Genomic DNA, 72,089 nt, shown 5'->3' with positions numbered 1-72,089 from the left:
TTACTCATGTCTATCTACTTTTTAGTACATGATATTTGGGCCATTGATACATTTCTAAAAGTGTATTTTGTGAGTGCATCATTCTTATTTTGTTGTACGTGTTAAATACTTGTTTTTATCTTGTGTTAATCCGTTGTAATTATGTTTATCGACTTTATTGCTTAACACGCAAGATTTTACATGCTGATACATTACTACAGTAGTATATGTGATCTTTCCTATATGCATATGAATATAATGCAACAAAGACACCAACAAAATCAGTAGTCAATTTGTAAATATGCTAGATAATTTCTCGTATGCTCTATAGTGTAGGTTAGCAAGTCTATGCCCACTTGCCACATTAAGCATGGCTATAAAAATATTTTGGTTCCATTCCTCTTTGACATCCTCATATGTTTTTAGCGTGATCCACGAAAGGTTTTTTTATTTCACATACAATCGGATGCATCTTTTTATAAATAGAAAAACCAACAAATAAATGTGGTCGATCGTTATGCCTTAAAGAGACGAGCAACTTGGTAATCTAGCTCTAACCACTCGAGTACATATTACAGTCGCATGCAAATTAGAACCATGTTCAGGAATCAATTACGAACATGGTAGCCAAAAAGGTTGTTTACTAGGAATCAATTACGACTACATGTTTCTCTATAGTACATATTTCCCTCGACTGAAAATATACATCAAGTAACTGCAAAAGATTTGAGGTCGTGTGTCAATCTACTACTAGCCTCTACTTTAAATTATAAGAAATTTTGGAGCTGTACATGAAGTCCTTGCAAAATATCTAACATCACGTTTCAATGCATTAGTATCCCCAATTATCCATCGCGTGATGATTTGGCATCGCATAAGTGGATATTTCAGTATTTGATGAATAATTAGTTTGTGGTGTTTTATCATGGTTGCATGGATTATTTATCAATGTATATTGGCCTCTAATTTGGTACTCTAACCACATTGTACAATAGAGATGAAAGAAAAATTGTGAGAGTGGTGTGTATTAGATGTAGTAGATTCAATTTGTTAAATATTGCAAGTGGTAGAAAGGGGTGGGGGAGAAAATTGATGCGTTCCATATGATATAAAGAGGGGGGGGGGGAGAACTTTGATGAGTTTCCCTCACCAAGGGTAACAACATAATTAACACAGAAGTTTCGAGCGATACATCACCTACATTTTAGGCTAGGTCTTCACCATGCATGGACTGTATAACTGTTTTTCTAATACATTTCAGTAATGTGCCTTTTCAATTAAATTTCTAGTTTCAGTAATTTTTTATTTTAATTTTTTATGTCTGAACTCATAATAAGTTCTTCTTATATAAATTTTCAATGCAACATTTTGCAATTTTTCTATTTTTGCTATCTTCACCAATCTTTCTAAATAATTGTAGTAACGTTTGGTATTTAAAATAATCTTGTTTGCGTAGATGACAAATATATGGCGGTGATTTTACTAGCATTTAGATGCCACATCACTGAAAGTCAATTTGAAATGACCCAAACTTCATCAATTGATGATAGACATATCAACATTGTGTTGTTAACGATGACAGTACGCCAAGTCAATGGTTTACATCATGGTTCAAGTAAACTACCCAACCATTCAAGTGGATTAAGTAAATTTCCTCTCATGGTTTACATCATTAAATTCCATTTTGAATATTTCCATCATTTCTGGCTTGTTTTGCCAATAAAAATGGACAAGGTGTTGGCCTAATTTGTAGTTCGGATGGAAAATATATAAAGCAAACGAGAAAGAGTAAATTTGTTGACTTGATTCTCTAAAAGAAATGCTGACTTGATGACATTTTTTATGACATCATCCCATGCAAGCTTTCATGTATGATTTAGGCTGATTTTGGATTTGGACATGCCTCCTTTAATACAAATATAAATATTGACATTAGCTGCTAAGTTCAACCATTATGACTTGGAATCAATTGTGGGGATATGTTATCATATATGGACGAGAGTAGCGGTTTGTTTGGTTATTTTTTAGCAATATAATAGACAACCCACACTCTAGTAACATTGCAGCCGAGACACTCAACATCGCAGTCCAGACAAAGCACATAGGAATTATATGACTTATACTTGATCAAACTAATATTGACCCATGAAAATAAAATATTGCATTTAGTAGGGTGATCCTTGTGTTCCGTGAAAGTACTTACCATACCATCTTCCATTGTTATTACTAGCTTGCTGTCAACTTTCTTGGCTTCGTTTTCCTTCTCAGTGATAATGTTCTCAAATTCTGCAAGTATTGTTTGTTACTATTTATTTATATAGAACTCACATGCTATTGTATTATACAAAAAAAAATAATTTGCGACAATTTGTGTATTAAAGGATATGAAATATGGAAATAGATTGGTGATTGTCATAGACAATTTTCAAACATTATTGTGCTAAAGAGATGTTGAGCATATGTAAAGTAGAAAGTGTCAGTATTTCGACATAAGGCGCCAACTATTTTCTTATGGTTCTACCAATTAGTGTGCATCATATCATAGCAAATGAGAATAAGCGATGTAACCAAAATATTATATTTGTGTAAGACCTTCTCCGTCCTAGGCTGTTTTTCTCATTCATTTTATTTGTATAATGTTTTACTAGTTTACACGTGCTGGTTGTATCCACCTTGTTATGTGTTGGCCGGATATTACCTCAGTACAATTTTATCAGCTCGATATAACAGTTCAGAGAAAAGGTCCTTTATCAGAAAAATATGTTCTGATCAAGCATAAAAGGTTTCAAAGATATCCTTGATATAGGATCTTAAAATCATAGACATATTATCTTAAATTGTTTCGCAAAATTTATAGTCCGCCATGAAAGAGAAGGCCAAGAAGAGGACAATTAAATCCTAGACAGTATGCCATAAATAGTTCTGTGGAAATTATTGTCAAATCTCAAACTGTGAGCTTGATTCACCATAAATTACCAAAGTTATCTCCACTCCTATATAGCATGTGTTCCCCTCGCCCCACCTAGTCTATCAGTGTAATTTTTCACGGGCCAGAACGGATTTCTACCCCTTCGTCTCACATCCTCTTTTATGAGAACTCGATTGCTTGTTCCCTACCTAGGCCGCTAACAAGTTGTGCCATAGTGTCTTATCGTAAATTTCCACGGGAGTATCAGGATAAAGATTGAGTAGTCGTGAGGGGATTCACAAATGGGGAAGTGAACGAAACACTCGTGGTGTGGGCATAAAATCTATTTATCCAATTATATAATGTCTCTAAATCTCACTGGTGGGATCTTACAGTAATTGCACTATAAAATAATAGCAAAATTAATAATTACAAAATGTCATTCTCACAAGGCCAATGAAACGAAATCCTCCATTCCTCATCCCCGAGCCCCACTCTTGTAATTGAGGGAAGACATCCTAGCAGTATCATGAAGTGAGGGATGGTGTGCAAATCATGCATATCCTCCCAACCATGGTTGGGGATCTGTGCCCTTATTATTTATAGCCCCTAGCTATCCTTTACGCCGGGAATTCATGCTCGGCTTATCAAGGGTCGGAGGTAGAGCTGGGCATGGGCAACCTGGTCCAATGACACGGTTTGAGCTCGTCCCATAAGGATCAAGTGAGGTGGGGCGTCATTGTTTTGCACTCCAAAAGATAGTCTGAATGGGGCTTCTGTCGTTCAGATCAGTCTTGCACATTTCAACACTCGAAAACAACATTCACGCTGGAATTTGAGTCTTCGGGCTTGGTTTAGTCAGACTTTACAAGGTCGTCCAAAAACCCGACCCAGCCGGTCGCATGCAAAGGATTAGTCAGAGGGCACTTCCCATTTTGTTCTTACGAGCAATGATTAGCATGAGCACCATTATGAGTTCAGATACATACATCATATATTCATCGGGGCGTGTCTCACCTGAAGAAAAAAAATCTGAGTCTTTCTTGTTTTGTCTCGAGGCATCATCAAGGTGTCCTTGAATGGTGATTTGCATAAGGGCATCTCAAATTGATCCCCCCATACTTGTTTATTGGAGGATAAAAGCAGGCTAACTGGATGTAACTGAACTGGCTAACGGTAGAGGAGGATAAATTATCTTCCTCGGGACAAAAAGTTCGGCAAAGTCTCTCAAAATACTCGACCGAAGCCATGGAGAGCAAAACTTTCAAGACCCCCCTTCTCCCGCTCGAGGGGCCACCCCTTCCCGCCGCCGTCGCCCATATAGTCACCGCAGCCACCACCAATGCCCCCGATTCAGTCCAGGATGGAGAGGCAAGACCTTTCCGCCACTACTAGCCACCGCCACCGGCCTGTCGCTGCCCGAAACAACCCTCCCACGGCCGCATGCACGAGAAATTAGATTGGTCACTAAAAACCTCCGCTGGGCCACCCCACGAGTGTTGGGACACGTTGCATGGAAAACAAAAATTTTCTACGCACATGCAATGATCTATCCATGGAGATGCATAGAAACGACGGGAGAGTGTGTCTACGTACCCTCATAGACTGTAAGCGTAAGCGTTTCACAATGTGATTGATGTATCCGAACTTTCTTCGTGCTCCAACCGATTTAGTACCGAATGCACAGCACCTCCGCGTTCTACACATGTTCAGCTCGGCGGCGTCCTTCGCCTTCTTAATCCAACAAGACGGCGCGGTAGTAGATGAGTTCCGGCAGCACGACAGTGTGGTGACGGTGATGGTGATGTGATCTCCACAGGGCTTCGCTTAAGCACTACGAAAATATGACCGAGGGAGTAAACGGTGGACGGGGGCACCGCACACTGCTAAGACAATGTTTTTCCTTGTGTTGCGCCTCCTCCCCACATATATATAGGTGGGAGGGAGGTTGGAGCAGCCAAAAGAGGCGTCCAAGTAGGATTCCTCCTACTTGGAGTCCCTCCCAAGCCGAGCCCCTCCCCTGCCTTATATAGGCGCGAGGGAAAGGCAGGGGTGGGTGGTGCCCCGCCCCCTCCTTTCCTTTCTCCCATGAGACAGAAAGGAAGGAGGGGCTAGCCCTCCCCCCTTTCCTTCCCTTAGGGCCTGTTGTCCAAAGAAGGGGCGCACCAAGGGCTGGTCTGTTCCCCCTTTGGCCCATTAGGCCCATATCTTTGCCGGGGGTGCCCGAAACTCCTTTCCGGTGACCCAATAAGTACCCCATACCATCTGAATCACTTCCGATGTATGAATACCATCATCCTATATATATCATTCTTTACCTCTCGACCATTTCGAGACTCGTTATCATGTCCATGATCTCATCCGGGACTCCAAACAACATTCGGTCACCAAATCACATAATTCATATAATACTCTATCGTCATCGAACGTTAAGCGTGCGGACCCTATGGGTTCAAGAACTATGTAGACATAACCGAGACACCTCTATGGTCAATAACCAATAGCGCAACCTGGATGCCCATATTGGCTCCTACATATTGTACAAAGATCTTTATTGGCCGAACCATCATGACAACATACGTAATTCCCTTTATCCATCGATATGTTACTTGCCCGAGATTTGATCGTTGGTATCTTCATACCTAGTTCAATCGCGTTACCGGCAAGTCTCTTTACTCGTTCCGTAATACGTCACCTCGTGACTAACTCCTCAGTCGTTTGCTTGCAAGCTTATGATGTGTATTACCGAGAGGGCCCAAAGATACCTCTCCGATACTCGGAGTGACAAATCCTAATCTCGATCTATGCCAACTCAACAAACACCTTTGGAGATACCTGTAGAGCCTCTTTATAATCACCCAGTTACATTGTGATGTTTGATAGCACACAAGGTATTCCTCTGGTATCCGGGAGTTACATAATCTCATAGTCGAAGTAATATGTATTTGACATGTAGAAAGCAATAGCAATAAAACTGAACGATCATTATGCTAAGCTAACGGATGGGTCTTGTCCATCACATCATTCTCCTAATGATGTGATCTGGTTATCAAATGACAACACATGTCTATGGTTAGGTAACCTTAACCATCTTTGATCAACGAGCTAGTCTAGTAGACGCATACTAGGGACATAGTATTTGTTTTTGTATTCACACATGTATTTAAGTTTTCGACCAATAAAATTCTTGCATGAATAATAAACCTTTATCATGATTAAGGAAATATAAAATAACAACTTTATCATTGCCTCTGAGGCATATTTCCTTCAACCAGAATCACCGCCGGCAGCAAGGTCGGTGGCAATCCCACCGCATTTCTGGTGATGGAAGGTTGTCGTCCCCCTACTTTAGCTGCTGACAAGTGAGCTAGGAAGAAGACATCGACTGCACCAGCCCTCATCGAGAAGGTATGGTAGCAAATAAGAAAAATAAGAAGGTGGCTCTGGTACCTCGTCCTTGCTTGCGGATCGTACCCTATCTTTGGCCACCACTACAACCACTCCTCTAGCGCATCCGCCATTTGGGAATTAAAGCTCTCATTTAATTCAATTAGAAAAGATATGTCATAACACATACTCCCTCCGTTCCTTGATATAAGGTGTATAGATTTTTGAGAAAAAGTCCGAAATATAAGGTGTATTGCATTGCACCACTTGTTTGGATAATTTTTTTAGGGATTTGATTACATTTCCGTATATCGGGAAAGCTCCTCTATTTCCTCATGTCAATTAGTCAGGTGTAATCTCGCCCAAAACTTGTGAAATTTTTCCTCCACATGTGTTCTTTAATTTCCATGCCAAAAACTATACACCCTATATCTAGGAACGGAGGGAGTATTTAATAAGACCTTACTCAATCACACATCATTGGAAAAAGTTGAGCAATTTTCTCGCAAAAATAGCACGAGCGAGATATTCTTCCTTAACGTGGATCTCAATTGCTGGAAGAAGTACAAAGGGCAATGGAAGAAGTGGAAGAGTCAAACTCCTCTATCGGGTCCACCACTGCTATCACCAAGAGTCATGGTGATGAAGTGCTCGATGAAATGCCATCAACGTAAAGAGAATTGTATTTTAATTTTGGTTGGTGCATTGTTTGGTTATTGCTTCTTCTTGTAGGGTAACAAAAACATGATCGGATCCTTGTTGTCTTTGGAGGTTGACAACGATGCTAATGAAGATGCCAACAAGAGACCAAATGGTAACAAGATTGCAAAAGAGAGAAAGCGAAGAAGAGCATTTGGTCGCACATACAAAGAAGATCTTGCGGACATGATTAAGACCAAGAAAGCCTTGTCGGCTGATAGCAAAGTACATAAGGCAGATGGAATGATATCAAGTTGTTAGAGGACAGGAAATTGTGTTCAAAGTTGCCGGCTGAAGAGAGGAATTCGAAGGTGGGGGAGCATATGCTTGCACTGAACGAGGAGAGGCTTGTGAACAAGAAGAAGGCCAAAGAACATGCTATAATGTTCATGTATCGAACACAATGGATGCCATGGCAAAAAAATTAGGAGCTCACTCGTTGATCTAGATCTAGATCTAAACTGAGGTGTCTCTTTGGAATGGTGGTGGTGGACTTGTGGATGGAGGTGGGGATGATGGTAGTGGTGGCCATGTGGATGGTGGTGATCTTGATTTCTTTCATTAGGATTGTGTTTTAATTTGCATGCCTTTGGTTGGGCTCAATGTGCGATAACATGCTATGTTGTGGTGATTTCAGATCGAACTTAATCAATGGTGGTGCCTTTTGGATGAACTATCTGAAGTTTTTAATTTGAATTGCTTGTATCAAGACAATTGATGATATACTATGCAATTGTTTGAAATATATGCGGCCAGGCTAAAGAATTGAGAAAAAAATACAGAGGATCAGTTAGGTCCAGCCACCTTAAGTGCAGCAAAATTATCCTCCACTAAAGATACTGGGCTTAATCCTCCTCTAAATTATAGAGGATCGATTAGAGATTCCCAACACCATACGAAAAGTTCATCTGCCTAGATGCATTTTTCCCGTTGAAGTTTCCAGTAACACACCGGTTGCCAAAAAATTTGGTGACCACCGCAAAAATTCCGCACTATAAGAACACCCAGAACATTATCAAAATAGTGCTCGTATGCATGTTTTATCATAACCCAACTCCCGACCTATTGGTATGTGGTGCAACCTATCTACTAAAAGTTGAAGGGAAATAATCTCCCTTCTAATTTATTGGTCTTGGTGCAAAAGCGATAAATCGAACTCATGAGTTTCCTTTGAAGTAAACAAGTTTTGCTAACGACTACTCCCTCCATCTTAGTTTATTGGTCCCATGTATATGGTGTCAAACTTTGACCATAAAATTAACTAATAAACTATAAACTATATTTTATGAAAAGTAGATGGTGGAAATCCTTTTTTGAATACAAATCCAAAGTTTATTTTGTCTAGCATATAAATCATATTCCCTCAATTCCTATATGTAAGTCTTTTTAGAGAATTCAATATGGATTACATATGGGTGTATATAGACGTAGGTTAGAGTGTAGATTCACTAATTTTTCTCCCTATGAAGTCCATATTGTAATATCTAAAAATTCTTATATTTAGGAATGAAGCAAGTACATTGTTAGTTGTATAGATGGTCAAACTTTGACCCAAAATATGAGGATGGCTAATAAACCTGGATGGAGGTGGTGGAACACAAAGAATTTTGTCTACATAATGGGTTAAACTAATTATGATTTGACAATAAATATATTTAAATTCCAAATCCATTTGAGCTTTTCAGGCAAAAAATTCAAAACATCTCAGATTTTCCCAAAAATGGCTTTTTGCGCTCTACAAGAAACACGGTATTGCGAAAAAACCTTGATGGGAACACATGACCTTTAGTATGCTTTGGATAATCTACAATATGGAGCTAACAAGGGACTCAAATGTTGGATGTTCTTAGATAATGAGGGAGCTGAGAAATTTTCCTTCCCTTACAAGTAGAATAGGAGGGTTAGGAGCATAGTCTGACGATTCCAGAAGTTGAAGGTATTGCTGATAAGTGGTGAATTACGACATCACAATGGTTCATGTTATGAATATGGCAAACTAGTCGATATCAATTTGTGAAATGCGTATCAATTGTTGTCAAATTTTTTACTGCTAGCCCTAGAGTTGCACTGCTACAATGTATTTTGTATGTGTATTGTGCAAACTAGTTAGGCTATTGAGAGACAATGTAACTAGAGTTGCACTGCTAGCAGCCTATTATCTAAGCATTATTATTTACGAAAATCCCCACTACAAAAATATTTTATACTAGGCACGATGGGTGGTATGACAAAACCACGAGTACTCTGGACACTATTAATATGTGAATTTCACCACCTTCATTATTTCCATACCATTGTAGTAATTGCTCCATTTACGCCTATCATGGTTGTTTCAGCCCCATCATGTGCTTTCTTTTTCTCTCATGCAATATTAATGAGCGTGGCATGATGCCCATGTTGGGTGAAAACGCTGAGATGGGGATACAGAGATGGTGGCGTCTATCAGTTTCCTTCAATTTGTTAGAGGTCTTGTCTTGAGATTCTAGCTTGGCACATCCACTTTACGTTCCTTCTATGGGATGAAACCTTCCAGCTGACTTTAATGCTTCAGCCAGAGGGTGTTGATGCATAGTTTAAGATTTTTGGGACCTCTCCTCTTTGTCCATGGAGAATGATAATTTCTTAGACATCCATATGCCTTTGTCTTATGGTGGAAAACTTGGATACAAGACTCAGTGGCACTCTTCTTGATAGAAGTGATGGTTGACAGTTTGTCTTCCAGTTTGTTGTGGAATATGTTGTTTCACCATGAAGCCAATTATAAGCTGCTAGGTGGTGCTTTCTTTCAAGATGATGATGGTTGGGGTCACACTACTGGTCTTTTATGCTTTTAGCATCTTATGTTCATGTTGTCCACATCGTTGATGCTAGGTATATTAATTTGTATTCACTTGATGATTATAGAATACTCCTTCCATTTATTTTTTTCTCCGTGCATAAGATTTGTCTTAGATGAAACTTCGTAATGTTATACCAAGTTTATAGGGGAAAAATTCGATGCATCATGTGCAAGGTTTACGAAGCTCAACTAAAGACAAATCTTATATGCGGAGTAAAAATAAACAAAGGGAATACTTTAAAAAAAGCAGTTATGCTTAGATCCCCCAGTTATGCTTAGTGCTTGGTTTACGTTATTTAAGCTGGCTTTATAATGCCTATATCCTAGGAAGTAAGAATTGGAGAATCAACCACTACACTCAATACCACCCCACCTCTCCCATTGCCCTAAGACAACCTACTTCTTGCCGGAATGGCCAAGCTTAGGTGTATTTATTCCCACCAATATATTATCCACCCTAACCATCCCACAATTATCCACCACATGGAAGCCCATTTTTTTGTAAACTAGGATATTCCCTAGAGTAATATAGATAGAAAAGTTTGTCTATGAAACTTTTGTCAAACGAAACATGTGCATCGATATGAAAGTGATACATAAATTAACAAAAAGATCACCTGCCCATGAATCTTGTGGATATGAAATGGAAACTTGTGGCACAGAAGTCCTGATCAAAAGAAACATTTATTTTTCTCATTGAAAAGAAAGCTCAAGCATGCAGGGTAATAGGGCACATAGGAAAGTCGGTTTGTGGGCTCGACTCAAGGGAATAAATATTAAAGGAAAGGACATGACGTAGAAGTAGAATACATTTTTGTATATAATCAGTACCTGGTAGCTTCCATGTTATCATCTTCCCATGTGTTCCTTCCTTGAATTCCAAATTGGTCGTCAAAGCCTTCCTCTGAGATCTCAAATTTTATATGGCGTTCTTCTGGAAACTTGCTAAGTGTAACCTCTACTATAGACTCAGTATGTGTCCCTTTATCTCCAACGCCCCCTAGATCAGTTTCAGTTACTAAGAAGTTAGATGGGAAACATAACACTCATCATATGGATAATAAAATAAAATGAAAGGGATTGTTTGCTTTGAAAGATTGAGGAAATGTAGAGATGAGAAAAACGTAAGAAAATAATATGATTGCACGTGCAAAACATAGGATTGAAGAACACATAAATTCAATAAAATTTCACATTTCATTGAGATGATTAGGAAAAACATAGGAATCCAACTAAACGAAGTTAAATCAAAATATAATTTAGATATTATTATCCCACTAAATACTCCGGTCACATACTTCCCCATAGAAACTATGAGAACATGCTAAAGTGGATATCAAACTCTATGTTTGAGTGATGATGAACGCAACATGCATTCTTGCTGGTATCAATATGTTACGAACAAACTAGCTACCTTGTCTTTTCTTACGCGGAATGAATATTGAGACAATAATATCTGAATATTTTTCCCCATTAATTTCGAAAACATTTCACTAAGGATTACCACCAAAATAACTTGCTAATGAGTGTACGGAATATTTTACAGAAAACATGGTGTTGATTTTGAAGCCTTTGACAATTCAATTGGGAACAATAGATTGATGATCATCACAAGGGGTTGGACTCAAGTTCTGTGGCCCATTGACATCAAGGAGGACACAATTTAGGCCTTCCACTTCTACTACTTCTTCACCAAGCTGAATGTCCTTCGACTATCTTTTTACCATATATGATGGTATTGATGGAGAAGGTTTTATATGCCAATCATGAAGTACTATTGTGTTTCTAGTTTCGATGCTTGTTCATATGGTTCTTGAACATATGTTGGATATGTTTGGAATATTTGAGTATGCAATATGTGCATTATTTTTAAATTTAATATATGAGAAAATATCGTGGGCTTAAAATATGAGGAAATAAATCTGATGTGTTACTCATTACATTGCAGAACACACCATGTGCAATGAAACCTGTTTTCCACCGGGTGTGATGGACACCCGCACTCCCCACAGCACATGACCATGTGATACCCCCCCCCCCACCATCACACACACAATTTCCTGTCATGATTTGTGAAATCTGCAATGGATATCTTAAAACTTGTGTCATGAACATATTTGCACTAGTGGAGAGAGCCTTTTGCAACTGATTATGCCTCTGACTCAGGATGGTCATCCTAGATTTGGCACTTTATGATCGAGATTCGTTGTCTCACTTCTCGAGACATTTTTGGATGTCATTCCTTATTCATGTTGGTTGTCAAATGTGCAGTTTTTCGTGAAGCAAATTAAGGGGTGTTTGGTTATTACTTCTTTGTAAATTAGTGTGGTGAGTGTTGCCATTCTTGGATTGTATGTTTCTACCCTTTTTATATTGGCGGGTATGCTTTTGTTAGTTGTGTGCATCATATACAAATTTTCATAGTGGAGTTGGTGAGGTTGGGTCAATTTATTTGTATTAACTTAATGCATAACAAAAATGTCCTTTTCCATAAAAAAAGTAGAATATTAACCCTAGATCTCCTACTCAAATCATTGACCGATGGAGAATCAATGTCTCTGTCAATACTTGTTCCTGGCTATTGCCCAGAAAACATGTTGGTTACTCAAGCTCTATGGATCTTTTTTGTTGGAAAGTTCACACACAAATTTCAAACATACAGTATACATCCATACGGCAATTTGGAGTTTTCTTCAGAATTTGTTGAAACTTAGAAATGCCCTTTTTGATATATAGTTTTTCCGGAAAACAAGCTCCATTGAGCTCGAGCAACAAAAGGCTGCATTTTGTGATAGCTTCCTTGGGTAAAACCATCAATCATTCGGTGTATTTCCTCCCGCATATATCTTTACACCTTAAGCTTCTCAAAAATTACCCAACACATTGTAGCATGACTGGAAAATCTAAAGCAAGACAAAAATATCCATAGGAAGAAATACGTGCATTGGTATATAAACAATTATATATGTTAATAAACAAGATCACCTGGATCCTGAAGATGCGAAATGGAACTCGGTGGTAGATAATTCCTGATGGCAAAAATCATTATTAGAAAAGCCGGTGAAGCTCATACAAGCAGCGTAATGGGGTACACACGAAAGTTAGTTCATAGGCTAGCTAGGCCCAAGTGAAGAAATACTAAAAGATATGAAAAGGAGATAGTAGAAGTTGAATGCCATTTTTCAGCCATATATAAGAACCTGCTATCATATTCTGTGTTATCATCTTCCTAGGAATCCTTTACTTGAATTCCATGATGTTCATCAGAGACTTCCTCTGAGATCTCTAAAGTAATAATGTGTTCTCCTTCTAGCTTGCTAAATGTAGCCTCTAGTGTAGACTCTGTTTTTGTCTCATTTTCTGTGACTTCCCCTGGTTCCATCCAGAGTACTAACAAGTTAGATGAGACACATAGCATTGGTCATATGGAAAATAACTTCAGAAAAATAAAATTTTAAATAATAAAGATCTTTTCCCTCCAAGTGATATTTTCTAGCATACCATTTACCTTGCCTATAGAAACATACTCCATTCAAACAATAGAAATATTTTTAGAACTATAGAACATATTTAACACATTTAAAATGATGCCCTATCATTTACGAGGGCCACTATGCTAGTTTTGACTAACAGTGGAATGAAACAAAGTATACCTAAAATTTGCATAGGAGAAGAGATGTCTGGTGCCACAATAGACCTGATAAGAAAAGGAAGAATGAATGTAAAGTAAAGAAAGAGCAATGGCCTGGAGATTATTAGTTGGCTAGAATCAAAGTATGTATGTACCGGGTATCAAATAACATGGTGCTTAGACGCACATTGCTCTTTCCACCAAATGTCCTATCCACCGATTGCACATTGATGATTGGTCTACTTGGATGTGTTCCGAAGATGGCCATCAATAAGGCAACTTTGGTTCCCGATTCAATAGTACCGAGGATTCCAATTTTTGCAGAAACCTCTTTAAGGCCTAACAAGTTGTCGATGCTGGCTTGTCGAATGTCACTTTGCTCAAATTTATTAGCATCGAACCTTAGCTTAAGCCTTTTGATCTTTGGCATTGCTCCTAAATCAAAGGTCAGACATAGTGCAGCAGACGTGAACTTGAAATACTTGAGAACTGTGAACCCCTCCTTGTCAAAGACGATCCTTGCTTTTGGTGTGATGGATACATAGATTGAGAGAGAAGTGAGGGCATTCAACCCTTTAAGGATATTAATATCTTCCGTCGATGTCTCCCTAACAGTTACCTTCAAAATGCAGAGTTTCTCCAAATCTCCGAACCACTTGGGAAGGCTTGGAAAGATGAAATTCCGTGGGAACTCAACTCTTTCAAGAAGGACCGGACCACAGGAAACACTGCTTAGGCAGTCACAAGAAATACCCACATTCGGAGTTTCAGAGTCAATAATTAGAGACTTGAGTTGCTCGAAATCCCCTAGAATTGAGCCAAAATGCTTCATGTTCCCAATCAGACCCCCAGGTTTTACTGTGGAACATGTCAGCCGAAGATCCCATAGATTAATAAGCTTGCCTAGTCCCAGCACATTGTCGGTTGAGTTAGTGTTGAGGCTAAAATCCCCTAGGCGGCGAAGTGATGTCATGTGTACAATCCCATCAGGCAGAGTAACCTGGCTTGGAAGGCATAGGTGCAACAGACTCTTCAAAGCAAAAATATCCGATGGAACAACAGATAGCGGAGCATCCACTTCCAGTGTTCCTAAGTTTTGAAGCATCTGAACCTTGGCTGGAAGGTTGACGGTGGTATTACATTCGACCTTAAAATGTTTTAACCAGCATAGTTTTGATATTGTAGTAAGGTCAAAAGTCTTTTCTTGATCTGCCCAGATATGAAGATTCAGAACTTGAAGAAACACATAATCCCCAGTGGAAGGTGCACATTCAAAAGATCCAAAGTATAAAAGTGATAGAACTTGGGACAAAAACATGTTTTCTGGTATCTTTGCAGCTTTTGCATCTCCAAACTGGATGGACAGTCGACGAACCATGTCAGGAAGGACTAGAGCTGATGGAAATTTGTCCACAGTAGTGACGAAGTTATCCTCCATGGATTTGCGCCTAATAAGATCCAATACCATGTGGTGGACTGTACATGATAATACTTCACCTTCATCATTGGTGTCTACAGCTTGGATCATTCCTCTACGAGCAAGCTCAATGAAATAACCCTGAGCAACACTAACTTGTTCTTCTACTTCATCTTCCTCTTTGTCTTGCTGTTTTACTGCACCCACAAAACCTTTTTTTCTTCGAGTGACCCCAATGAAACCTTCTGCAATCCACTGGCCTACAAGAACATACTTCCAGATCGTGTATCCCTCTGGATACATATTAAGATAGAGCAAGCATGTCTTCAAGTGACGTGGAAGACTATTGTAAATAAGGTTTAGGACTTCTTCGATCACTTCACAAGTAGGGTTTGCACTCAAAGTAGAGGACAGAGAATCTTGTATCTGCTCCCATTGCTCCTTTACGAGGTTTGGTTCAGTTATACTGCCGGTGTTAACACTTGCTAACGGTAAGCCACCGGATGTCATGATAACCCCATAAGAAAGTTCTTCAAAATCTTGACGAGAAGCACACCCCGAGTCAGAGACTCCAGTGGATGATAATTCTGCTGATTGATAACCACTAACTGATGTCATTTCAAATATGTACTTTGACTGATAGCTACAGCAGGCCAAAGCCGCATCCTCATTTTGTGTGGTGGTTATGACTCTGCTGCAACAGTTGCCATCAGGAAAAGCACGCCTAATAGTGTTCCATACAGATGGAGTCCATAACTCATCAATTATTAGGAAGTACCTAGAAGAATATATAGGTTAGATTTAGACAAAAGAAATCAATACTGAAATAAATACACTTTTGTTCAAGTGGCATTTTTGAGGCCATGACTTAATTTCAAACACCACACATTTAACTAAATATAACTTATCTGTTATTATTGTACATTACTTAAAGGGCTTTCACATTCATACCATCACTTTGGTCTGTCTACTCCATTTTACAGTAATAAAATCTGGATGCTCAGTTTTGCCACTCTACATCGTTTCGCTTTGGCCTAGGCTAAAGCCTTAGGCCAGATAAAGCAATTACTGATATATATGTCGTTGAGGGCTATTAAAACCGTTATGCAATTAGTGGCATATGTATTGTATAGGGGTGGTAAAAGGTCATGGAATTAATGGCATATGCCATTTCAGAGGTTTAATTTTATGGACCATAACTAAACACAGCCGAGGGGCCTAACAATGCAAGCATTTTCATTATATACAGAAGACAGAGAACTACCTTTTGTGTTCTAGATGTGTCCTGATATTGGCAACGAGCACTTGCACATCAGCATAGGCGTGGGCCGGAGGTGCCTTGATTTGGGAGAGCATGCTGGTGAGAAGCCTCCTTATATCCGGCTGCCGAGACATCCGTAGAAAAGCCCGACAGTCAAATTTTCCTCCAAACTTACGATATAAGGTCCTGGTAACTGTTGTCTTTCCAACACCCGCAAACCCAAAAATAGATACTACCTTGAGTCGTTTCTGTTTTTGGTCGTCGAATGCCAGGAGGTTGACGAGATTGTCCATGTGTGCAGCAGCTGGCACCGACAGTTTGAGGGTCAGCTCGGGCCTCCTGACACAGGCAACCAGTACCGGCGTTTGGAGAGACAATGTGGAGGAACTAGCAACGGCTGGAGTGGTACAAGCTTGTCCACTTTCTTGTTCGATGTTTTCATTATTTGTGTTCCATTTGACGAGTCGTCCACGTCTTTCACGGGCATCGGCCACACGAGCCACTAATGTTGAGAAATCAATTGCAATCTGGGGCCGTCTTTTCAGCAGTTTGTGAATCCAACGCACATTACTGCCATTACTGGGCTGCATTATAAGCTTGTCAAAGTAATTCTCTGTATCATAACAGACTTCACGCACCTCCTTCATCCAGTACTTGGCCGTTAAGCTGGTGTCATTGGCCTCTGACAGACCCATGAGCGAGATGCATAATTCCTTGAGCTCTTTTTTGAGACTGTGGATCTCACCTTCATTAACCCCCGCTGGCAGAATTTCCTTGGTAGCCTTAAATGAATGGAGTTTCCGGAACAGGGATCCTATAGGGCCGAGCGAAGCGGAAACAGGAAGCTCCATCGCTGCATGAAGCCATTCAGAGCCCCGGTCCTCCATCTCCGCCTAAAGCCAAGCGTCAGTTTATTAGAAACATCAATTACTCTCTGACTAAAGCAAACACAAATGAATATCTCTAGCTACATAGCATTGTATGGGCTACTCTCCTATATACATGTATGAATTTTCTGAATTTCTGTGAACTAACCAAGATGCTGAGCATGGCTCATATGGCTAGGTACCATGTGGTGGAACCTATTCACCCAAGTTCAAGTCCTAAATTTGGCATGGGTGGTTGCATTTTTCAGAATTTATTTCAGGCTCTATGATGTTATTCCTTCAACCGTATCGCGTGCCCATCAACTATGAGGCATCTGTGACGACTTTGTCAATTTGAACATTTCCCGGCTTAGTCTCTCAGAGGTGAGGTGCACATAGGGATATTGTGTGCGTGGGTGCGTTCACAGGGGTGAGTGTGTGTGTGTGCGCGCGCGCCATGTTTCTAAAGATAGATATTATCTATTTTCTTGACGTATTTTATAACAAAACATTTATGAATATATTTTATTTTGTGCATGCACCTACATACCACACAAACACAAGCACTCATAGAGCCCCTACATAAGACGAAAACGGGGAAGCTTCACGATTTACGAGATCATAACTCACTCGAAGTTCACCTCCTCCCAATTGTGAAGTTTTGATGCACTACACAAGACACTTTTTCTGAAGAGTGTTTTGTTTAGTGCTACTGAATTTTGCGGCAGTGACGATGCTCTATTTTAGTATCGCCAAAAATAGACTTGATGTTTCATTTCTTGTCTCAGGATCATCATTAGCCCGTGAAATATCCCTCTTGTAATGCGTAACCTTAGCATGATTGGTTTGGGCAAATGCACACCGTCGAAATATCCTGCTTGTATTAGTTCAAATAACTTAAGTATCCTCTCATATATGCATGAGCATGATCTAGAGAAATTCGATGACGGAGCTTACAAGGCTGGAATGATTGGAACATTAGAAGAGGATGATATTTGTCCGCTCTTGCTCTTCTAAATTGGTTTGACTCATTTGAGCTAGCTATATTAAATTAATTTATTTTCATGTATATGTATCTTCTCATTTTCGGTACCACACGCGGGCCAGAATAAAAGATTTCTTGTGGCATTCAGGATTCAAGGGTTGAGTCAGAACAAGGAGCTTCCGTCTCTAGTCACATATCTCTGATCATGATCCGGACAAACTAGATGATGGAATCAAAAATTGAATGTGGAGTGGTTTGATGTAAATGTGTTAGACGAGAATGATGTGATGCTCGTCCTCCCCTTCCTAAAGAGGGATCTATCCAAACTATATGTATATGTTGTTTATTTATATTCATGTATACATTGACTTTAATGCATAGCCTAAGCAGGAATAGATTAGAGATACTCCGGTGGGACTATCCCAAAAGAAGAGGCGTAGGCTACAGCATAATAAAAAATTATGGTGTTTTTCCTTATTGTGTGTGTGCGCGCGTGTGCGTGTGCGTGTGCATGTGTGTGTGTGTGCGCGCGCGCGCATAAGCATATTTTCATATGAATTTATGTTGCTGTTACACTGGACATGGCCAAAATGTGGCGGTGTGCAATCTAAAAGCTGAAGGGAACACGGGCAGATAAGCAAGCCCGTGTGTAACCTAAAAGCACACATTTCAGGCCAAGAACGCTTGTGTGCCATATGACCCGAATATTGCACACGTTTCTCCGCGAGAAATAGTGTGCATTGAGCCATCACGTCCCATACATGCACTTGACAATTTGCATTTACCTACATTTATTTAAACAAACAGTTCCCTACATAGAGAAATGCCGATAGTGAGGGGTCCTTGTTCCGTGTGTGATGTGCAGTTCCATAATGGCGCACATATATTTTGTGTGACATATATTGTATAAAATATGCATTGTACATTCACGGTTGGAGATAGAGATGTAAAGTGCAGCAAACAAATATAAGGAGAAAAGTGAACCAACTTAATAGTTTCATAAAATAAATATTTTTTCAAGAAAAAAATAAATCTACAGGAGCATCACAAAGAGTCTGTTACAAATGGGAAAACACACACGAAGAGAACTAAGAAGAAAAGCCCCCTGGAAAGTACTCCATACATCACTATTGCAGAATGGTGCTATTAAGCCTCACCTAACGCAGACCCTAGCGCCAAACTGTGTGTGATAGGCATCACACATTGTATAGCTAAAGCATATGGCAGTAAGTTCGGCATTGCATATACATTAACACGCCAGGGAAGGCACAATTCCCAGACAGAAGGCAAGTCATATGCTATACTTATCTTTCCCACAGAAAGATATATACTTCTTTATTTTATCATGCCTGCTAGCACAAAATTTAGTAAGAAAGGGTTGAATGTGTTCATCTTCACACGCAAAGCTATATGGTGTTCTCTTTTGTTATCTAAAAGATCCATGCCATACGTGGAAAGGAAATAACTGATGTGAGAAGTGTGAACATATATACCTCGCCTGTAAAAGAACTTTCGGCAGTGTTTAATTTATTCAGCTCCTTGACAATCTCGGCTATAGGAGGTCTTTTCATTTGGTCGTCCTCCGAACATCTTAACGCCATTTCTAAGCATACCCTAACTTGTCGTGATGTATCACACGACGTCATTGCCACCAACTTGTTCTTCCAGTTTAGATGTACCTGCATGCGAACTTGAAATATAAAATAATAGTATTTGTGAAAACTGTTGGCAGGTAAGGGTATAGGAATTTGTTTCTCTTACGAAATCAAAAAGATCTTGAAAAGGCATGTCTGAGCGGCGAGAATAGCCAATAAACCTTGCTATTATTTCTATTATTATAACGCCCAAACTGAATATGTCAAATTTTGATGTAGTTTCTCCTTTATTGATGTATTCTGGTGGCTTGTATCCCCTGCATGATACCAATTTCTTTTCATCATTGTTAAAAAAATAAGTTGACAATTTCTCATGAACTATCAACTTACCGTGTCTGTTCTGTAGCTTCAGTTGTGACATATGTCTGTGCTGAAGGGAAGAGTCGCGAGTAACCAAAATCTCCTATTTTGGGCATCATATTCTTGTCTAGCAATATATTGCTAGGTTTTAGATCCAGATGGAATATATGATCATTGGTTCCATTATGAAGGTAATTCAAACCTTCACATACCCCCTTAATGATTTTGAAACATGTGAGCCAATCAAGTGCACATGATTCATCTGTAAAATTATGCACAAAAGTGTACTCCAGTAAGATATAAACTAAGAGTAGCTAAACGAAGACATAGTTTAAGGAATTAATTTTATTTACATGCAAAATAATACTACTAATATAAACATAATACTATTATACCAGAAATATACTTGTCCAAGCTTCCGCCCTGCAAGTATTCGAAGCAGAGAAATCTCTCTTCCACTACTGCAGAGGTATATTCATCATCGTGTTTAACACGTTTATGCCCAATATTACAACAGTAACCAATCAACCGGATAATATTTTGATGCCGGGCTCTCACAAGGTTATTTAACTCATTCCTGAATTGTGTGTCATCAAGCTCTGGCATATGATATAACTTCTTCAGAGCAATCTCTTCCCCATTATCCAGCACTCCCTGTTAAAATTTACATGGCTTGTTGTAGTTATAGTATGTTCTCAAGTAAATTAATACATACATATAACTGAGAATAAAAATATACCTTGTAAACTACTCCATGCTCACCACGACCAATTATGTGGCCCTCGGAGAAGTTATCTGTAATCTGTTCCAGATATTGGAGGGTAAATTCCCTTGGTATCACACTCATATGTTGTAACTTGCTCGCCATGGTATCATATATCTCCCAGGAGTGTTTAGCTTTGACGTCCCATGTTTCTAGTAAATGGAAACCTGAATGTTTTGTTAAGCGAGACAATACATGTTTTACGCATAACTTGTACAACAAATAAAGGGAATTAATAATTGTTACTCTGATTTTTTTCTTCGGATTGCTCACTTTGTTTAAACTGTAGGGCTCTCAGTTGTCTGCATTTTCCTTTAACGTGAGGTTACACGTGTATGTTTATTTATTTGTATATGTAAATTTTGCCTTATAATGAAAAGCCAAATTAGGTTATATACACACCTTTTTTTTTACTTGAATGACCATAGTTATATCTTTTTTGTGATTATAGATTCTCACATGTTTCGATTAGTACGAATTTTTTAGCGTATTCTGTCTTCATTTTACCTGCTTTAGTGTTTTCTGGTTGACCTACACCTACTGAGGTGTACATAAATTATTTCTGTCATTTATTTTTTTACCAACACCACAATTGGTTTTTACGGGAATACTCCATGTTATTTAACCTAGTACTTCAGTGCCTCGTCAGTTATTTTTGTACGGCTAGCTTTTCATTCTTAACAGCTTGTAATGCCTAAATGTTTATAACATTGTTCTATATTGGTATAGAGGTGCAAAACAATGCTTTTGTTCATATTTGGTTTTCTTATCAAAATTCCATGTGAATTTATCTTAAAATAATAAGTTATGTTATGTGCACCTTTTTTATTTAAATTCCATTGCGTCATTAGCGGCAACTTCAACATGATCTCCACTGCCGCGGAGAAAAAATATTGACAGCCTTCACAGTGCCACGGTGCGGCGTTTCCAGCGGTTCATTTTTGATGAGGAGTTGCTTACACCTGGTTCAGTGAGTGCGACTAGCCTACCCTCAAGCGGAGTGATCGCATTCTCTGTATGGGCAACTGGGAAATCGCCCACCCTCACTACATCCTTAGATGCCTCTCTTCGGCAACATCTGATCATGTGTCTTGCTCATTGATTGCATCAAGTTCTCTTTGGAACCTTGATGTTTTCATTTTGAGTTCTTCTGGCCCAAGATCGAAGGCTTCCACCAGGTCACCATTTATCATGGTCCTCAAATCCTCCCGAGCCGGACCCCTTCTGCCGTATTTTTGCACGCCATATAGCTACTGCGAGATGGCTGCAGCGCTGGAGTGCCAAGTCTATTGGCAACATATCCCTGTAGCTTTCAGTCACGCGTGAGCTCATTGCCCGTTTTGATGCCACACAGGCTTTCCAGCCCCTTTCCCGCGTGAATCCTGTTAATGCCACAAGCTGAAGGCTTCCTACATTGGCCTCGCGTCTTTGGAAAGGTCTGTTGCATGCCAATGCACTCACTTTCTTAGTGAGGGTGACAACAACCCTGCTTTCTTCCGCCTCCATGCTGCCCACTGCAAGCAGAAGAGATAAAAGTTTGATCTTCACGTTGTGACTTCTACCATCTCTGCTCAAACTGCAATTGTGTAGAATGCCTTTCAACACTTCTCCCTCATCTTAGGGACCATGGATGTCTATGACTTCACCCTCCCATTGATGGCCTCGGTCCACGCATGTTTGATCTCTCATTCCTTGAGCAACCATTCTCTAATGAAGAGATTTAGGCACCGATCAGGAAGCTATCGAAGGGCATGGCGCCCAGGCCAGATGGCTTTACGTCTGAATTACTGTTTTTTAAGAGGTACCCAAGGGCAAGGCACCCAGGCCGGTTTTTTCAAGAAAACAAAAGTTCACCCAAAACCTATTAACATGGGATCTAGGTTCGAAGATCTCAACTCGAGAAATGCAACGGTGAAGACGGTTCGTGATTTGGATGCATGCATGGTTCAAGAGATGAAACATTTTTAAGAAAATGAATGAACAAAGAGAAGCACAAAACTCCTGGATTTGTACAAGTGTCACACATGCATCTGTGCCACTTCTCACTATGATAGGAGGTGGTAGTGAGATTTGCAAGAGGTACCTTCCAACTAGTTATCTCGGCATAAATATCTATATAGAATATCGATCGATCGATGAATCTTACCTAAGCTCCCGTCGAGGCTCTAGTCTCCAAGGGGGTGGTTTCCGTTGTCAATGACCCATGCGATGGATCCACGACAGTGGACATCATAGGGCCAACACTGTAGGCTGCGGTCATGGCCTCTTAGGACCGCCGACCGAATCAGCCACCACTCTCAATCTTAGCACAAGATATCGAAAATAAAGCACCGAAATTAATTATTACTTCAATAAGTACTGCCAAAATTGTTTTAGCAAGATTTCTACATTCTTTTAAACTTTCTAACTGCATATATAAGCCCGTTGCGAGGTAGAGAGTCTCGAGTGGATTGTTTTTATTGCAAATATCAATTGTATTTTGCAAAAAGGGTCATCAGTAGTTTATTCATGTATCTATAAATCTGGTTATCTCTTTTATTATCTGGACATTGTGTTGGTTGTTTTGTAGAATTACAACCGCTAACATGCATCAAACACACTACCATTAGTTTTAAATTATATATATCCTCAAGGTCAAGGAGTGGTTGGACCACAGTATGATTTTGCGTATACTCCACCATTAAAAAAATGTACAACCTAGCGACATAAACTCATTGGAAACAAGTTTAGAATAAGAGTAAATGACTAATACTAGAGGCTAAAGCGTGCTTCGCCGCACCGTATTTCACTCTTGGGATTACCCATTTTTTCTAGCAAGTTATTGCAGTCGATTTGTTTCATACTGGGTTTATCTACGTTATGTTGTGGTGATATTGTTTCATTCATATATCGTGTTGGATTGTTGCTGAAGACGATTTTTTGTTGTGAGAGGAGAGTGGAGTTGTTCGGTGCGTGGTTGTGTTGGCTTGCACGTTTTCGCGATAGTGTCAGCTTATGTTGGTTGTGTGAACTCCTTGGAAGCTCCTATTCCACGCTGAAAGGATGAGATTATTAGTATAACTCACATGGTCCGGCCCATTAAACCCTCGTTTGCTTGTCTAAGTTATTGCACATCTAAGTGACTCAATCAAGCAGAAAAACAAAAAACAAATACTTACTCAAATTATAGATGTGCAATACTTATGGCGCATCTACATGTGCGATAGCAAAAAACTTGTTTATACAAAAGGCCTTGAATTCTAGGTTTGCCTCGGGCTCCCCAAAAACTCAGGACAGGCCATGGCAGGAAGGGCCCAATGAGCGCATTGATTGTGCCATCCTTCGCGACTATGTCTCCGCGGGCGAACCCTATATGACACTCATGAGAGTCAAACTTCTGCGGCTTTGCTGAAGGAAGGGAGCTGCGGCACGAGACGGGTCGGCCCACGTCGAGCTTTAAACCAGTGTCATGCAAACCGGTTTTGGGAATCTTCTAGAAACATCCATAAGCAGGACTTTTCCAGATTTTTTTTCTTTCGCTAGTTTTTCGAATTTTCTTTTTTTTCTTTTTTCTGTTTTTATTCCTTTCTTGCCTTTTCTGTTTCCTTTTTTTATATTACCCCTTTTAATTTTTACTTTTATCCTTTGTTTTTGAAAAAGTTTGAAGTGCCAAAATATATTCATGATTTCAGAAAAGATGGTGGTTTTTAAATTTTGTTCACAATTTGAAATTTATTCAGCATATATCACAAAAATATTCAATGTGTATTCAAATATTGTTTAGCGTATATCAGAAAAATGTTCATTGTGTAGTTAAAAATTGTTCAACATATATTATAACAATAATCAATGTTTATTTAAAATCTGTTCATCATATAGTACAAAAATATCTTTGGTGTTTATTTCAAAAATTGTTCAGCGTATATTACAAAATATTCAATGTATATTTATAAAAATCAAGCATATATCACAAAAATGTTCAGTGTTTATTTTAAAATTGTTCAGTATATATTAATAAAATGTTCTATATATATATATATATATATATATATATATTCAAAATCATCTTTTTGAAATCTCGAAAATTCTGTTAATCTCTTCAATAATGTTTCACGTTTAAAAATTTTGTTTGACTTTATTAATTTTCTCAAAACTTTTGAAAAATATTTTCCTGCTTTCATAAAGTGTTTGCGTTTGTCAATTTTTCTTTTCAGAATTTTCTAGCTTTTGTTCTCGATTTTATTATTTTTTTGGAAAAAATCAAAATATGTTCATTACTTTGCGTACGATCTGTAGAACTTTTCAGTTAAATTGGTTAGGTTCTTGATGTCATGAGTTCAAGCTCTCGCGCGCAGATCTTTTTGGGGCTTTTTTATGCGCTCGCGTTCTTAACCAGCAAATGGGCCGGCTCATCTGCATCTACCTTGAGCAAAAGCTCGACCATTTGCGACAAATAGGAGTTCTCGGCTTGGTGTGCCCCTTGAATACCTCGAGCGGCACGGCCCCCGTGAGGTCTATCCACGCCAGCGCGAGGAACATCATTGCCTTTCTCCCGCCAGAGCGTCTCGCTCAGTGGGCTAAGGGGCTAGCTGTTTGGTTGGTGCCCATTCCAGCCCTACCAAAACGAGGGCTTGCCAAAAATTTACAGCAGGAATTTGCCGCCGGAGTTTCACCCGCATGCCATCACAGAATCACATGGGGCAATGGCGAATCTACAAAAAAAATGGAGGGGGGCAGGGCTCCCTGTGGGTTGCGCAAATGTGTTGGGCTGGGCCAGCAAGTTGTTGGGCCGGCCCTTGAGACTAGTAGTAAAAATACTTTTTACAGCACTGGATGGGGGGCTCTAGCATGTTAAAGCCCTCCTAGTAGATTGGCCCCTGACATGGGGTGATCAAATAATTGGCAGTGATCCCAAAAGCTGCTCGTGATCCAAAGGCACGCCAGCCTAGTGGTCAACGACCAATATTTTGGAAGGGTGGCTCTGGGCTGCCAACCAAACAGCCTCAGCGTCAGCGTCAGCGTCAGCGTCACCGCCAGTCCTGCCTACTTCACCCGCCTCGTCACCGCCATCTCCTTTGCCATTCCCACACCCACTTTTATTCGCCGCCTCGCCATGAAGAGATTTCATGGCGAGGCCGCGTAACAGAGCAAGACGAGCGCATCGAGAGATTTCGTGGTTCTTGCCCTCAAGAGGATATGCACGCGGCACGCACGGCTCCTTCACGCTGCAGCTCTGTACGCGAGCACGTACAAGAGGAAGCTAGCTAGCCATAGAAGACCAGCCGGCGTGAGAGAGAGTGGCGTCTCTCTCACTATCAGAACTAGCGATAAGCTAGTTGCTCTGAACGCGTTCGTCTGCTATCAGGGTTAGCTCCACGAAGTTGAATCTCCAATTTTACTAGTAAGTATTAATAATTGATTAAAAATATGAATGCTCCCTAACAAATAAAATTGCTCCATACATATTCATATATTTCAGCGTGAAAAATAAACGAGACTGCAGAACGCGATTCCTAGCAAGCACTCAGAAATCCTGCATGCATGAGCCGACCTATACGATAGAATTCGGCTTCATAGAGGAGTACTGCACAAATCCGGAAGATACGACTGGAAAAGACGTCTAAAAATTGTACCGGCAAGGAACAGATCTGAAAAAAAGGGGGTGAAATTCGAAAAATAAAAGGGGTGATATATGGGATTAACCACTGGCATACATACAAATCAGAGACACAGCACTAACAATACCTAAAAAAATCGATAAAGAATACCTCAAAAAATAAGGTAACAATGAGAATTTTAGGAAAGTATGAAGCAGCTGACGGCTGGCTTATCATGTAATTAACGGGATAAGGAGTTCAGACTTCAGAGGACACAAATTGAGGGGGAAACGATGCTGATAATAAACTAACCGGAAGATGGATGGAATACCAGCCGAAGGGCCCAGGGAAAAGGGTGACCAAATGAATGTATACTCGTTGATGGCCGCCGGGGGGGAAGGAGGCGAGGGAGGACTGGGGAAGGATAGCTCGCTGCAGTTTCCTAAAGGAAAATGATTCGGCTCAGCCAGCTGATTTTTCATGCGGCCTCCCCTGCACGACAAGTGGGCTGGTGGGCCACACAAGACTCTCTCCCTCATCTTATCTCTTCCCCAGCCTCATGTTTTTTTGTTTGAAGTAAACTGTTTGAGAAGTACAATTTATACAAACCGGAGAGACGCGACCATCCAGAGGAATGCGTCAGTTCCAGGCACAGAGGAGAGAGGCGTCGGTTGCAGGCATGACCGCACAACCGTTTGGGCTAGGGGAGATTTTCCCCTATTTACATATTGGAATTAATCTTAACATTTTTCTTCCGTATGCAACATCTCCGTCGTCATCTCTCACCTACCGATCTCGATGCGTCTCTTTGTTCTGCCACAAGCCATCGTTGTATACACCCGACCTTGCTGTGAAGGCGCTGCCGACGCCAGAGGTCACTGGTGGCGGCAGCTTCACATCAGCGGCCACACATGCTGGCACAATCGCCCTGCAACAACATCTCTATTGCAAAGGCGATTCAGATGTACGAGCTAACATGCCGAGGCTCTGCAAACATCATCTCCATTGCAAAAGGTCTCTGCAATAACGCCTCTGTTGCAAAGATGTCAGTAACATCACCTCTGCTGCAAAAGGTCTCTGTAATGACACCTCTGTCTGCAACAACTTCTCTATTGCAAATGGTCTCTGCAATAATGCCTCTATTGCAAAGGTGTCTGCAACAACTCCTCTGTTATAATGACGGAAGTGATGCTTAACAGGTCTGATGGGCCAGATCGATGGCTCGCGGCGTGTCCAATCTTTTAAAAAACCAGCCGGCAAACGCACATCACACCCCTATCTTATATCTTATATCTTATATTTACTAATTAGAGGCACCATTGGAGTTATCACGTTAATTCTAGAAAACCATGTAAAAACATCCGTAGGATCTCAATTCTACGATTAGGATCAAATAACAGATGAAAGAGTTTTTTCGCAAAAAAAACAGATCAAAGAGTCTTTAATAAAAAAAACCAAGTAAAATCATCCGTACGATCTCAATTCTATAATTAGGATCAAATAACATATCAAAGAGTCTTTTCTCAACCAAAAAAAAGCAGATCAAAGAGTCTTTAATAAAAAAACAGATCAAAGAGTTATACCTTCTTTAAGTAATCAAAGAGTTCAGGCCCTTCCTCTTTCCACACGCATGATTCCAACGTTTTCCACCTTCCCGTGTGCAAAAAGGAGTCCTTAGCCCATTTTTTCTTTTATAAAGAAAGGACTCTTTTTTTTTGCGGGGTATAAAGAAAGGACTCCTCCGATTGTTTCCTACCATCAGTACATCACGCTTGATCTACCTATGAAAAAATAAAGCCTAATGCCATCCCCGCTCAAGCTCAACCATAGGATTATTTTGGAGTCTCAAATGGTTGTTGGTATGATTACGATTTAATGATATATAAAAGCATGCTCGCTCAGACATAGCAGTCCATATACTTTTGGAGTCTTGATCCTATCGGCCGTAAACAGTCCGTGCATGGTACATGAGGAAACACGTAAGCTAAGAGCACCTGACAATCTACGTTCTTTTTAGATAAAAAACAAGAAAATCTACATTTTTTCTTCAACGTACTAATATACCGCAGATAAATGTATGTTTGTTCTCTTTGTTAGAAATCTGCATACATTATTATGCTGTATTGTACACAAATGTGCGTACAATAAACTAACTGTTCTTTTACGCACGAAAATAATAATTTCTCTAATAAAAGGTACATACACTTTCTCTTCAAAAAATCATGACGTAGCCATCTATATTTTTGGCCACAAACCACTTACACAATCACAATGCAAGTACGCCGGCATATAATACCAATAATCTGTAAATTACATTTACAAATATTTGAAAATATAACGATGGATTCCTGAAAAAAATTCCAATTAAAAACATTCACTCAGAAAATCTTAGGACCTAATTTGGGTATCTCACCCGGTGGCTTCTGTCCTAATAAAATTCCATGGGAATCCAATCTGTTGAATTAAAGAAGGTTTCCATGAGTTAAAATAATTCAAAAAGTTCAACAATCTTCTGAACATTCTAAAAATATGAGGAGAAGCTTGAATGTAGCTGCAGGCCTGCGGAGCATTGGGGTGTGCACAACTTATTGGCATGTAGCAGTGAATAACACATGCCCCTAAAAAAATGCAGTGACTAACACTTGATTGGTAGGGTGGTGACGAGTTGGAGATAGCGATAGGTGACTGAGTGTGAAATAGAAAGACAACTTCACGGAAAATAAGTGAGGGGCAGAGAGTGAGAATGGAAGTGTGACTCTATAGAGAGCCCGAGAGAGCGCATGTGGATCCACCTGAGAGTGACTGGCCTTGATTGTATAACATTCTAATACAATGATGTCACGAACAATTGTTGTGTGGCCAAGCATAATGAAAAATAAAATATGAATACACAGATTAAACATGAACCACTCTTTTGTGAATACATCGATATCAAATAGAAATTGCCCTCACGTGTATTCATATATATTATGCACTAGCCCGTGCGGATGCACGGGTTGATGACTAGTTTTCTTAATGAGTTACCTCTTTAGGCACGTACATCAATACATATGTTACATCAGTACATGCTCCATTTGTACGCATCATCTTTGTACACCACCAAATATAACTCAATCTCTAAAAGCCCTATTTCCTTGTAGTGTATTTTTCACAGGACATTGCCACCCTTAGATCCAGATCGGAGGGTTTAGGGAGCGTTCGCCAGAAATTGCTGCCTGGGGAACGTCAAGCAGATAAAACTTTCCAACAAAAAGGAACAAAGAGAGAGAAAGAGGAGCTCACAGTGGGTTGCTCGTGCAGGAGACAACCGGCGGCTGGTTGCCTCAAAGGAGTGTGGTGGCTGCAGGCTATGTCGGCGTCCAGCTGTAACATCAGGAAGGGGACGCGTCGTCTGTAAGGGGCAGAGAGGCGGCGGGCGGCGGCGGCAAGCGCATCGACGGGGCCGGCGGTGGCGCGGCTGCCACCTTCCTCAACCCTAGCGCTCCATGTGTGCGGACTGGTGGGGATCGAGCGCTCCGTCTCGCGGGGAAAGAAAAGATTTCCAGGCGTGTGGGTGTGTGATGGCATTTTGGCCGTAATTAGGTGCTCCAATAGGGGTACTCTATTAATTCCATACGTTTCCTTCTGAGGAAAAAACCAAGTTTTTTGATGATTTTGAACTGCACTAGGATTCTTCAATAATCCTGCCAAGATTTTAGAAACCAAATCTGGTCTTTTTCCGGCTGCTGGTTTGCAAAACCAAGATCCTCCATTATCTTCTAAAAATTACCGGGTCCAAGACCAGTGCACAGAAATGCAAGTTAAATGTACCTATTGCTGACATGCTGGCAATGATGGAGGTAGGTGGGCTACCGGCTAGATCTTACTAGTAGGAGGAATATAACTGAGCCAACTTGATTCCAAGATGCCATCAAGGCTAGCGGATATACCCGGATCCATACACACCCGGTCGTAAATAAAAGAATTAATAGAAGCAAACCCCGTCGTAAATAATAATAAAAAATAGTAGAAAAAGAATAGGTCGATATCTTTTTTGAAATGAATGGTTTGTCTTTTCCAAAAGGAAAACATTTTACGCCAGAGGACCGGCTAACTCTTGCGCTAGTCGCACCGTGCGCTGGCACATCCTCATCCCTACACAAGAGGGCCACATACTTTTGCTCCCGCGCGCATCTCATCCCAGATCGACGGTGGGGTCGTCAGCACGCTCCCCTTCTAGCAGCACTGCCGGACGTTCCACGCGCGACGAGTTTTTCCATGACGAATGAGAGCTTCACCCAAAGATTTCTGCGATGATTGCGTCTGAGGGATGCTGGAACCGCCCAGTCCCGGGGCTGCGACCGGCGAGCACCGGTGCTGCAACCGGCGGCGTCAGGCGCCAGACCCGGCAAGGGGTTGTGCTGGATTTGCCCCTTTTTTTGAGCACATACGGCACCAATGTTACCACCGATGATTTGTTTTGCTGGTACCCGCGGCAAATTTTGCTAGAATCGATGACTTTTTTGCTGGGATTCGTAATTTTGTGTGATTTTTGCTGCATCAGGCATTCGATTTTGCTACGACCGGCGTAGAATTTTGTTGGAATCGGCGAGTGTTTTCTTTGCTCGGATGTGCAAATGTGATGTTTTTTCTGGTCGAGATTTTTTTTGCTACAACCATGTTTTGATTTTGCTGGAACTGGAGACAAATTTTGCTACATCAATGTTTTGATTTTGCTGGAACCGCACACAATTGTTGCTACATCCACCCACAGCGGTGTTGGTCGACGGCGGCGATGGCTATCTTTTGTTGCAACCGTCTCAGAGTTTTGCTACTACCGGAGATGTCATTTACTACTACCAGAGTTTTTCTGTACCAGCGTTTTTTGCTACAACCATAGCTTCAGTTTTGCTGGAACCAGGTTTTCAAAAGATTCAACAAGGTGCGGTGACACAGAGCGGTTTTTCTGATAACTTTTTTTTGTTGCGAGCATTGACGGCAAGGATGACACGAAGCTGCAACCGGCGACTGGCGTTGCCGGAGCCGCGACCATCACCAGGGATGGAAGCTGCAACCCACGGGGCGAAGTTTCTGTTGCATGCGTGGATCCCGACGAGAAACATGACAGAAGATGGTGGCGACCGGCGGCGAGTACGGCGACCGGCGGCGAGTGTGGCATCGAGCAGCGGAGAGAGGAGGTCCAAGTGAGGGGGTGACGGCCGGCGACCGGGAGGACGTCCAAGCGACCGGGCTTTGTCGAGAGGAAGAGGGACAGGGGAAGTCAACGTGGAAATCGGGGATCGAACGACTCGTAATCGCTATATCGGGGCTATTCCGGCCCATCTGTTCGGGCGGACTGCCGGCGCCTATCACTGCCCTTTCAAAAACCAGCTGTCGTGAGGACGTGAAGATAAGAACACGCCAAGTCCCACTTGCACCGGAACGCCACACAGTTACCCTGATTGCTGCAAGTTGTAGAGGTTGGTGGGCTACCAGCCAGATCGTGACAAAAAAATATGTTTGTTTGATTCTCTAATAACGAGATATGCATGTAGTCCAATTTGAATTTTTTTTAACACAGTACAAACGCAAAGCGCTCGTATACACGCACATACACTCAACCCTATGGACGCACACATGCACATACTACCCCTATGAGCACCTCCGAAAGACTGAGCCAGCATATCATCTTGAAATTTACGAAGTCACCGTAGGCACCTCGTCGTCGATGGAAACGTCTCCTCCCACTGCATGTGCATCGTTGAAAATCCTGAAATAAATTCAGAAGTAAATGCGAGTATCAAGATTTAAACCCTGATGGGCTGGGATACCACAGTCCTTATAACCATCCAACCACAGGTTGGTTCGCGACCAACTTTATTTTAATAGCTGACTTTTTGTCTTGGGTTGTAGACCGGCTTCTTTTTTGCGGGCCAAGACATAGTAATGCTCAGTTGTAATTTACTTAGATCAATAGACACATTTGAACTTTAAATTGATCGGCGAACCAGTCTTTGGTTAGATGGTTAGGAGGACAGTGGTCCACTAGGATTCATATCATAAACTTGACATTGGTGCTCTCATTATTCCCGAATTTATTTCAGACTATTCCCGGCGACTGCGAGTCATCTATGGTGACTTCCTCATTCTCTCGGAGGTACTCATCTCTACTCTGGGGGGGGGGGGGGGGGGGGTTGTTAGTCTCGCCTCACTTCTCACCAACCCCTCGGCAAACCTTATATTACACCCACGAGCGTACATTCAACCTATTGTTGCAGCGCATCAAATTTGGACCAGCCCATTTGACGTGCATTAACTCAATCAAATCAGCACTTTCCCAAAACAACTTCATACATTAACTCATTTGGATCAAATCATTTAAAAAATGTCAACTAAGCCAAAACTTTGCTTTCCTTCCACTACTCATACTGAAACCAAATCAAATCTTACCGAAACATGAACTGTAATCAAAGTTGGCTGGCCCATTTGACGCGTCCATGCGTTTTTTATATGTTTCTTTTTTTGTTTTATTTTTTCTATGACCAGTGTATTATTTTATGCTCGATATACTATCACAATCAATCCCAAAAACAAAATCCAACCAAATGGGCGCTTTCCCAAAATAACATCATGCATTAACTCTATCATATCAAATCTAACAAAATCTCAATTAAAACCAAACTTTTCTTGCTTACAGTACGCATACCGAAATAAAATCAAATCGTACCAAAACATCAACTATAAACAAAGCCACCCGGCCCACTTGACACATGCGCATATTTTCTGTTTTAGTTTTTTTCCCCAAGTTTCACTTTCTGGTTTCCTTTTCTTGATTCATTTTTTTCTATGATCAACCTATTATTTTGATCTTGGCGTACTATCAGAATCGGCAGATCTGTACTCCATGGTGAGTTGGTAGCGTCATCTCCATTCCGACTAATCCTCCCCCATCGACTTTTCCTATCCCGCCAATTTATTTAAATCGGTGTTTAGCCCACTGATCTACTTCATGTTTCTATCTTCCAAATCTAAACAAGTAATGTAGATCGATTTTCGATATATTTAGTATTGTCTTTATGGAAAGGAATCAATCACCATGATCTCCAATCAATTTTTAAAGAGCAAATCTATGGAATGGAATCAATGTTTGATGACACAAGGCAACATTTATGTAAAGGAATCAATCACATGTCTATAATTTCTCTCTTTATTATTAAAGGGTAATCTATTTATTAAAATAAAATCCGTAGTTGTCCTCGTTTGTACCCGCAACTCCCACCGATCGAAAGGATACCCCACTAATTTTTTTATCGATTTCCTCACATCGGTTGTAATGATTTTTTGTATTCCTAGCCCGGACCGCAGGAGCATCTCTTCTCTCTCTTTATCTCTCCCTCCCTCTCCCCCCCCCTCTCTAGAATGAGGTTGCGCCTTCGCAGCTAGACTCCACCTCTCCCCTTGACTAGGGTTTCTACATCAAGCTGCTAATAACCCACAAGTATAGGGGGTCGCAATAGTTTTTGAGGGTAGAGTATTCGACCCAAATTCATAACATTTGCATTAAAGTGATCTTGTTTTCTAATGTGATTGTGAAATTCATACAAGCATTGACTAGGATGTTTATTATGAGGGATATCACCTTCATTAAACTTTAAAAGAGAATTTACCTCTACCACCCGTGGTGGTGGTGTGTCAAGTGCATGTATTTCCTCAATACATGGTAAATTCTTAACATCCTCAGCTTTAATACCTTTTTCCTTCGTACATTTCTTTGCTTCTTGCATATCTTCAGGAATGAGAAATAAGGTACCCCTCTTCTTTCGAGTGGGTTTAGGCGGTGGTTCAGGAAGTGTCCAATATCATAATTCTTCAATATATTATTCAATAATTACTCGGCTTGTTCAATAGTTCGTTCCCTGAAAGCCAACCAGCACAACTATCTAGGATGTCTGGCTTGGTGTGCCTAGTGTTGCCTAGGTCTCTCCGGTTATGTATGTATCCCTCCCCCGCTCAAAATGAATGGGTCTTCCGTGGTCTCTACCCCCCCTGCACATCCCCTCACTGTAAACCTGCCGGCAAAACTGGATGCTCAGGGTGTTTTTGCCCTCTGATATACGAGAAAGAGATTCAAGTGGTGGATCCCCCCCCCCCCCCCCCCACCGCAGTGAAAATTGTGTTAGTTTGTTCTATCCAAAACTATATTGATGGATGTTTCTAATTTATGTTTGTACTTCGATGAGATTTTATGCTATAAAGGGATCAACCGAAAAAAAATTGTCGGTTATTATGCCATTTTTCTTGTTGTCTAGTTTCAAAATTATTTGTCCCAATGCCAGCTATAAAACAAGTGTTTTTTTGCAAGAACCTATTTTTTTAATATATAGCACTCTTATATCTATTTATCTCTAAGAAATAAAATTAAATAAATAAATAAAATATAAGGGTGTTTTCTGCCAAAAAAAAGCTGATTCCGCCACTATTATCAGCCACTGGCAGTGAGCCTTTGTCATGCTCGTACGCCACGCGGGCATCAGATACGCCCGCATACCGGCATACGGAAAATATGACCGTATTGGAATAAGACGACAAGTTAGATAACTGCAATCACGTATTTTATAAAAAGAAAGTAATTGCGAGTAACGTATTTTACAAGTTGTGTGCAAGTTCTGTAACTCCCAATGTATTTACTCCCTCCGTCCGGTTATAAGTGTGCATCTAGCATACAAAATTTTCCTAGAAAAAGTGTACATCTACACTTCTTCTACGGTTAATAAATGCAATCAACCCCTAGTAATCGCTGCCCCCACTCTATCCTACAATCCCATTCTTCTCCCCCGCATCAACCCCCCAATCCTAATTCTTCTCCTTTAATTTAATTGGTGGAGACTAATAAGAGGAGAGAGAACTAATATGTCATCCATTTTCTAGATGTACACCTACTACCGGACAGAGGGAGTACCTCTTAGACAGTACTACAACCTGCACTGCACAAATATCTACAAGTCGTAGTCAAGTATTATCAGTTTCTGCAAGATGATAACTGTGACGTTAGCCATTAACATACTCCCTCCATTCCACAATGTAGTGCTTCCTCTATCCACGTGCTTCAACTTTGACCGTAAATTTAACTACCAAGACCGATTGCGGCGGGAGCAAAAATTATATCAGCGAATTCGTATTCGAAAGAAGTTTTCAATTATATAATTTTTTCTTCCGCCGCAATTGGTCTCGTTAGTTAAATTTATGGTCAAAGTTGGACCTCGGGAAGCGCGGGCGCACTATATTTTGGAATGGAGGGAGTATGAGTAAATAGTTTCAATTTTCTGTAGTTTTTCTGTATTTTTTTGGTGGGAGGGAGTTTTTTTTTTGTATGACAACGTATGCAATCTAATCCATACATTGCACATGGGTCCTATCCTATCCCCAAATAATACGGGGAGAGGGGGAGAGGGGGAGAGTGTGTGGAGGGCCTTCACGCTGGGAGAGAGGTGAGAAGATAAGAGAGAGAGAGAGTGTGTGTGCGCGCACGCGCGCGCGCCTGAGACCTGAACATGGCCGGCTCATATGTTGCCTTTGCTCCTCGCTATCCAAAGCTTGTTCCTATCACCTCCGGCGACACACCAAAGCCCACTTTGCCAAGCGAACTAGCTAATCTAAGAAGAAGTACCCAAGGAAGGCGAGATCGAGATGGCTAGCTATGGGGCCTCACTCGGCTCCGTCACGACCTTCATCCTGCCGAAGATCTGGTGGGCATGCTTTTGGCAAAAGCCAGATCTTCGAGATGCAGTCGATTCCTTGAAGCTGCAGCATAAGCATATCCTGGGGAAGATTCGAGAATACCGCGCCATAAGCGAACGTTTCAGCGATATTGGGGGAACCCTGGATGAGCATATTGCAGATCTGAGACGCATGGCAAATGAAATGGAGGACTGCATAGACAGCTGCCATATCGCGGAGGCGACAAGAACGCGTGCAGAGCTTCTTAGAAAGATTCCTCGTCTCAAGGAAAGATCCGAAAAACTGGAAGTGGATTATAAGGGTCCAGGGAAATCCACCGGAGGGGAAACAACGACCTCAAGAAAAGAAGCAAGTAATGGAGCTTCTGGACATGGGCAATCATATTCTGGAGGTGGCTTCCGAGTTGTAAAACCGTCCTGTGCTGATCCGGTGGACATGGACGGTCCAATCAAGGAACTTCTGGACCTGGTGAAGAAATCGGATAGCAAACCGGAAAGTAAGCAGCTCAAGGTGATCTCCATCTCTGGCTTCGGTGGCTTGGGTAAGACTCTCCTTGCCGACAAAGTTTACTTCCATGAAGATGTGTGCGCGCAGTTCAGGGTGCGCGCTTGCGTCGAGGCCGCGGGAAAGAGCCATGACCAAGTTCTCGAGGAGATACTCAAGCAAGTACCCGGGACTAGTGCTAATGATGAAGAGATACCACAAAATGGCGAGCAAAGGTGATTAGCTTTTCTATACTGATTTGTTTTCTTCATACATATACTACTGCCTCCCGTCCAAAATAAATGTCGTAGTACTGAACTAAAGTTAGTTTAACCTTATCTCAAAACTACAACACTTATTATGGATCGGAGGAAGTATTACGTACCATCATGTTTCTTGTGTTTTCGGTGAACTCAATTACAAAATAAATAGCTGAACCCCAAGGTATATGTAATATCCCTCTATCCTTTCCGTCTAGCCGTCGGGTACCAAAAATCCATTCTCATTCACATAGGCAGAGCAGACAGCGTAGTAACAGACAGCATATTGTTACTTTTTACTAGGAGTCTGCCTATTAAACTCCTTTGATAGCCATGTTTCAAGAAATGATTAGATTAGTCCATGCAATTCGCGCTGCAATATTTTTTGTTTTTATGCGATTTTTACTATCTCACCTTATTTATTTTTTGCGGAAACTGGGGTTGGTTTTCCCATTTTTCTTTGTAACTAGTGTGAACGACAAGGGCAAGAAAGTCCAGATTGATGGAGTGACACGACAAAATGGCGAGCCTGGTCATGGTCAAGCCACACAACCAAGTACTAGCGAACGTCTCAGATCATCCCTCAAGAATGAACGGTGATTAGCTTCTCTATACTTCTTCATGCATACCATCGCATGTTCTTTTTTCTCAATGAACAGATTGACCCCATGTAGCCATACACTACAATCTAGCCGTCTGGATCAGAAAACGGACAGGGAACGTTTAATTTTTACTAGGAGTGTCATAACAAACCCCTTTGATTGTTACATCTGCCATTTTTCTAAGAAACAAACTACTCTCTCCGTTCACAAATGTAACATGTTTTGGACATTTCAATATGAACTACATACGAAGTAAAACGAGTGAACAAATACATCAAAATTACGTCTATATACAGCTAAATCAGAAGAAAGCTAGAACAATCTATAATTTAGGAATGGTGGGAGTAGTAGATTAATCCGTTTGCGCCTGATAGATTTTGAATTTTTTCCATTTTCCTTTGTAAATTTTTCAGCTAAGATTTGATCATGCGAGTTATAGGTATTGTAGATTTTTTTTGTTCAAATTACATCATTATATACTACTGGAATTTCCCCGTACGCCGAGTGTTTGGCTCTTTGCCGAGTGACCTATAGACTCTGATATCTTTACCGAGAGAGCTGAGATCTTGTCTCGGCAAACTAGTATAACCTTTGCACAGATGCAGCTCTATGCAAAGATGGCACACGTGGCAGTTTTCTATTCGTTTGTTTTGCCAACATAGGCTCTCGGCAAAGTCTAGACTTGGCTTACTCTGCGGAGCCCGCCTATCAGGCGGCGAGGGACACGTGGCAGTTTCCTATTCGTCGTTTTTGCCGAGAGCACATCTCGGCAAAGAGTAGGCTCGACATTAATCTTGGGGTCCCGCCTGTCAGGTGGTGGACACGTGACAGTTTTCTATTTGTTTGTTTTGCCGAGAACAACTCTTGGCAAAGGCCGGACTCGGCTTAGTCCGTCAGCCCCGCCTGTCAGGTGACGGACACGTGGCAGTTTCCCATACGTTTGTTCTGCCGAGAGGGACTTCCGCAAAGACAAGCCTCGACATTAGTGTTGGGTCCCGCCTGTCAGGTGATGGGCACGTGGTGGCTATGTGCCCATTGTAATTTGCCGACAGCCATAAGTCGACGCCACATGGCAACCGCAGTCTTCGTATGTAGCCCGTGAAGATGCTTTATTTTGCCGAGTACCGGACGATTGGTTCTCGGAAGAGTTCTGTTTGCCTGTCAGATGTGCGTCGGGTACTCTTTACCGAGAACAAATCTCGGCAAAGACGTTGCCGAGTACTTTTGGCCCTCTGCCGAGTGTTTCCGGCACTCGGCATAGGTGTAATTCCAGTAGTGATACCTCCAAAAAAACTACCTGGTTATAAAACAAGTCACCAAAATTCCTTCTAGCTATAAGAAATATGGACCATTAAAATCTAGTTATATGAAACTTCCCCTCCTCGAGCTACATTGGAGAGAAAGTGGGAGGGGAAGAGGAGACTGTGTATAATGATGGACTTTTTTTCCCTTCACTTGCAAACAATTTCTCTTCAAACTTAATACTCAACCTTCCCTTTTCAGAATGAATCTAATACTTCCTCTGTTGAGACTAAGAAACGTCTTATATTTTGAGACAGAAGGAGTAGTCTTGTGGTTGTGGGAGCGGCCACGACACTGTGGCTGTAGAGCAGAATGGATCTACTCCGTCCGTACCATAATATAAGACATGTATGCAGTTCAAATGCTCCAGAGGTAGTACGTACTTATCTGTTCCTAAATTTGTCTCTTACAGGTTTTTGATTATAATTGTGGACATCCAAGAGAATAGGGGCGAAATAGCGATAGCATCTGTTTTAAAGGGTCTTGGTGATGTGCACAGCAGGGTTATCGTCACGACAACCATTCAGAGCATAGCAACAAGCTGGGCATCTCCAAACAACCATTTGTATCCTATGAGTACACTTAATAAAGTCCACTGGGAAGAGCTGTTCTTCAGAGAATTTGATGAAGGGAAATGCAAAAAGCCATCGGAGATGGGGCAGTTAAGTTCACTGAAGTCACTTCTGGAGAAATGTGACGGCCTTCCTCTTGCTCTGATCAGCACTGCAAAAGTTTTGAGTGGAACTGAACTGGACAATAAAGCATGTACAGAAGCCTGGAAGAAGCTTTGTGACATAAAACATGACGAAACAAGCACGTTACAGAAAATGCAACGGGTGCTAGCCAGCACCTGCGCTGGTCTATCTGGCACTAACGTACCTCCTACCCTCATTGATTGCTTGCTCTATTTCAGCATGTTCCCACCAAATCATCATGTCAGGAAGAATTCTCTAATAAGGCGATGGCTGGCTGAAGGAATGAAACACAATGTTGACAGGAAGGAATTTAATTTAGAAGAGCACATTGAGTGACTCATCGACCGAAGTATCATTCAGCCCATGGAAGTGAGCACGCGGGGTGACGTGAAGGGATGCAAAGCTTCTAGTCTAATGTACGAGTACATTTTCCACAGATCTAAGTCTGAGGAATTCATGGCAGTGCTCTCTGATGTGATGGACAATGGGTTTGAACGAAAGGGATATGTCCGCCGGCTTTCTATCCATGCTACAGAAACTGGGATTGCAGAAGAGAGATTGCCCGATGATTTATCCCATCTCCATACTCTGGCGGTATTCGGCACTGAGAAGCCAGAAGTTACGAAGGATCTTGCCAATGGTTTGTTTGGGAACAAAGGGGTTCTTGCCAAGTATAAAATACTTCGGGTGTTGGATTTGAAAGAATGTGCCGGTATGAAAGGAAAACATCTTCAAACTATATGTGACCTGTTGCTGCTGAAATATCTGAGCCTCGGGGACAGTATTGTTCGGGTTCCAAGGAAAATAGCGCAGCTTAAACTGTTGGAAACACTCGATCTAAGCAGAACCAATGTAGTGACAGTGTACATGCAAGTCTTGGGGCTCCCCAGTTTAACGCACCTTCTTGGGAAAGTTCGGTTGTCCAAATGGGACTGCATATTCAGAATGGAAAAGCTGAAAAGGTTCGTGAGGAATAAATGTAAGTTGGATACCCTTGGAGGATTCACCACCGGCAAGAGCGAAGCATTTCCGCAACTGATAGGTCATATGCGGCAATTGAATAAGGTGAAAATATGGATCCATCCCGCCGCTGATACCAGAAACTTGGAACATCTAACAGAAGGCATCAAGGAATTCATTAGAAAAAGCAGGTTCGAAAGCAATGTTGGTCGCTCACTATCAGTTGACTTCTCAGAATGCGTACATGAACATGCAGAACGATCCTTGGATTTCCTTAAACAAAATGTGAACATTCCAGACAATAATACCCAAGGGGCTCAAATTACACATGAAGGAGATGCAAATCAATGTCTCGGAAGCAATGCTGGCAGTACGAGCAATCAAATCATGAATATCAAAAACAATATCCAAGAGCAGCAGACAGAAGAAATACAAGAGCCCAAACAAGGTGCCCCCTCTGACTCTGAGGATGCCTGTTCCAGAAATGAAACTGAGATGATGCAAAACCATCAGAATATCCGAGAAGGATATGACAAATGCCCCAACAAGCTTTCCTCGCTCAAACTTTGTGGCAAGCTGACAAAATTCCCTCTTCAATTTGTCACAGAGATTGCTGGTATTGAGAGGTTGTGCCTTTCATCTACAGGTCTGTCTGGGGAGAATATTGCATACGCTCTAAGTGAATTGCCCGACCTGTTTTATCTAAAGCTGCGTGAAGATGACTTAAGTCTCCTCGACCTGCAAAATAAGCAATTTCCGAGCCTCCGGCGCATTTGCTTTTCTGTGAAAGATGGTAATCTGCCGCGCCCAACAATCATCAAACACTTCCATAATCTTCGCGAAGTGTATCTGTATGCTAATCTGAATTATGAAGAAAGGCGCAGCTGGAAAGCAGCTTCAGAGAGTCATCCTGAAAGGCCAAGGGTTTATTTCGCCGAAAGCACATGCAAGGGAACTTCTTCCGAGGCTGTGACCCAAAGCCAGTAATGAACATCCTCCGCTTCACGCAAGAGATGAGGCAAAACTGTGTGCCACCAACATGAAGAATATTTTCAGTTTGATGCGCCGATGCACCAAAATGACACTTCAGTTCATATTTACTCTTCAAGTTTCTCTCCTAAAGTTTGTTGCTGGTCATATTAAGCATGGTCATGTTGTTGCATTTACCTTATCCAAATTGCGTATGCATTTGTTATTGTTGTATGTCTTTCCTAATCCGAATTCGTGGGAAGATTGTACATTCACTCCCTAAGCCAACTATTTCATTGTTGATGTCATATTGTATGCAGTTGAATAAACTAGTGTGCTAGACATCTCTATGGAGAACCATTATGTTTGAAGATTGTTTCAAGAATTTGTGCAGAAGTAATTTTACAAAATTTGCGTGATCTACTCTCCAGATGAATAATCACTACTAAAGATATGTTCATCACAAACGGTTAAAGATGCTCATCCCATATGTCACCAGTCACCACCAGCATGTCGCTCATGTGAAGGTCATCACATTTCGACCTACCTTTACAATTTTGTTTTGCTTCCCTTGCTTTTCTCTGGTCACCTATGTCGCATTCAAGATAATGGTCTCCTTCTGCAGCTATCGAGGTGGCGCCAACCGATCGACTGTGTGCCAGCTCGATGTGTTGTTACCCTCGCCCTCTTTTTTTATTTCCTGTGCTCCTACTTGATCATGTAACTGCAATACCGTTATCCTGGAAGACCGACACTAAGACTGAAAAGATGGCATCAAAACATACCTTGAGACTAAAAGCAAGACTTATTCATCTCTGTTCTCAGATTCAGCCTTTCTCATTCGCAAAAAAAAAAAAAAGATTCAGCCTTTCTCAGTTTTACGATTAATTTTCAGCAGCGGTGCAGTCTACGTACCTTCAGAAATCTCCAGGAATGGAATTTCAACTTCCCCCCAAGTGCAATAGCAAGATAGAACCCTTGTACATAAGCCCCATCTCCTTGGCAAAATTTGGCATGACCCTTTGCTAGACCCAGTTAATCCAAGTCCACTGTATTCGCCGAAACTCAATGTCACTGCAGCAGAATAATTAGTAATTAGAACTGCTGGCTGTGTTTCCTCACTGACAAAAGAGCGTGCTACTGTAGTGTCCCATATCTAGCACACATGTGACGTTAAAGTGTCTCAGACAATTGAATCCATAACCTGGTAGCCACCACTCAACCAAAAATATTGAAGATAAACAGTTGCACATTTCCAAGAAAAGTTCACTCAACCAAAAATATCTTCAGCAAGTTGTGTTTACTCATTGGTTTATTATATGGTCTAGAAGTCCTGTTACCCGGACAAAAAAAGTCCAGACAAAAGGGCTAAAATATTAGCCCCGCACCTCTGAAACTGATAATAGCATATAAATATGATTTCTGCAAGCCCTTCAGTGCTCTGTCCTGCAAGATGAGAGCAGCACCAATGCGCTTTAAGTTCAGAGAGCTAACAATTTTCTTCAGAAAAAAAATAGCCAGTTTTCTTGAGCTGAAACAATATGCGCACTAGGCCATCAGAAGAGGTTCTTCTGAAAGTTTTTTGTGAAGCAACTAAAAGTGAAAAACAGAGGCAGATGAGCAGAGCCCACTACGGTGCTGTACTACCAAACAAACCTCTAGATCCTTCTGATGTTGCTAGGAATGCGGTTGGCCAGTGTGTTTTTCCAGGCCAGGCTAGATCCAGGTCTGCCGCTGGTGTTCTACATAAAGCCGGAGAACGGCCATCGGCGGAGAGGACCGGGTCCGCCGCTGCCGAGCTTCCTCGCATGCGCCCCTCTGCTGCAACGAAATAAAAGGGATTTCAAGCAAGCAAGCTATGAGATACACATAGTGATAACATGTACCCTGTTGAGTAGAATTAGTAATCAAGGATGCTCAACTAACATGCAGATACACTGAGCACAGCTCAAGCCTCCACAGCTGCATCTATTTGGGCCTACATATATAATTCTGATCACAGACCATTGTCAAAGAAAACAAAACAAAAATATATACTGCCTGTGAGTGCATAATCCCTGTCCCCCCTACCAAACCATGACCCAAAATCAATGGCAGGGTGATTTCTGCTGCTGTGAGTGCACTATCGATGACTGTTGTGATCTCCAGTTTCTTTCATGCTGTACTTTCACCCTGTTAACACCAGCATGCAACAGCTTAATTAATACATACAGGAGAGCAATGAATCACACAACTGATATGTAGATACTAGTGCCCACAGCTCGGACCTAGGGACCTGAATCCATTTTTGAACTTCTTCATAGTTTTGGTCGCGGATCATCGCTCCGTCAAAAACCCTGTACAGATACCCAACACAATTTGTTCACTGAATCATTGCTCCTAACTAAGACGCTGATGGGCGTTTTGTGCTCCAAAGTATTCTCCATAAGAAGACACAAACAAGGTAACAACTAAAGTTGGATGCTGAATTGAAGAGAGAGATGCTTACAAGATACATACTACAAAAAGTGAAAATATTTCTGGAGCACAGAACACATCAGTAGAGTGAAACTACGCATGGTCCTGGCCCTTTATTGTGCCTTCTTTGTCGATTCACCGAATTATACATGGCTTCCCTCCTTGTTTGGGTCTTCTTTTAAATAGCGGAGGTGTTCCAAAATAAGCCACACGATGGTCATGAGCTCACCACCGGTGCTAAGCTTCTTGGCATGTGACTCCCTAATGCACCGGTTGGCTGCGTAGGCTAGGAAGTCGATCCACAGATCTAGCAGCAGACGCACCTTATCATCTACTACCTCACTCTCAAGTATTAGAACAGCAATACGGCGTGCATACAAGAGTCGAGGAGTTTCAGAGCCAGAGCCTGCATGTCCCTTCGGTAACTCCAGTATGACGTCAGCGAGCTTCTTCTCAAGCCCAGAAGATTCCAATACCCTGTGATGATGCAATCCGAGCAATTTCTTGAGCACAGTCCACAAGTTGTCGCCCAGAGAGCCGACAAGATTATAGTCATCGCATATCTTGTCCAGATTGTTGCAGGTTTGCTTGTACAGCCAATTTTGAGGAAGGCCTGGTAGCATGTAGGGGCTGTTCACGAGGAGGAACATCATGTAGTTGGACAGTGCCCTGACTATCTGCGCACTGCTATCAGCTGCAAAATGTCCCTTTTCCTTTTCCACCCTTGCGAGGATCAAATCGGTGGCAATGTGCCAGCAGATGATGCTCTCATGGAATTCAACTCCGTGATACTTTTCCAATTCCTTGTACAGCTCATGGTACACTCTGTTATCCAGTGCTGCTTCACCCCATTTATGCCTGAGCACGCCCATTGTGTTTATATCATCTTGTGACCACCTGCCCACCTTCTGTGCACACTTCATGACATTCTTCGGGACAACGACAGTGCACGAGTAGTACCTCCTATCCCACCACTCACCGAGTCCAAGCACCATGAACAGATTTTCGAGTCGGCGACTCATAGGATCCACCTGTCCAGCACGAAACCGCAACATGTTATGCTGACCTATGATGCCTGACCACCTCCTTGAGCCTCCTGTCATAATCATCTTGCCAGGCCAGGACCTGCGAAGAGAAAGAAGTGTGCGCCGTAACCGATACCATCTTCCGGTGCACAGAGATGAATGCCGGAGCCAATCCAATCGTGTGGCGCACAAGAAGCCAAGCGCCCAGCTCGACCCTAGTGCACCGAGGAGCGATTTCGTCTCTAGGACCAAGGCACCACCCAACAAGGTGTACGTGATGGCAATGTCAACTCGGCTGTAACCATCTTTGTTGCTCAACCTGAACAACATGAGTGAGGCAATGACAGTGAGCGGCGAGATGGTACGGATGCAGTAGCCAAACCAAGAGTGGATCACGTTTGCCTTGGTGTACAGAATATCATACATGAGGGAGAGTTCCATCTCCATCACCCTCCACATTTTCTCATGGTCATTCTTAAGTTCCTGGATTGTTACCTTACTCGGGGTACCTGCGACATCTATCTCGACCACTGAATCAACTATCCCACGCTTGCAAATATGAAAAAGAGAATGAGCACGCTGTAGGATGAGCTCGTCTGGCAAGTCGTTGTACCATTCTTGATAAAAATATTGGTCACGTCTTGGTACCTTGAGAGAGCTCTTTGATTTGGTTTCTTCTTTGCTTGTCATCAGAGAGCTCTTTGTTTTGCTTTTTTCTTTTGTTGCCTTGATTGAGCTCTGAAGAATGCTGAAGTTGGCCGCCCGGAGTGCCCATGTCCTCTCCCCATACTTTGCAACACCAATAACGAGTATCAAGATGGCAGCCAGTGTGAGCAAGATCCCGCTGCCGGCGATGTACTTATAGAGGACATATCCGGCTCCCGCAACCTGCACCGCAAGGATCAGCAAGTGACGCTTCCAAAGCTTGCTATCCTCGAGGGCATAGGCGGTGATGTTGTCCGGGCCACCAAGGTGCAGCAGGAGGAATGGCGCCCACAAGGCAATGAGCTGGTGGTCTTGCGGTGTGTTGCTGCTGTATAGGAGCTGGCCGGCAGCATATATCGCGGTCATGTCCGACAGCTGGTATGCCAGCCAGAGGGGAACCCTCAGCATAGCTGAGCTACTACGCCGACGTACATTGGCGAAGAGATGGAGGATGACCTGGAAGGCGAGGCTCAAGAGAACCCCGATCTGGCTCCCCCAGTTAATCCAGAAGTCCAACGGCCCTTCAGCCATTATTAAAGGCCTGATGCAGAAATGCAACAACTGTAGATATATACGTAAAATCAGTAATGACAAAAAAACATGGTAAGGTCAAAGTCTAATTGCATAACATTGAGCTAGGACATGGCAAAGAAGCACGGAATGACACCACCCAACTCTAAAAACGTGATCACCGGCACTGCAGGGCATGACACTAATACCTTAGAGTAACCACATGGAGCAATTCGTACACTGTCAAGTGAATATACATGTAATTCTTGTTTTTCTTCCATGCAAACCAACAAGGTGTGTCAACTATCTGTCCACTTTCAAACACAAATTTAGGAATGCAGATAATGGTGAAGAATTGCATCAGATTGGGTGCACAAAAATACAGTCTCAAACATATGCATACGTCATTATCATTGTATTGATAAATGACTAGAGAGTTGAGACCATGAGAGTAATATACAAGCTGTATTCGATCAACCAACAATACTATATGCCAATCTACCAATAGAAGTATAATCCTTGACCAATGTGGTAGCAGGTTGAGACGACCATCTTCAACAACACAAATTCGACGGGTTATGTCCAATGCAAAACTCGGAGGTTAAATAAGGCAACTCATAGCAATATATTAATTTAATACCTAAATGATAGGAAATGAATTCATAAAAAAGTCATAACTTTGAAACTAACAATATGATGTATTATGTTCCATGTATCAAAAAGTTCAAAGAATGTTAAATACAAATTTATCTGTAAAGTACTACGCAGGGTGTCGTAACTTAGTATTTCAAGAAATAGAAAATATAAACATTGCTGGCACATCAATGTGTATTTGCGCATACCGAAGTTAAAAGAAGTTGTAGTCTAAATAAGTGAAAATGATGAATAATGTTCACTGGGGTTCAAACTTCATAGTTGCCAAACGGGGAGTACCATTACTGCATGTGCACTGGTCACGAATTCGCAAGATCACGATGCATCTATCCTGGAGGTGACATCCCTGACAGAACTGTCACATAAATGGGAGAGGTCGTTGATGGTCGAGGTGATACGGAAACATGCGAAGATGGCAAACAATGCTACCATCAAGGCGACCAATATTGTGGCCTCCATCGTGGAGGAATAGTCCGTCGAGGACCTCTGGTGAGCGATGCGCAATGGTGGAGGGTGTGGTCACTATTGTATTAGAGGAGCATGCAAATCTATAGGGACTTTTTTAGAATTTAAGTTTTCTTTGGTCCTTGTTTTCTTTTGCTCCTAGGCAGGTGTCTTGTGTCAAAGTTTCATGTAGAGTGTAATTTTTCTTGTTTGTTTAATCATATTGGCTTCAAAATACGTTCATGGACTGAATGAAATGTGTTAATGGTCCGGATGGAGATTAGTGGGCTAAAGACATATTGAATAACACGAGTAGGTGCAAAACCTTAATTGGTTCGATTACTACACGGGCTGCCATGTCATATCCACATTGTCTACCATGATTTTTGAATCTATGACACTCCTAGACTGCCATAAATGCACGGGTGTGTACGGGCGAACATGTCTAGATCTGGTGTGACAACCAAGAAAAATCATAGATGTTTCAATACGTGATAGTTTGAAATTTTTGACACTGGGTTAATCAATGACGTGATATACATGATGTGTTTTGGATTTGTCATGGATGCCCTTCTATGACTGTTTTGTAGTGATCTATGATGGCATGCCAACATCATGTATCATCACCCAATTTCGGCAGTACATTTGAGATGAAGTTGAGCTGTGGGCACGCGGTTAAAGTTCTATACGCTGGTGTGAAATGTGGATGGGGTTATAGTAGGGAGCATGTATGAGTTGGGGCTGGATGCTTTTGGGGGGGTGGGGGGGGGGGCATTAACAGGGGCCCTACTAGAGCAATATTTTGGCCTCGTTCTCCCAAAAGCCATGTGGGGCCATGGGAGATTCTCTAACCCCTACTGCCTAGTGTTGAGGTTTTCCATGTTTGTAAATTTAATGTGTGTGTGTGTGTGTGTTTGTGTGTGTGTGTGTGAGAGAGAGAGAGAGAGAGAGAGAGAGAGAGATCGTCACTTCATTCTTTCGAAAAAGATTTCCTTTCACAAAAGTAAGGAATGGGCAACTCTCTTCAATCTCACCACGTGGCCGTGACATGAGATAGTATCTTCCATACCAGAGTGTATGTAGTTGTATCATGTAGTACATTTAGTTCCTTTATGAGACTACTTTATGTGTATAAATATGAATGCGTTTTTAGTACACCCTTCATTTTTATATACAAGGCCACAAACTTAAATTACAGGTACCAAGGTAAAATTTAATACTTCCTCAATTCCTTTATACAAGGCCACTACGGAAAATATGTTTTGCATCTATACAAGGCCTCTAACAGTAACTGAGGCAAAAACTAATGATGTTTCCTCGTACTACCAACTTGTTTAATATTTGCATGCATGTAGTCAGAGTGAAACTGTGCTACTTCCTTCTCGTTCCTTCCTTGCATGCATGCGGCGTATTAATAATCCTGGTTAAGGAAAAGAAAAGCGGGCTTGCAAAGCAGTCATTAAGTTTTACCTTGGTACCTGTAATTTGAGTTTGTGACCTTGTATAAGGGAATGGAGGGAGTACATTTTTTGTAACCTAATTTTTTTATCGTTTACTGAGATCATTAATACACCGAATGCATTCAACAAAATTGAACGGAAGAAGTAGTTGAGGGTCATTATGAATGCATGCATACAAATATTGAACAAATTGTTAGTACGAGGAAAAATCATTAATTTTTGCCTCGTTTACTGTAGGTGACCTTGTATAGATGAAAAGTGTATATTCCATAGTGGCCTCTTATAAGTAAATGGAGGGAGTATACTATTTATAAGATATCCAAGGCAAACTATGTGGAAAAAACTTACAAGTAGTTTTGACATCTTTTTCAATTAGATAAAACAAAATAGGTGACTAAGATCCGGACACCAGCAACCAAAAAAGTCATAAAGCCGCTAGTACTATATAGGTGGTTTTAGATATATGCTCACATGGCGAGTACACTACATATTCCTAATTACTACCTCTGTCCTGGTTTATAAGCCCCCTTTGTAATTTTGTGCCAAATTTGAAGTAAAAATTCAAGTAATAAAATGTTAATGCATGCTAACAAAAATTATATCGTTGGATTCGTATTTGAACCTAGTTTTCAGTGATATAATTTTTTATGACATTCATGAATATTTTGCTAGTTAAATTTACGGTCAAAATTTTGAATAAAATACAATGAGGACTAATAATTCAGGACGGAGGTAGTATGCTAGATGCTCCCTACAAGATTCTAGGTAACCCATACCAAATGTGTGTGTGTGTGTGTGTGTGTGTGTGTGTTTGTGTGTGTGTGTGTGGGGGGGGGGGGGGTTAACAAAAGCCAGTTGTGGAAAACAACTTTACATGTGGGCTACACATGATAAATAAAGTAAGGTGTTATATTATGGGACATATAGAGTAGATAGTATACAACCCGCCAAATGTTAATGCATGATGAACAAAATAAATTAAAAAGATGTGCTGGCTAATGCGAGCGGATGCCAAATTGATCGACAATGACAAGAAAAATAGTGAGCTTACATTGACTTGATTGAACCAGCAAGAAGATCAACCGCAAAGCGCCCCTGAATCCTGCTAAGCTTCCGAGCTGTATCACCAGCAGGCAGCAGCTACGCTGAAGGAAAAGCGTAGCTAGAGAGTGTTGCGGAGGCATATATGCATGCTTGCCGTTGTGTTCAAGACTCCAAGTCGAAGCTATCTATAACACATGAGCTCCATCGCGCGTCCAACAACAGCCTAAAGAAAGCATAGCTGTGTGCTATGTGTACACACTGCCGGCATGCATGCATGTTACCTTGTTTGTACTCCCTCCGTTCTTAAATATTTGTCTTTCTAGAGACTTCAAATGGACTACCATATACGGATGTATATAAACATATTTTAGAGTGTGGATTCACTCATTTTGCTCCGTATGTAGTCCCTTATTGAAATCTTTAGAAAGACAAATATTTAGAAACAGAAAGAGCATGTACGTGAATGGTTGCATCGATCTTGTGTACACTCACTCACCGTTAACGTTAGGTAACGGAGACAAGCTAAATTTGGAAGGAGGTGAGTAGCCAAGTAGCTAGGTTGGTGGCTTGTCAATTGGTGGAGTACTATAAATTTGGAACGACGCCCATTATTCCATTAATTATAAGCATGCGAGTAGGTTGGTACGTAGCATGTAGGTTGGTGGAGTACATATATATAGGTATGTTGTCGATCTCACGCATGTATGCTGCCTAGCTAGCCACTTGAATATATGCTAAATTGATTTCCATTTGTGGTCATCATAGCGCCGCCATTTGTGTTCATCATAGTGCCGCTACATATATGCATATCGATGATTTATTTAGTAATCTATATGCTCTTAAGCTGGCTGTAATGAAGTGTATCATATACTAGTATCATGCATATGATACTACTGTATGATATTACCTCCTTAATGCTTAGTATCATATATTAGTATCATGTACTCCATCCGTTCCTAAATGTAAATTTTTTAGACATTTCAAATACACTACAACATACGGATGTATGTAGATATATTTTAGAATGTAGATTCACTCATTTTGCTCCGTATGTAGTCACTTATTGGAATCTCTAAAAAGACATATATTTGGGAACGGAGGGAGTAGTACTTTATTTATTGTCATGCATGACACATAGTAGCATATCATTTATTATGATACGGTGTCATGATATGATACTCAACTCTTTCTTCATTTAATTCTATGACACCTCATCAAAATTGCCTAGTTGGCATGCATGACACTAGCTATGATACTACCATTACAACCAACCTTATATTTATTTATAGAGCAGCTAGAGAGTGTTTGTGTTAAAGACTTGAAGCATATATATATATATATATATATATATATATATATATATATATATATATATATATATATATATATATATATATATATATGACAAATGTTTCCTACAAGCAGTGGTAGTTATCAACACTTGCGTTTTGTATGTTGTATGTAGTATCTATCGAAACCGAGAGTATGCACGTGTAGTATGTAGTATATAACAATAATTAGGTAGTATATATACTAATTTTTAGATAGTACGTACCATGTTTTGAGTAAACTCTTTTTTACGTACAAATGTGTATGTATTTCATAAATATAACAAAAATTATGGGCTCATATGCAATTTTTTCATGTAACTTGCTTTGAAATATCTTAGATATAATATATGAACATATTTAAAATAATAAAATAGTATATATAGTACCACATGGTAGTATATGAGATATGTGGGGTAACTACCACCGGGTGGTAGGATGGATTTTCCATATATATATATATATATATATATATATATAGGCTTGCTAAAATGTGGCTGCGCGCATTCTACCTTATCCTACGCTCCGGCCACTTCAACCGAGCCAACCTACGCGCTAATTAGGCCGGCGCGCTAACCAGGTCGAAGGGCGCGGGCAACGTGGGAAAAGGTTGATCGTAACGCTTACGACCATAACTGTTGGTGGCGTTTTGCTGGCCTCCTCCTAGACAAAAATATAGTAATGGATTACCATCGCCCTGGTGTCTCTTTACCATCGCCCATTTAGGGTCAGTGCCGGTAAAAAACTAATGCCCATTACTATATATACTTAATCTATTACTGGCAATTTTTATGGATGAAACCATCGTTCGATGTCTTAGTGCACACTCTTATGGTAAAAAATCGTAGCTCTATTACTATCTATAGTCTTAATCTACTATTGGCAATGATTAGGGATGCAACCTTCATATTTAGCTGCCGGTAAAAAACCTAGGTCCATTACTATCTACACTTAATCTATTACTGGCAATGTTTAGGAATGAAATCATCATGTCTCAGAGCCGCCGGCAAAAACCTAGGTCCATTACTATCTACACTTAATCTATTACTGGCAATGTTTAGAAAAGAAATCATGATGTCTTAGAGCCGGTAAAAAACATAGGTCCATTACCATCTATACTTACTTTATTACTGGCAATGAAAACTGACGCAAGATCATCGCGTAACGGAGCAACACATGGTAATATAAATAAACATATTACTTTATTTTGCACATGCCTTTACCCACCAAATCTGCCTTCTCAGCGACCCGCGCACCCGCCCGTGATTAGTAGCAGCAGCCGGCGTAGCGGAGCAACACATGGTAACAGAAATAAAGCTTGTTACTTTATTTTGCACATATAGTTACCCTTAAAATCTGGCCTTGTGAGCGACCTGCGTGCCCCGCGCGGTGATTAGGAGCAGCGGCCGGCGCGTAGATTAACTAAAAATGCCACATGTGAGATTACGCCAGGACGTGCCGTCACCGAAATATAGAGCCCGCGTGCGTGCATGTTACCTTGTTTGTACGTACGTGAATGGTTGCATCTTGTGTACACTCACTCACCGTTAGCGTTAGGTAACGGAGACAAGCTAAATTTGGAACAAGGTGAGTAGCCAAGTAGCTAGGTTGGTGGCTTGTCAATTGGTACTATAAATTTGGAACCACGCCTATTATTCCATTAATTATAAGCATGCAAGTAGGTTGGTATGTAGCATGTCAGTTCTACAGTAATACGTTTGGAACAAGGGGATAAGTACACATGTATAGTTATGTGGTCGTTCTCAGGCATGCATGTTGGCTAGCTAGCCCTTGCATATATGCGTGATTGATTTCCATTTGTGGTCATGATAGTGCCGCCATTCGTGGGCATCATAGTGCCGCTACATATATGCATATCAATGATTTATGTAGTGATTTAGATGCTCTTATATTTCTTTACAAAGGGAGTAGAAGGGAGGCTAAAAGACGAGCCCGTCAATGTCTGGACAAAATTCCATTGTTGAGTCTCTGCACATCTGAGCTAATTAAAGTGATTATACACGAGTTATCAAAAACACATTAGTAAATGTCAGTGGACTGACTTTCAAATTTGGGGTCAGTCTATTTTGAAAGTTCGCCAGAGGGAAGGAAGGAGAAGGAAGGAGCTCTCCGGAGAGCTACCCCATTATTTATCTTAGAGTTTAGGGTGGGGGCGATTGTGGGGCCTCGCCGGAGAAAAAACAAACACGGGCGGGGCTAGAGGGATGGCCAAGGACAGCGGCAAGACTATCGGTTGGGAGTGATTCCGGGGAGGATGGGCCGGCAAAGCTCTGCGGTAGCGCCGCCAGCCGCGGGTGGTGGTTGCACGCGGTTCGGTCGGCGGCCCGTGCGACGGCCTTGTGAAGAAGAAGAAGCCGTAGGAAGAAGAAGGGCTGCCCACTGTTTGATCTGCATCCAATGGCCAAAAACGATCAACTAGCCTAAATTTGAAAACCAGGCAATTGACGTGTAGTCATTCCTTACCAAAAAATCTTTTTGACGAAAAACAGCATTGTGCTGATTTCATTCATTAAGATAGGATGAGACACCCCAAGAAATACAGGTCAAGGTTCAGGACGGCTGAAGGCCAGAAAGGGGAAGGAAAAGCTATACAAATGTACACTAGAAAAAGAAAGAAAGAAAGAAAGAAATTATCTCGCGCCTGTCCATTGTGCTCCTTTGAATCCAGCGATTCTCCAAGAATTCAGCTCATTGATAATGTTCTCAGCGACCTTCAGGAAATGGTTTGCCTTGTTGTTGAATATGCGGCTGTTTCTTTCTTTCCAAACCTTACCAAAAAATAATTAAACAATTTGTGTCCGTCTGCCACCTACAGCGGCCTCGCCACCCCAGTTATCCCTAACACACCAGTTGTGCTAGTTACGATCGAAGGCGCCGGCGGCTGGTTGTTTCGTTTGTGCATGTGCTAGTTACCTACTCCCTCTGTTTCAAAATATGTGACTAAACTTTGTATTAACTTAGTATAAAATTGAGTCATATATTTTGGAACGGAGGGAATAGCTACGTACGTGAGGAATCGATCCACCAGCTAGTCTGCCTGCTTGCTCCTTTTGTACGTATGCATCATCTGATGGAATCAATTGGCTAGCTAGTGTCGCTAGCGGCTGTTGCTTACGAAGTCGTCTCGACGGAAAGTACTCGTCGAGTCGGGCCGTTAGCCAACAATTGGTATCTATAGCTTTGGTATATTGGCGTAATTCTCGGAAAGCAGTCGAAGGATTATGTCGAACACAGACAAGGAGATCGTGACGGCGGCAGCGGGAGCACCGATGCCGATGGTGGGGGATCACAATTCTCCCGTCTGGATCGAGAGGACTACGCACTGTGGACGATGAACATGGAGGTTGCGATGGAGGTAGCTGAGTACTGGGAAGCCGTCGACCCCGGCGGCGCCGAGTACGCGAAGGGCGCAGCGAAGTACCAGAAGGATCGTCAGGCGTTAACGGCGATCTACTCCGCCATGCCGAAGGATGTGCTGCAACACCTTGTCGGAAAGAATTCGGCAAAGGAGGCACGGGAGACCATCAAGATCCTGCATCAGGGTCATGACCGTGTCAAGGAAGCACACCTTCAATCCCTGATGAGAAGCTACGAGTGCCTGAAGATGGATGAAAGTGAGACGGTAGATCAGTTTGCGCCTGTCTCAAGACTCTCGTTAACAGCATACGCAGCTATGGTTCAACCCTAGAAGAAGTTGCGATCGTACGACCATTTTTGTGCGCCGCGCCGGCACGGTATATCCAGATCGTCACTTCGATCGAGCAATGTCTTCACCTGAAAACTCTCACGGTTGAGGATCTCGTCGGAAGGTTCAAGGCCCATGATGAGAGAATTCGTCTCAGCTTCGGCGAAGCGGAGGGGAGTGAGCACCTGATGCTGACAAAGGCGCAATGGATTGCTCTGTCGAAAGAAAAGCAAAGTGGATCTATGAGCAGTGGCAAGAAGAAGGGGAGGGGTAAGCAGCACTCGGCGAGAAAGAACTTTGCCGAGTCGGACGACGAGGATGCGCCTGCACCACCGAGGAGGAAGTTTGACATCAAAAAAGTGAGGTGCTATAAGTGTGGCCTCCTCGGTCACTTCAAGACTAACTGCGATGAAGCACCAAGCAGCGGGCGCTCATGGCCGATGAAGGAGACGACGGGGATGTGATACTAATGTGCGAGCTAGTGAACGAGGAGGATCCAAATGATCACGATCAGCTGGACACAGGTCCAGTGAGTGCATACGTGTCAGTAGAATCAGGCGAAGTTGTGGCACCAGAAGACCAAGACCCAAGGCGTGACCGTGGATTGCGCCAGCAAACCCAGACGATGTTGTGGTGCCAGAAGACCATGACACAAGGTATTACAGTGTGGTCGCGCTAGAAGCAGGCGTAGACGTGACGCCAGAAGACCATGACGCTAGGCGAGACGGTGTGGTCGCGCCAGAAGCTGGCGGGCACGTGGCGCCAGAAGTCCACGACTTACAGCGTCTCAGTGTGGTCGTACTAGAGAATGACCAAGATACGCGGCAAGTTGAAGTTGGATCAGACGAGCGTGGCGTGATGGAAGACAGTACAGACGTCACGAATCATGGTGGATCCGATGTGGCGAGTCAAGAAGGTAGAGGCATTGCTGGCATCGCAACGAGCGGCAAGCTAGCCAGTTCGAGCGAGCAGACGGCCGAGACGAGGCACGCCACGAACGCGGCTGGTACAGCTCTACTGACTAGCATGTGCATCCCAGCGAACATGACGGTTGATGGTGGCCCATCTAGCAGTCCGTCTGCAGCATATTTCTCAAAAGGGAAGCAAGGTCACGTCACAGAAAGGCTAGAAGGCCATGCACATGAAGAATTATCAGCTTCTTTGACTGGTTCGTGTGAGAAATATGCAGCAAATTCGGGAAAGTCCGGGTCGCCCGAAAATGGAACTTTGGCACGTCCAGAAGCAAGTGTGTCATCTTCAATAGCACACGAACAACGCGTGTTGGTTATCTCTTCAGAGGAAGCGCTTCAAATAAATTCAATGAAGATGAAAAGTAAAGGACAACGATGTTTGCACATTGAGGAACCAGAAAATTTTCAAGACGCAAAGACGGAAGAGTGTTGGCGTCATGCTATGGATGGAGAGTTGGGGTCGATCCGAGACAACAAATTATGGGAACTCGTCGATCTTCCCAACGGATATAATGCCATGAAGCTTAAGTGGGTGTACAAAGTCAAGAAAGATGACGAAGGAAACTTGGTGAAGCACAAAGCAAGGCTCGTGGCTAAACCAAACATACAAGGGCAAGATGTGGACTTCGAAGAAGTGTTCGCTCCAGTTGACAAGATGAACTCGGTGAGGCTACTTATAGCTCTCGCGGCTCAAGAATCTTGTAAGTTACATCACATGGATCTGAACTCCGCGTTTTTGACTGGGGAGTTGGAAGAAGAAGTATATGTGAAGCAACCATTAGGGTACATCAAAGAAGGAGAAGAACACAAGGTATTGAAGCTACACAAGGTGTTGTACGGGCTACCACAAGCTCCTTGGGCATGGAAAATCAAGCTTGACAGTACATTGTGAAAGCACAAGTGCTCCCTGGATGATTTTGGTAATCTATGTCAATATATCTCTTGTTGGACTAATACCTTTACCTAGTATGTTTCAGATAAATTCAACAATGAAGTGGCATGGACTAGAGGATGTGAAACCCCTTCAAGATGCTAAGGACAAAGAATTGACTCAAGCTCAAAGCACAAGACTCTACATTTTCTATTTTGGTGATCCAATATCACATTGAGTCTATAGGAAAAGTCAATACTATAAAGAAGGGATGAGACATTGTTTAATGAGGTTCTTGCTCAAGGTGCTTAGTGATATGCTCCAAAGCTCTCAACCACTTTCTTACAACCACATATTTCCCAAACCAAAAGTCAAACTCGGCCCCACCGATTCTTTCTAATCGGCGCCATCGAGTTCACTTGACATAGCCGCTGCCACAAACTCTAGTCTTTCCGGTCTCACCGATAGGGATCTCGGTCTCACCGAGATGGGATTGTAATCTCTCTGTATGTATCCATTATAAAAATCGGTCCCATCGAGTTTGTGTAATCGGTCCTACCGAGATTACAATGCAAACTCTCTGTTCATCTTCGTAACAGTTCGGTCTAACCGAGATGAGCGAATCGGTCCCACCGAGTTTGCCTGACCAACTCTTTGGTTAGCTTATTACCAAAATCGGTCCCACCGAGTTTGTGTAATCGGTCTCACCGAGATTATGTTATGCCCTAATCCTAACCAGATCGGTCCAACCGAGTTGACATGTCGGTCCCACTGAAAATCCTAACGGTCACATTATTTGCTAAATCGCTCCGACCGAGTTTCGGGATTCGGTCCCACCGAGATTGATAAGTTGTGTGTAACGGTTAGATTTTGTGTGGAGGCTATATACCCCTCCACCCATTCTTCATTCGTTGAGAGAGCCATTAGAACATGCCTACACTTTCAACATACATTTTCTGAGAGAGAACCACCTACACTTGTGTTGAGGTCAAGATATTCCATTCCTACCATATGAATCTTGATCTCTAGCCTTCCCTAAGTTGCTTTCCACTCAAATCTTCTTTCCACTAAATCCAAATCTTGTGAGAGAGAGTTGAGTGTTGTGGAGACTATCATTTGAAGAACAAGAGCAAGGAGTTCATCAACAATACACCATTTGTTACTTCTTAGAGAGTGGTATCTTCTAGATTGGCTAGGTGTCACTTGGGAGCCTCCGACAAGATTGTGGAGTTGAACCAAGGAGTTTGTAAGGGCAAGGAGATCGCCTACTTCATGAAGATCTACCCTAGTGAGGCAAGTCCTTCGTGGGCGACGGTCATGGTGGGATAGACAAGGTTGCTTCTTCATGGACCCTTCGTGGGTGGAGCCCTTCGTGGACTCGCGCAGCCATTACCCTTCGTGGGTTGAAGTCTTCATCAACGTGGATATACGATAGCACCACCTATCGGAACCACGGCTCAAAAATCTCCGTGTCTCCAAATTGCGTTTGCACACTCCAATCCCATCCCTTTACATTCTTTCAAGTTGCATGCTTTACTTTCCGCTGCTCATATACTCTTTGCATGCTTGCTTGATATGTATCGTGATTGTTAAACTTGTGCCAAAACTCCACTTCAACTTAAAAAAATTAAAAACTGCAACTTTTCTTGCTTAGTGTCTAATCACCCCCACCCCTCTAGACACCTCTTCTCGATCCTTTCACATTGATTTCTTTTGGATTTGAGAAAGCCCCACTGGAGCATGCAATGTACAAGCGAGGTAAAGGCAATGATCGTCAGTTAGTGGGCATCTATGTGGATGATCTATTGATAACTGGAGCAGACGAAGAGGTGATTGCAAACTTCAAGCTACAAATGAAGGAGCTGTTCAAGATGACTGATATAGGCCTCTTGAGTTGCTACTTTGGGATCGAGGTACAACAAAAGCCGGAGGGGGTCACATTATGCCAGGAGGCATATGCAAAGAAGATACTTGAAAGCTGTGGCATGAAAGATTGCAATCCAAGTCATGTTCCTATGAAGCCTCGTCTTGTTCTAAGCAAGAAGAGTGAAGCACCCGCGGTTGATGCAACGGAGTATAGAAGTGTGACCCGAAAAGCTGAGGTATCTCATGAATACAAGACTGGACTTGGCCTATTTCGTTGGCATAGTGAGTCACTTCACGGAAGCACCCACGACGGAACATTGGGCAGCAGTGGAAAATATACTCAGGTACATCAAAGGGACAACAAATTTCGGTTGTGTCTGTTTGAGAGAGAAGAAGAATGAGATGCTGGAGCTACTTGGCTACAGTGATAGCAACATGGCAGGAGATGTGGACGACCGTAAAAGTAACTCGGGCGTGGCATATTTCTTGGGCGGAAGCATAGTGAGTTGGCTATCACAAAAGCAAAAGGCGGTCGCATTATCATCTCGTGAAGCGGAGTATATTGCAGCTACAACCGCGATGTGTCGAGGCATGTGCCTAGGAAGTCTACTCGGTGACCTCACTGGTAAGGAATCGAAACAAGTGGTGCTCAATGTTAACGACAAGTCTACAATCTCTATGTGGAAGAATCTAGTGTGTCATCATGGTAGATGGAAACACATTGATACGGGGTATCGGTACCTAAGGGAGTGCGTTGAAGAAAGCAAGATTGACGTCAACTATGTTTGCACTGATGACCAGCTTGCAGATATCCTAACCAAGTCTTCGAGACGACATAAGTTCATGAAGATGTGGCGAAGGATCGGTGTTCAAGCTGTGAAGTGAGGACATCGTGTTTAGTGGGGGAGTAGGAAGCCCCTCATTGACCATCTCTGTCTCAGGCGACTCGACCATGTACTGTTGAGAGGTACTCAGGGCAGGGTCACAGTCCCCAATCACTTCCACCACCTGATGACAATTTTTAACCACATCAGAGTAAGTTTTCTTGGGGCAGTCCAGGTTACAAATCACAGATTTCTCACTATAGGAGCTTATTTTTTCCTGCTCCATCTCCCGAGCCATGGTTTCATTGAGAAATGCGGTATGCAGCGAGTCATCAGATTCCACGCTCTTTTGCGACTCCCAGATGGGGTCTGCCTTCCCTCCCTGGGCAGTGAAAGGAGATTTTTTAGAAGACTCAGCAGGAGGATTATTTTGTTTACTTCCAGCCTTCCAGGGGTCGATAGGGGATGATTTTTTCCATAGGCATTGCTATCAGGTTTAGTAGGTGCTTGAACAGCTCTTTTTTCTCTGTTAGGATCTTTCACCAAGATTTGTTCCACCTCATAAAATAAATCATGAAAGTAGTCTCCCAGTATAGCTTCAACGATCATAGGAACCTCAGCCACATTTCTGCAACCAAGCCTCTCCCGAACAGAGGTCGGGCGATGCAAAGTAGCAGCATCAATCTCCAAGGAGACCCCAACTAGTGATGCCACATATGCCAAGTTTCTTTCACTTCTCTTATCCAGGGGACATTGCTGTTTTTAACCCACGCCATCTCCATCATTCCTTTCGCCCTAACTGCAGATGACCACGGTGTGGCATGGATAACAGCACATCTGGTCTTAAGCGTCACTCTCCCTACATAGCAAATCTGAGCTACTGCCTTCGGGTTAGGGAATCTGACCACAAAGACCCCCGACCCTATAGCATGAGCCAAACATCGCCAATCAGTGGCCAGGTAAGCTGATAAATCTAACTCCATCTGACGAGTAGATGTTTCCGCTTCCACAATGGTAACCACAATATTATTAGCCCTAGTTTTTTGTTGGTTGGCTGAACAGAATCATGAATGTACTAAAATCCCTACCCCTTTGATTGAAACGCACACATCGGTGCAATGCATTCCCATGGCAAGAACTCCACACAAACAGATGCAAGATTCCCTAATTTTCTGCATCTCTCGTAGTAGGCTTGCGGACAGCGAACAACGGAATGCTCATGGGATTTACAGATAGGACACGTATCTGCTATTTTGGTAGGGGGCACCTGAGCAGGGATTTGCTTCCCCTGTGGACGATCTAGTGGAGGAGTCGGCTGCCTCCCAGTGGTGTTGCCGCCCGAACCAGACGACGCCTTGGCCTTCTGCACCCAGAAACCACCACCTTGGATCTCCCTGCGGTTGGTCGCCGCCGCTTCGTCCCAACGCGTGGTGTCTTCCGCCGATGCGATGTTGGATGATGTTGAGATGTCGTAGATGTCGCCGTCTTCACGCCTCCACGAGAACATGCTCCGATCGCCTCCCCGGCCGTTGCCGCGGCCAGCCTACCGCCCCCTCCACGGTCCATGCGGCCAACGCCGCCTCCACCGCGTCACTCTCCACGGTGGCCGCGCCCCGCGTCGTTCAACATGGGAGAAGAAGCCACCACGACCGCGAACGAATGAGGATCTCCGCCTACCTTGCCCTCCCACCACTCGAAGGAATCTGGAGCTCTGGATCTAGGGTTTTTCGCCACCGCCCAGAAATGGGAGAAGGAGATCTCTATGTCAAGGGTCGGTGTGGGGGGGATTTATATCAGTGTCGTGCCCCGGGAGGGTGGGTGGATTGCCCCCACGTGTCGCGCATCCGCCATTGGTGGGCTCGGGGTATTGAGCAAGGAGATCATTTGTTATAGCCTGGCAATACTATATTTGGAAGGAAAAGGCGAGTTAGGTGGATAAATACAGTCTGAGGCATGTGCCTACTTGTGAATTTTTCTCATGTTTTTATTTATTGTTGAGACCATGCAGTGTACAAGCTGCATTCAATCAACCAACAATACTATACTCCCATAGCATGTGATGGCGACCTGGAGCAGGAGGGTAGCTGCAATGGGAAATTGGGATTTGGGGATTTCACCCTGGCGAGAGGCGCTGAACACTGGGTCCCATGAAGAAGATCAGTGTAAATTATGGATTTATGACAATGATTTACTACTCCCTCTCATCCATTTTAGTTGTCGCTTAAACAAATGTATCTAGACCTATTTCAATGCTAGATACATCTGTTTGAGCGACAAGTAAACATGGATTGGAGGAAGTACTACTAAGCTCGTTAGACAGGCGAAAATAAGTGGGCATACATACAGTCAATAATAGAAGTGCATATATACAAGTGCAGTAAAATGTGACAAAGTGGTGATACCTGGCTGTAACAGCAGCACTAGTACCGAAGTCCAAGCAGGAAGTAGCAGCAGAGAGAGAAGTGTCTAGCTGGTGCTTAAATACCAGAATTCCAAATTGGAACAGTATGTCCATTTTTGAGCCTCCAACCATACTAAATTAAAAGTATGACACCGTGCATGTGTGCCAAGTGCAGAGCTTTTTTGTCAGGATCCGAACCTGAAACCTGAAGAATCAACAGTTAACTCTGAAGAACGGAAGACACAGCTCATTTTGTTACAGCGCCGAGTACAACTTACGAATTCGCGCAGCTACGCTCCTGCATCCGATGACCACCTGCCTCCTAACCATCAGTCTTAACTTTTCGACAACAGCCTAACTGCACAATAGCATTACTTTCACCATTTTCTTTTACCTCCGGTTGTAAGCTTAATGGTGTGATGTGGATGCAGACTTGATTTCAAACTTTGTGGCCATCTGCGGTCTATTTTGTCAAAAAGTAAAAATAAACAAACAATGCATTGACCGTCGATATCAGGATAACCTTCAGTATTATCAGGATATCTTCGCCTCGTCCTGTGGTATCATGGAAATTGGAAAAGATTAGGTGGACAAGTGGAAACAGTCTAAGAAACTTGCATGGCTTCTCACTGGTCAGTACACATGATAAAAAAAAGATAGAGGTACCTGGCTAATATCACCAACCCAAAGAAACTTCCCAAACTTCTGACCCATACAGTTTGCCTAATTGCTTATTAATTACAGTTGGAATGTAAAAAATAACAGTGAAATTTGTACTATTTCAGAGTTGTCCAAAAGAAGAGAAAATGGTATTTCAGAAAGAAGAAAATGGTACTAATCAGCCGCTACTCTTCTGAAAACGCTTGTTACTTGTGACCATGAGATGTGGCTTCTGTACCTCACAGTGAACGATGTAGCTGTAGTGAGGCGGCAGGTGGGATGTCCATGCATGGACCTTGAATTTCCCTCGAAGCCTCACACTTCCAAAGAGAAGATCTTGCGCGCTCATCATCCTGAGAGCTTCATGTCCAGTTCCAGCAGAACATGTCTTGTAGTCAAGAAACAACACGACACATTCGGAAGAACTTTTGTTCACCCTCCTGAGATATGTTGGCTCCGCCATCTGCCAAGGAAGAGTGAAACGATCCCCATACACTGAGATGTTTGTCGTCTTCAAATTCCTGAGGGCTGCAAGGGCCATGCTCCAGAAATGGGGGTTAAAATTTGCTTTCAGTATTCCACTGATGATGTTTGCAGACATGAAGCACCCACTCGTCAAATTGGCCATCTCCATGGCCATTGATGCGAGCTTCGGGTGGTCCTCTGCTCTCGTGCTCCCAAACGAACGCACCTTGAAGAAGTACCAGTATGCTTCTTGAGTTAAGAACTGTAACCTGAGGGGTTCTGTGGTTCCAAATCTTGCGATCTTGTCGGAGCGGCTCACAATTATCATCTTACTTCCGCTCGTGATGCGACTTTTCGCAGCTGAATACAGCCTCTTCCATACAGGCTCCTCAATATCCAGAAGTAGCTCACTGATGATCAATGTTCTTCCACCGCCCATCCCACGGTTTTGATGCTTGATTCGACCTCCATCTCTTAGAGTCTCTACACTTGCATCTTTAAGATCATCTCCACTGAAAAACAAAATTTGAGAGAAGTGGTCGCGGACCCTTTCATCGTTGCACACATGCTCGATCAGGGTGCTCTTTCCAACTTTCCTGGGACCGATGATTGGCAAGACAGCCAGATGACCAGGATCGCCATGAGCAGTCTCTGCTTGCAACAGGAAGTTCATCACAAGTCCCATCTCCATTTGGCGTCCGAGCATGCATTTGTCCAGCAACAGATACATGTTGTAGGGTTGACGGTGCAGACGTGGGTAACTGTTTAGAAATATGATGAACTCACTCACATCTTCAATGGTGTTACGCAAGCTGCCAATAAGTTGCTCCAGCAGCTCAGCTTGTGCTGCACCTTCACTGTTGCCACTGCAGAAACATACACGCTTTGCAGGGTTGAACTTAGATGGGGCAAAAGAGTAATCTTTTGTCCTGTAATCTTCATGTGCTCGGCAACTGAAGATATCAATGGTGTAATGCCCCCTGTACATCTCCTGTCTCAGTATGCTGAGTTGCTGCAGCATGGCCTGGTTTGTGATGAGCCGGTCATCTGCCTCCTCGACGATGACATGAAGCCGCAGTAGCAGCCGTTGCAGGCTGTGCAGCCTCTCCTCCTCGGTTGTCTCCGCTGACCACTGCTTCAGGTATTTGTCCACCAGGAAAGATATGGATCTACTGGCAAGCTCACCCATAGCAGCAGAAAATATTACCTCCATGTGTGTGTGTGTGTGTGTTTGAGAGCCCGCTCGCTTTACATATATCTGAAACTGGGTGAACTGCCAAAGCTGGGTGAAGCTATATATATCTGAAACTTTTCAGAGGATTGGCCCAAGGACACTATGATTCTTCATCTTATTTCTCCGTTGAAGCCGTGTTTTTCTGTTCTTTGATCAAAGAGTTGAATATGAGATTGTATAAACCGAAAGAAGACATGTGTCTTATCTTTTCTGACTTGGAAAGAACTTTGGAAATGGTCATCTAGTGACCTCTACTAATCTAGAAGGAGCTGGTGTTCAACCAAGACTTAACGCCCTTCCTTTTTTGCAGTTGCTACTCAACCTTCCACCGGACAGTCTACATTCCTTTCCTGCCTGGCAAACATTTCTAAGCATGAAAGTGACCCTGCGATGACTTTGCAAACCCGGAGACCAGAGTGACGATTGAGCCAAGTTATGTGCTGCTTCATATTCAGAATATTCAGAATTTTCTCCTCTTTGGAGTCTCCAGTGCTCCAACATTAACCTCTTTGTTGAAGCTGCTATTAGAATTGGCTAATACAAGAACTAATGCTTGCTTGCTGTTGACGGAGATGGTTTGGCTTTATGCCCTGAGAACAATGCTTGCTTGCTGTTGATGGAGAGAAAAGCGACGGCAGCACTTGGAGTTAGCCACCAACACCTGGAGCCCCGACGCGCCGTCTGGCACCATCCCCTGTTTTCTCCTATGCGGGTTCAAGTGCTTTTCTGTCCTGAGCTGCGGCTAGCAAGATCTGCTGTAGTAGTTTTTGATGTATACCACACTGACACTGCTCTATTTTGTGACCGACTTGTTTCCTTTCAGTGAAGATGGTCTAAACACAAAGACTAACAAAATTATAGTACCTTTGCTTCTGAAATGGAGTCGTATGGTCCGCTGAAATTCAGATACTACTGGATTGTCGAAAACTTACTGAAGCACCGCAGCGTGAGCGGCCCGGCTGGTCACGCTCACGCCCGCGGCTGTGTCGAGCCCACAGTAGCACAGCAGCCCCTGCCCTAGGGAGCACGGCGGCCGCGGCGCATCCCGGCGCGGACGCGCTCCGTCCCCAATGTGCACGAACTCCAGCCCCGGCGACACGAGCTCCGTCCCCAGCGGGCACGAGGTTCAGCCGCCTCCTCCGCTCATGCCGTTGACACCGCGAGGCAACTTCTTCTCTGCCCATGTCATTTCTGCGATAGATAGATGAGAGAGGAAGGAGGTGTGGGTCGCTGCAGGTGGGACCAAGCCGGGTGTCCGGGCGTGTCCGGTCACCCTCATATCGCCCCTATATTTGGTCGCCGTTTGAGGTATGCCGGTCGGTCCGGACAATTAAGGAGAAAATGAGGGGTCCATTGAGTCATCCTTTTCTATCAGGGCATTGACTGGGCGGCCGTAGATGCTCTAACGCTGAGAGCAGGAGCTAAATGCTAGGCCCCACATAAATACTCCGTACTTCCAAAAACACGCACAGATGCTACGGTGTGCTTAATTGCTATTATTTGCAGCATGAACAATACAAAAAACAGCAGTGACATTTGTTATATTTCACAGTTGTCCAAAAAGAATTGGAGAATATGGTATTTCAGTACGGATGAGATGACAGTCACAACTCACAATAACTATCATTTCAAGTTGTTTGAGAACCATAAACCATTCATGAGTTTGGAGCGTTGGATTGGTGCAATTCAAATCACGGCTGAGACAAGAAATGAAGACTAGACAATTAATCAGCCACAGTGCCTGGCTGATCACCCTCCCAAAGAAATTTCCAAAACTTCTAGCCCACACAGTGTTCTTAATTGCTTAATACACTTACAGCAGGAACAAGAACAAAATAACATTGAGATTGCACACTACAACCTCTATCTCAAATTACTTGTCTTAAATTAGTCTAGATATGGATGTATCTAACACTAAAACGCGTCTAGATACATCCGTAGTATGTATACTTCAGTAAAGAGAGCATTCACCACTTTGCATCACTTCAAATCATGTTGACAGAAGAAATTGAAGACTAGGCAGCTAGTCAGCTGCTCCCATATATATATTCTAACAATGCTTCTTCCTGGCGACCAGACGCTGTGGTCTTTGAATCTCACAGTGAAAGATGTAACTGTAGTGAGGCTCCAGGTGAGATGTCCATGCGTGCACCTTGAATTTTCCTCGAGGCATCACGCCTCCTAAGAAAAGGTCCTGTACGTTAATCATCTCGGGATCTTCAGCTTCAGTTTCAGCACAACATGTCTGGTAGTCACCAAAAATCATTAACCATTCAGACGAAGTTTTCTTTGCTCTCCTAACATATATAGGCTCCGCCATCTGCCAAGGGTCAGTGAAACTCTCCCCATACACTGAGATGTTTGTCTGGATAAAATTCCTCTGGGTTGCAAGGGCCATGCTCCAGAAATGGTAGCCAAAATTTGCTTTCAATAGTCCACTGAAGATGGTCGTAGTCATGAAGCACCCATTCGCCAGCCTGGCCATTTCCATTGCCATTGCTGCGAGCTTCGGGTAGTCCTCCGCGCTCGTGCTCCCAAACGTACGCACCTTGAAGAAGTACCAGTATGTTTCTTGAGTAAAGAACTGTAATGTAATCTGAGGGGTTCTGTGGTTCCAAAGGATCGATATAGTTGACTACAGGGGCGGGGGGGGGGGGGGGGGGGGGATGAATAGGCAACTAACACTTTTTAATCTCTTTTTTACCAATTTAAACTTTGCATCAAAGAAGGTTGTCTAGATATGCAATTATGTGAGCAACCTATATGATGCAATAACAACTACTCCCTCCGTTCCAAAATAGATGACCCAACTTTGTACTAACTTTAGTACAAAGTTGGGTCATCTATTTTGGAACGGAGGGAGTAGCACATAAGCAAGCAAGAGAAACAACACTAATAAGCTTGCACAAGTAAAGGCACGAGATAACCAAGAGTGGAGCCGGTGGAGACGAGGATGTGTTACCGAAGTTCCTTCCTTTTGAGGGGAAGTACGTCTCCGTTAGAGCGGTGTGGAGGCACAATGCTCCCCAAGAAGCCACTAGGGCCAACGTATTCTCTTCACGCCCTCACACAATGCGAGATGCCATGATTCCACTATTGGTGCCCTTGAAGGCGGCGATCGAACCTTTACAAACAAGGTTGGGGCATTCTCCACAACTTAACTGGAGGCTCCCAACGACACCACGAAGCTTCACCACAATGGACTATGGCTCCGAGGTGACCTCAACCGTCTAGGGTGCTCAAACACCCAAGAGTAACAAGATCCGCTAGAGATTAGTGGGGGGAATCAAATTTCTCTTGGTGGAAGTGTAGATCGGGGCCTTCTCAACCAATCCCAAGCAAATCAACAAGTTTGATTGGCTAGGAAGAGAGATCGGGCGAAAATGGAGCTTGGAGCAACAATGGAGCTTAGGGATGGAAGAGGTAAGTCTTCTTGGAGAAGAAGACCCCCTTATATAGTGGGGGGACAATTCCAACCGTTACCCACCACTCAGCCTGCGACCCGCGGTACTACCGCACCACAGGAGCGGTACTACCGCACGGGCCTGCGGTACTACCGCGGTGGACCGCGATACTACCGTGGGCGCGGCAGAGCCTGGACCTGAACAGAAGAGCACAGACAGGGCGCGGTACTACCGCGACCCTATGCGGTACTACCGCAGGGCAACCACAAGCCAGGTACGGTAGGCACATATGTAAAAAATTACATCCGTGACTACCTCCACTGAGATATTATCGAGCGAAAATCCGACACGGTACTACTGCGAACCAGGGGTGCGGTACTACCGTGAAGGGTGCGGATGTAAAAAATTACATCCGCCCCTACCTCTCCTGTTGCTGTACCTGGCCAGGCGACACGGTACTACCGCGCCGCAGGACGGTACTACCGCGTAGGGTGCGGATGTAAAAAATTACATCCGCCCTACTACCGCTTGAGCAATGGCGCCAGGCCAGATCTCACGGTACTACCGCTTAGGAGGAGCGGTACTACCGTGGAAGCCTACGGTACTACCATGCCGGAGCCCGGTACTACCGCTGGCTCTTGCGGTAGTACCGCTCAGAGGAGCAGTACTACCGCCAGCCTGAGAAAAGCAACTCGGAGTCCTTCATTTCGCAGAGGCAAGGTGAGACGGAGGAAACTCCAAAGAGCCAAAGGAAAGGTGGTGCAAAAGGGGACGTGTACGTGAGATTCCAACCAAACCTTTCCTAAGCGGACCCCCTCTTAATAGTACGGCTTTCCTACGACTCAACTCCACCGAAAAAGAACCGTAGAGAAACACCGTCTTCAATAATCTTCGAGGGGCATCAAATCGTCTTGTGTTTAGTCACGATATATCTGAAAAGCTCAACACACACGATTAGTCCGCAAAAGCATTGTCATCAATCACCAAAACTACTAAGGGACAAGAATGCCCTTACAATCTCCCCCTTTTTGGTGGATTGATAACAATATGGGATTTGCACAAAGGGAAAGATTATAGCACAAGCAAACCCCACATACCTAGAATATAGACGAGCTCCCCCTAGATTCGTGCTAGAGAGTAAAGTGCTTTGGACTGCACGACAGAAATACTAGGATCACCACTCCCCCTATATTTTAGAAACAAAGCATATCTTGCAATGGTAAGGCTAACACTAAACAAGATAGTAAATATGAGCAAAACATAAATAGCACGATATAGCATAAGCTCAATAAGGTAATAAGGTACGATAGAGTGCATATGTCTTACACCATATGATAAACTTAGTCTCACGAGCACAACCAAACCAAAGCAAACAAGTTCAATAGACGGAAAGCAAAGCAAATGGTGAAACACACGACACAAATCCTACACTCTCTCCCCCTTTGGCATCCAGACACCAAAAAGGCAGAGAGGGCACCTACAACAAAGGTGGTAGCTCAAGCGGAAAATGACTCCTCGTCGCCAGACTCCGCAGCAGGAATGTACTCCTCCTCAGAATCGGTCCACTGGTAGCCCTGCTTAGCCATCCAGGCAGCCTTGGGGGTGATGTGCTTCTCAGAGCCGCTGGCCATGTCCTCCCCGCACGCCCTCAAGATCCTGATGTCGCGACGGCAACCCTCCTTCTGAGCAACATGGGCCTTGTACTGACCCTGGACCTGCATGCAGAACAACCTCTTCATCTTGATCTTCAGCTTCTTCGCCCAAGAGGGCTCAGCAGAAGGAGTAGTGAAAGAAGAACGGTCCTCAGCAGCCTCTTCCTCCTCAATCTCCTCCTCATCCACAGCCATCCTGGCAGCCTCAGCAGAAGTGGTGGTGTTAGCCCATTGGGGCTTGATGCGGAGCCTGATGGGCTCATGACGAATCCAGTCTGGAGCTTCAAACTCATCATTGGGAAAGAGTTGCTCCCAAGTCTTGGAGATCAGGTGAAATAGGTAAGGCCCATAGATGGGGAACTTGCAGTTGAACACGGCGAACTGAAGCTCACACCACATGATATGTGAAACATCAAGTGGCTGAGTCTGAGCCTGACGGGCCTCCTCACAAAGGAGCATCATGTCAACGAGCTAAGCATGCACCTGTCCCATGTCACCAATGCGCGGGAAGAGGTGTTCCGGAAGAGACGATGCGCGGGAAGAGGGTATCCCATGATGTCAAGGGAAGACGGGTAGCACCCACACCTTCTTCTTGCTTGGAAGTGTCTTCTGAACAAGGAATGGCATGAGCTTGTTCTTGTTGGCAGACTCAGATTTGGCATGAGGGCGAACTCCAACTGGCGTGTCGAGCCCTTCATCTGGAATGTGAAGCAACTCCATGAACTCCTTCCATGTAGCAGACATCCGTCGACCATTGGTCATCCAACTCATGGTCCTTGCTTCATCGATGCCGAAGTGGACCAAAGCAAAGAAGTGTGCTATGATCTCTGGATCAAAGTCCTTGTGGAAGGTGAGCATGTGTTCAATGCCGAACTGCTCCACTAGATCCAAGGCCTCTCCAAAGTACCCATGGTGCTTGTCCTGCCTCATATGATGCATGTCAATCCAGTGAACTTCGACGTAGTGGTTCTGCTTGGCCTTGATCACATCCATATAGATCAGATTCTGCTGCTTGGTCCAGAAGAGATCATTGCCACGTGAGTTAGCCCGGGGAGTCACATAGGGATTGAGCTTCCTTCGAATGACAAACTCGGCCTGGGGCATCTCATCCATGCCCATGACGGGCTACTTTTGCTTATTGGCGGTGTGCTTGGTCCTGCGTTGGGAAGCAGGTGACCCCTCTGGAGCTTCATCTGGGTTGCGCAGCCGCTTTGACCCTGTGTCACGGCTGGGATTCGAGTGACGAGCAAAAGAGCTGGAGCCACCACCTAGACACAAAAACACAAAAACAAGCACGGGAAACAAGACGGATCAATGCAAAAGACAGAGGTCAAACCGAAGAAAATAAGAAGCATGAGATCTAGACAACAAAAGAGCGCAGGATAAATCTACGGTAGTACCGGGCAAGTTTACGGATGTAAAAAATTACATCCGCTCCAGTCGCGGTAGTACCGTGCCGGGGTGGCATGGTAGTACTGCGCCTGGGGCGAAAGTAATTTTTTACTTCCGGGCGCCAAGCGGTAGTACCGCACCAAGGTGTGGAAGTGCCGCATGGCGTCAGAAACAGGCGAGGCCGCGGTAGTATCGCTCCAGGAGGAGAGGTAGTACCACGCGGATCAAAAACAACGACAAGAGTTGCGGATCTGGATCTAGAACCTCCGCACGACAACATCGGTACTACCGTTGATCAACCGGAACTAGTTTGACTATCCAAAGAGCATGCTTACTACACTACCACGCTCCTACGAATCCCACTTGCCCAGATTTAGCCAAAAATCTCATGAACACCACATGCATCTCCCCAAGACCTAAAAGCACAAGGAAGGACAAAAAAGGAGAGGAACTTGGGGAAAAACCTTGGTCCATGGCAAGAGGAGGAGGTGGGGAACGATCCCACCGGTCGGAATCCGAGGAGAGCGCCGGAGACGGAGATCCGGCGAAGGCCTCCGGCGCCGTTCTTGGGCAGGAGAGAGAGAGACGGGGTGGGGAATAGAGACGAATGGGTATGGGGATGTTAGAACTTCCCCTGTCCCGCTCTTAACCCCCACCCGCTTGCGTGGGCGCGGAAGTACCGCGGGTCATCGCGGTAGTACCGCCTGGGCAGAAGTACCGCGCGCTGGGAGGTAGTACCGCTCTTTCAGCGGCAGTAAAAAATTACTGCCGCGATGGTAGCGGTAGTACCATGCCCCTGGAAGGCAACTGAGTAAACGCAGAGCCACCAACTCCTGCGATTGTACCGGGGCTCGCCACGGTAGTTGATGTCTACTACACAACATTCTTCTTGTAGACGTTGTTGGGCCTGCAAGTGCACAGGTTTGTAGGACAATAGCAAATTTCCCTCAAGTAGATGACCTAAGGTTTATCAATCCGTGGGAGGCGTAGGATGAAGATGGTCTCTCTCAAGCAACCCTGCAACCAAATAACAAAGAGTCTCTTGTGTCCCCAACACACCCAATACAAGTGCAATATGGATAGTAGATATAGGTTTTTGTAATCTGAAATTATAAAAACAGCAAGGTAACTAATGATAAAAGTGAGCGTAAACGTATTGCAATGGTAGGAAAAAAGGCATAGGGTTCATACTTTCACTAGTGCAAGTTCTCTCAACAATAATAACATAGATAAATCATATAAAAATCCCTCAACATGCAACAAAGAGTCACTCCAAAGCCAATAATAGCAGAGAACTAACGAAGAGATTATGGTAGGGTACGAAACCACCTCAAAGTTATCCTTTCTGTTCTATCTATTCAAGAGTTCGTAGTAAAATAACATGAAGCTATTCTTTCCGCTCAATCTATCATAGAGTTCATACTAGAATAACACGTTAAGAGCCAAATCAACCAAAGCCCTAACGTCACCTAGATACTCCATTGTCACCTCAAGTATCCGTGGGCATGATTATACGATATGCATCACACACACTACTAGGAAAAGGGCTATAGATAATATGGACACTAATGGTGCACCATGTATGTGGTGCGCCATTGCTATATAGCAATAGCAATGGCGCATCACATACAGGTGCGCCATTAGTAACATATTACTAATGGCGCACCTGGTGTGTGGTGCGCCATTAGTAGTTTTGAAAAAACAAAAAAAAAACAATTTGTTACTAATGGCGCACAGTGGAATAGTGCGCCATTACTAGTTG

General features: G+C 43.0%; 4 protein-coding genes across 7 annotated transcripts; 1 reads left to right on the top strand and 3 right to left on the bottom strand.

The window, feature by feature from the left end:
* Window positions 1–20,170: 20,170 nt before the first annotated feature.
* On the bottom strand, window positions 20,171–26,815 carry LOC123043134 (probable receptor-like protein kinase At3g17420). Its single transcript, XM_044465488.1, has 4 exons — window positions 26,579–26,815; window positions 20,667–20,842; window positions 20,334–20,581; window positions 20,171–20,189 (listed from the first exon to the last, which is right to left on the bottom strand). Exons 2-4 carry the CDS (start codon window positions 20,793–20,795, stop codon window positions 20,186–20,188), a joined length of 381 nt encoding a protein of 126 aa, XP_044321423.1. The 5' UTR covers window positions 20,796–20,842; window positions 26,579–26,815; the 3' UTR covers window positions 20,171–20,185.
* Window positions 26,816–35,766: 8,951 nt separating this feature from the next.
* Window positions 35,767–41,488, top strand: LOC123043133 (disease resistance protein RGA4). Of its 4 annotated transcripts, none has more exons than XM_044465486.1 (3): window positions 35,769–36,702; window positions 37,197–37,322; window positions 39,043–41,488. In XM_044465486.1, exons 1-3 carry the CDS (start codon window positions 35,933–35,935, stop codon window positions 39,659–39,661), a joined length of 1,515 nt encoding a protein of 504 aa, XP_044321421.1. In that variant the 5' UTR covers window positions 35,769–35,932; the 3' UTR covers window positions 39,662–41,488. The 4 variants fall into 4 exon arrangements, with proteins under 4 accessions (XP_044321422.1, XP_044321421.1, XP_044321419.1 ...); XM_044465484.1 differs by having other exon boundaries at window positions 35,771–36,702; XM_044465487.1 differs by lacking the exon at window positions 37,197–37,322 and having other exon boundaries at window positions 35,767–36,702.
* Window positions 41,489–43,510: 2,022 nt separating this feature from the next.
* Window positions 43,511–49,763, bottom strand: LOC123039979 (uncharacterized). Its single transcript, XM_044462948.1, has 2 exons — window positions 49,561–49,763; window positions 43,511–46,002 (listed from the first exon to the last, which is right to left on the bottom strand). The coding sequence occupies exon 2, from the start codon at window positions 45,970–45,972 to the stop codon at window positions 43,855–43,857; it is 2,118 nt and encodes a 705-aa protein (XP_044318883.1). The 5' UTR covers window positions 45,973–46,002; window positions 49,561–49,763; the 3' UTR covers window positions 43,511–43,854.
* A 12,595-nt stretch (window positions 49,764–62,358) lies between these two features.
* LOC123038762 (disease resistance protein RGA2-like) lies at window positions 62,359–63,870 on the bottom strand. The gene has a single exon (XM_044462243.1). The coding sequence runs from the start codon at window positions 63,856–63,858 to the stop codon at window positions 62,359–62,361; it is 1,500 nt and encodes a 499-aa protein (XP_044318178.1). The 5' UTR covers window positions 63,859–63,870.
* Window positions 63,871–72,089: the final 8,219 nt, after the last annotated feature.

Source organism: Triticum aestivum, chromosome 2B (genome assembly GCF_018294505.1).
Source record: "Triticum aestivum cultivar Chinese Spring chromosome 2B, IWGSC CS RefSeq v2.1, whole genome shotgun sequence".
In the NCBI taxonomy this organism is placed as follows: domain Eukaryota; kingdom Viridiplantae; phylum Streptophyta; class Magnoliopsida; order Poales; family Poaceae; genus Triticum; species Triticum aestivum.
Note: the sequence above shows the minus strand (reverse complement) of the source record. Positions and strands in the feature narration are given on the sequence as shown.

Coding starts and splice junctions, on each gene's coding strand:
- LOC123043134 (XM_044465488.1), bottom strand. CDS start 20,795: ATGGCGAGCAAGTTACAACATATGAGTGTGATACCAAGGGAATTTACC. Junction 20,582..20,666: donor AGCATGGAGTAGTTTACAAG/GTATATTTTTAT, acceptor AAATTTTAACAG/GGAGTGCTGGATAATGGGGA.
- LOC123043133 (XM_044465485.1), top strand. CDS start 39,689: ATGGAAGTGAGCACGCGGGGTGACGTGAAGGGATGCAAAGCTTCTAGT.
- LOC123039979 (XM_044462948.1), bottom strand. CDS start 45,972: ATGGCTGAAGGGCCGTTGGACTTCTGGATTAACTGGGGGAGCCAGATC.
- LOC123038762 (XM_044462243.1), bottom strand. CDS start 63,858: ATGGAGGTAATATTTTCTGCTGCTATGGGTGAGCTTGCCAGTAGATCC.